A 72,089-nucleotide genomic window follows, 5' to 3' on the forward strand; every position below is an offset into this window, starting at 1 on the left:
ATTTAGCTGTCGTACTAAACAGCATTAACTACTTGTAAAAATGATTCATATTTAGTAATACACATTAAGGTATTCTGTAACATTTTGCACAAGCAATTGACCGGATAAGATGTTCAAGTTACAAAGATTGAAAGGTTGTTGTCTATACATATATATATATATATATATATATATATATATATATATATATATATATATATACTGAAAACTTCTGACAAGCAAAGCAGGTTGGAAGTGTACACACACTTCTTTTATACCAGGTTCGTTCCTCTAAATTGTTGTTGTTGTGTATGTAACTGGCAAGTATTGCTGTGTTTGCAAGGATTGTGCTAATGACAAGAAATGTGTTCTTTTCTAGTAATAGGTAGCTATCATTTCATCCTAAAGATGTTTAATTATCAATGAATAATGTCAGTATCTTAATGGAGCTGTGTTGATTTCTTTTCACCATAATAGACAGAGAGGAAGAATGAAAGAAACTAATTTAATTTTTCACTGAAATAATGTATAATTAATTATTTATATAAATTATTTACTATTTTAAGGTGTTTATTGCAGTGTGCAGTATAATTAAAATCCTGCATCGTGAAAGAGAAAATAAGCTATGATATGCACTACTGAGTAATACCATTAATGTCATTATGCCAAATATATCATTGTTTTATTTAATTTTGTAATGCATTTGTGCTTAGTTTCTTAAAAGACTGAGTAAAGTAATTTTTCACATTTCATCCCTGGGCATTTATTATGTGTGCTATTTTATTGCTGAGTTTGTGATATAATAACATTGAATAAACAATAAATAATTTGCCAATATGGCATTGTAGGTTGCACAGTAAAGCCATCTTTATCTGACTTATCCACAAGTTACAATCTCAACAACATTTTTAAATCAGATGGCCTTGTGAGGATTGGGGTGGTAATGTATATCAGGCTTTCCTTTCCCCAGCAACATTCCCCAGTTCACTTTATAGGCTCTCTGGGTATTACCAGGAATGCTGAGATATATTTCCTCCAGCATGTTTTGGGTCTGTACCAAAACCACAATTGTATAGTGCATACTTAGTGTACCTTCCAAAGGAGAGACACAGAGGGCATCCTCACTAGCTGCTCAGACCACATCAGATGACTCTCCTTTTCCTGGAGAAGGAGTGACTTCACAATGAGATTCCCTAAAATTGATAGCTTCCACATTTTCTTAAGAAATGACCCTTTCTGTTTGGCAAAGAATCTTGTTTTCAGACCTCAGTTATCTTCATAATGTCCATGTGCTCATATCTCATTTTGCCAAGATGAAATGAGCAGCATTATCTGCATACTGCAGAATGACTCACTAAAACTGTAGAGCTAGACACCACAGGCATGATAATAAAAAGTATAATGTCTAACTTGCAAGTTCTGCACATAGAAGGCCAAACAGCTTTCATCTCAGCACCTCATGATATGCTTTGTGGTAGCTAAGAGTTAGAATGCTAAAGATGAGGAAGAAAGCGTGCCTGAAGGAGAAGTCATGACCTCATCCCTGAACAATGTAAGAGAATTAACATTCTAGCAGTAGCTCAGTGGGAAGCAACACATTAGCATTACATGATTACATGGATCTGTTTCAGTAAAGTGCAGATAGGAAAAACACTGGGGATGTAAATTCAAGCATTTGTATGGGTGTAGGTGAAGGGCTGTGATATTTTTACACACCATCATAAAGGAGCTGTAACACAACAGATCTTATCACCATGTTAAAAAAAAATGGAATCAATGTTGGAGTTATAACAGACACAGCACCAGCAATGATGTTCTGTGGGAAATCACAATCGATAATGTGCAGCTTGGCCAAATGGGATCAACAACCTGAACCACTCTACATCTAATCACCGATAGGCATGCCACAAAGGTACACAATTCATGTTGCTAGCTACCATCAAGAGTTTTATCAATTTCCACCAGTCATTGCTGTGGCAGATTGATGAAAAATCCCCAGTGTCATTGTCAGTCTCCTGACAGCTGCAGATACATACCACATAGCAGTGTAAGCCATTTGAAACAGAAGAAGAATGCACCACCACTATATTTCTAAAAGAGGAGTAAAACAAAACATGCTCATGTATGCTGTTTAATACTTAAGATGACCTCACTGATAAAGTAGACCTGGAAATCAGTCCCAAATTTGTCTTAATGGACTTGGAATAAATGTCTATCAGTGGTGTTATTCACTATCATCCAAAAAGATCAGAAGACTGTTACTTTCATTTCTGCCAGCTGCCTTGATGACAGATACAGCAACACTGACTGATATAATTGTATGGATTTGCATGTACAATTCAGAGGTAATTCCAGCTACTGTCTCCCCTGGTTTATTTCCCATCTGAGAAACAGGCTGCCTCTATAAGGAAGTTTAGACCTCAGTGCCTCAAGAAACAATCCCTTTTTTCATTGCTTGAAAATAACTATGGTCCTGTGAGAGTAGAAAAAAATAGTACCCATCTTTCTTTAAAGAAATACACACCTCTATTACTTCCTCTTTTATGCTAGTATCACTTATTGAGTTTAATGTTGTCTGATAGTGAATAACCATGCAACAGAAGACATGCTGCAGAGTGAGTTCTGAATAAGTAGTTAACTCACCAGTAAAAACAGAGCAGGTCACACAGTGACTGGGACAATATCACAATGGATTGCATTGGCTGAGTAGTGTGCAGGTAGTGTGCTTGCAACAAAATACACTGGCATGCACAATAACAAGCCACTGTGAGAATACCTGAAAGCCCAGACAAAAGCAACAGTAAAGTCCCTAGTACCTTTTTAGTACAGATGGGAAGAAAATGGATGTATATGGCAGCCAAAAATGAGGAAAAGCAAGCAGAAGAAGACATGGAAGGGCAAGTGTAAAGGAAGATTGGAATTGGGGTAGGGAAAATGGGTATATTTTTTATAGCTCACGTGGCCATTTTTTTCTGTTTCAAAGAAGGTTAGAGGAAAAAGGTAGTGGGGGTACTTTGAGTAAGATAATTCTATCTATGGCAGCAGGAGCAGACAAACCACTGTAAAAGGTATACAAAGACTGAGACAGGAGGTGCTGACATAGAGAAGAGGATTACAAAGGAGAGGCACAGACACAAAGAGGGAGGACAATTGGTGATGGGGACGACTAAACAACAAAATGGAGAGGAAAATGAAACACCAGAACAGGAAACACCATAATGGGGGATGGGTAAGTGCCAGCTGACTATTATGCTACATATTGCTCTGTGACCACCTTCATGGATGGGCCCAGCCACTGTTGGTTCACTGCATACAGTCAGGCAGCTATGTAGCTCTGCCATTCACACCCAGACTTGCTCTAAGCCTCACAGCCATGCAGCTATTAATTCTGTTAATCATATGAGGACATGCTCCAGGCTGCCAATGAGGGTATCCAGCCACCAGTCCAACATGGCTACCACCAGGTCTTCTAGCTCCTGACAGGTGACATATTGTGATACCCCAGTGACCCCTACCATTGGGAGACCTACACCCCCACCCAGAGACAAAGCACCAGGGAGCCTTCCAGATCACCACCCCCTTTGAAAGACTTGCATTACAGGTGGATCCAGTAAGTGATGGTGATGCAGGTGCACAGTGCAGTAGCTGTTGTCACTCCATATCCACTGCCATGAGTAACACTGCATAAAATCTGAATGTAAATGGAGAGAAACTAAACAACTAAGAACAAAAAAAGCATCAGCAATAAAGTGAAAAACAAAATCAGCCACAATTATGAATAATGTGTGCTATACTGGTTGACAACACAGTCCCTGAAGGAATAAAATGCAGGTAAGAATGCAAAGGCAAATGAAAGACAGTACAGACCTAGCACAAATGTACTATAGAACTATGTGTGCCACAAGGGACAAGATTATATGCCAGATAACAAGTCTCCCATGTTTAAGACAGTGGCACAGTCCACAAGTTGTAAAATCTGTGATGAAAAGGGGCAGTGAAGCTAGGTTAAATCACTCCCCAGAACATGTAGCACCCAGCATGAAGCAGACAGGAATCCCCAGAACATGTAGCACCCAGCATGAAGCAGATAGGAAGCAGACTGCAGATATAGCCTACCAAATGTTGACCTGCCTGATACTGGATAGCACATGACACATACATTTGACCACAGAATACCAAAAGGAATGACTATAACTCACGCAAACCTGGTGGTTTCCCCATGTCATGACATATGACAGCCACCATGAAGAATCACTCAACAGCTTGTTATATGGTATGCAACTGACAGAGGAGAGGGGGGGGTAGAATAGCAGTGTAAGTGTAAGGCATGATAGGCTACCAAGGACATTATATGTTAACAGTAGAGTGGACATATAGGGGCTTGTCACTGAATATTGCCAGTCCAGCAGATGTAAAACAAAGGATGACACCCATGATAGCGATAATGCACCCACTTTTCACCTAATCAGTATAAAATTGTTTGGAATCCTTGGTGGTATAAGATACAGTTCAACTTGTGAAAGCAAAGCTGAAAGTAATGGTGAAAATGTCAGCAGTGCTGCAAACATTAAAAGTGAAGCAGAGGGACTAAGACATACACAGCTATAACCATATTTTCATATATATGCCACTGGACAGTCATCCTTACCTCCCCTTGCACTTCAGCCTATTGTCCTCTATCTCATCAGGTGCTGAAAGACAGATAAAAAAGAAAAAAAATGTTCATGAGCACTAATAAGTGTACATGGCTGAACAAGAATGCCTACTTCTGTATACACAATCATCAGTTACTTTGGCTCCCTCTTCCTTACCTCTCCTTTCCATTGGTAGACAAAGTCAGGGTGGTACCTCTTCAGGTTGTTGTAATGATGTCAACACTGCTCACCACAGTGTGTGCCTGTACATTGCTCACTCCTGCGGCAGGCTCTGATCTGCTCTGAGCTACAATAGTATGGCATTAAATATACTTGATCCCAAGGATATTGACAATATACTGGAAGATCAATTTAGTGCAAACTTCACCCCCCCCCCTCACCCCCTAAAGGGCCCATCTCAATACCAAAAGATTGCCAAATTCCAGTAATAATGACCACACAGGTAAAAACACACTCTCCAAAGGTAAGAATACAGCATCCATGGGACTAGACGACATCCCAGGCTCTGTACTACATGAACTACAAAATGAATTGGCACCTCACCAAAGTGTAATGTTTAATCATAGCCTCACCTCAGGCTCCGTGCCTACTGAGTGGTGCACAGCTACAGTTATCCCACGCTACAAGGGGGGATCCACCTTGAATCCCAGGAACTACCACCCCATCTGTCTGATGAGCCTGATCTGCAAGGCCATGGAATGTATTATCTTGGAACTTATAAACAAAGACATTGGCAACCTTCAAACATTGGACCTCATGCTGTTTGGGTTTGTGGAGGGCCAATCTTGTCTCCTGAACCTGACTGACTTCTTTGAATCAATCTCCAGAGCCGTGGACAAGGGTAAGGTAGTCCACACAGACTATCTGGACCTTGCCAAGGCCTTTGACACCATCCCCCACTCTGAAATCATAGATAAACTTACTAAGCTGGGCATTAATCCCTATGTCACTCAATTGATTGCCAACTGGATTACTGACAGAACCCACACTGTAAAAGTAGCTGACTCCAAATCCAGCTCCAGACAAGTGACAAGTAGAGTACCTCAGGGTTCAGTCCTGGGACAGCTCTTGTTTGACATCTACTTCTCTGAAGTACAGGCCAACACTAAGGGACTCTGGCTAACAAAGTTTGCAGATGATTGCAAACTGGGAGCCATTATTGAATCCCCAAATGATGTGAATATTCTACAAAATGGCCTTACAGAAACAGATGCTTGGTGCTAGAGCCATGGGCTCAAGCTCAATGTCAAGAAATGTATAGTTATCCCCTTTGGGAAAAAACGTGTACCCATGAATTACCACATAGGTGGCAGTACACTAAACACCAAAAGTAAGATAAGAGACTTAGGGACACAGGTGGACAGCGGTCTCACCTTCGATAACCACATCACCACAACAGTCAGGAAATGCTTCTATGTGGTACACCTCATCACTAAGGGCTTTTCATCCAGAAAAAAGGAGGTCATTGTCCCACTGTACTCATCCTTCATTAGACTCATTATAGAATACAACGCCCCATTTGGTATGTACCTCTCAAGACATCTAAAACAACTGGAAAGTCCGCAGAAATACCTCACTAAAAGAATCACAGGCCTAAAGCAGATGCCCTATGCTGACCATCTAAAAAAAACTCCACCTATACTCTGTCAAATATTGTCTACTCAGAGGCAGTCTTTGCTTAACATACAAGGCCATGTCAAACTCAGAGCTGTTGGACATGCTACACTTAAAGAAATCCCAATCCCTCCGAGACACATGCTCCAGGGATCTAAACTTTGTCATCACAATGAACAAAACATGATGAAGGGATAGTTTCCTGACCCAGAGACTCCCCAGTCTCTGGAATAGACTGCCCATGCATGTCAAGCAGAGCACCTCTTTGGCCCTCTTCAAAAGGAACCTTGATGATTGAATGGGAGATAGGAAATTCATCCCCGGGATCACGTCAGTCACCCTGCTAGACAGGGGTCCAGGGAAGTAAATACTGTGGGAAGAAATAACCAGGGAATTGTTATGGCTAGGCTTGTATAGGCCCTAGGGTCAATAGCCTAGTACCAACCTATGAACCTATTCAAGGTAGTACCGATGGAGGAGTTAGTGATTTATTTTAGTCTGTCTCCTGCAGAATATGAGAGCCCTTCCACACTCAGCCTTTTCAGAAGTCATGACCACTGTACAGGTTGATATAAGGAGAAAAATGGTAGGCAATTCACATCAATGCTTGTTGCAGGAACCATGTAATATTCATCATTGGGAAGCAAGGCAGCAAGATGGAGCACAATGCCACAGCAGAGTCACATGACAACAAGAGACATACACATGGGGGAGCACACCAGTCACACACGATATCGAGCTGTTACGTACCAATTTAATGTACACTAATTTTCCAACACACCACAAATTATGGCATTGTTGTAGTATAGCACCCCTAGGGGTCACAATGTAGATTTCACAAAGTACACTGCCATGTCAAGATCAGGAACCTGCCCACATGTACACAGAATGCTTTGCAATTGACAATGTGTGTGCATGGGCAGGTATGGGCCTCACTGAGCAGTCTGACTGGTACACATTGCGCTAAATGTATGATTCATACACATTTAGCCTAAATTGCCTCATTAGTACAACTGCCACACAATGAGTCCCAAAACAGTGACAAAAACAGCTGGTCCTATTGCAGTGCTGATTGAGCTTTCTAATTTTCTACAGAAGAAAGACTGAATCCTGGACAAAATAACATAACTGGTCTATAGAGTGAAAAGTTGTGGTAAGGGTACATAGACCAGTGGCATGTGTATGTTTCTTTAATTGTTGGGCGGGGATCACTCCATAGCAGCCTGCTGTCCGGTAGGCCTGAGTTGAAGCTCATCTTTAAATAATTATATTGGTCTACACAGTGCAAAATTGTTTAACATTTGCTGAATTAAGTTCACATAAGCCAGTGCCACATCTTGAAAGTGACTGGGTAACTGTATGATTCTTTTACTCTCTGGGGGGTGGGTTACTCCACAGCTGCTGACAGGAGGATGGAGATCACTGGGGTGGTTAAATTGATGAATGAGAGAAGACAGGGCAGAAATGTAGACAGTAGTAATCCACAAGATCTATGGCTGAGGGCAGTGTGAGGTGGACTACTATAATGCTGGAAGGCATGTAAAATGGAGATTTGTGTTGCAGTGTCCACATTCTGCATCAGTGGCTCAAGTGTGGTTCACAGTGGGATGTGGTGTGGGTTGGTGGTGACACACTGGATAACAAACACAGGTTGTCTGTAAGTATACAGGGTATATGATGCCTGTGCTTTGTTGGGCAAAGGTCAGTGGAGACTGATGACAAGGTACATGACTCAACACAGTCTACCCCATGCTATCCTAGCAGACTGCTATGGGGAAGCGGTATGTGGTAATGGGGTAGGGTAGATGTAAAACCTTATGTGGCTATTGCAAAATAGGTGCATGAGAGTATAGATGGTGCTGCACATATTTTATGTCCATTTTCTGACAATAAATATATGCCCAGATTTACATGTACATACATCACAACAAAATAGTGAAAATACCTTAAGAAACTTCCCATGGCAGAGACCAGTATGCTACCATGCATGAGCAGAGACAACAGATTCTGAGCTCACGTAAGACTAACCATGTCTTCAAGGAGTGTGTGTGTGTATGTGTGTGTGTGTGTGTGTGTGTGTGTGTATGTGTGTGTGTGTGTGTGTGTGTGTGTGTGTGTGTGTGTGTGTGTGTGTGTGTGTGTGTGTGTGTGTGTGTGTGTGTGTGTGTGTGTGTGTGTGTGTGTGTGTTTGTGTGTGTCTGTGTGTGTGTGCGTGTGTGTGCGTGTGTGTGTGTGTGTGAGTGGTGTGAGCTGGTTGTGAATGTTAATGCAGTCTGTGGCCGCAATGGTTCAGCCCAACATATCAGTTGCAGGGTTAGAAATATGATTCTTCTTCCCCACACAAAGGCCCATGCCATTGCATAGGAACATCTGGCCACAGATGGGGGTCCACAACCAGAGATCACCTTCACTGTCATGGAGGAGTTCTGGTGTCTGTGTCTGTGAAGAGTAAAAGGACTCTGATACCTGATGGTGGCCTGGAAGTGGTAACAAATTTGGATCATTATCCCCTGTTTCTGTTGGGGTGTACTAGGCTGTTTTTTTCTTATGTCAGTAACACATTTTTGTGGCACACCATGATCTCAGGGATGCTCATCAACACTATATCTCCTCTATAGGCACATCTGGATGCAGAAATAAAGGCATACCACACAAGGTATGTTTGTTTACATTTTGTGGACAAATGTTATCTGTAATGCTGCTACAGTACTTGGAAGTGGGATTGTCACTTACTGGCAGAGTCATACATGGTTGCTTTTCTTTCTGTTTTAAAAATGCTATGGTCGTAGGGTCCTCTACTATGGGGCAGCACATGTTTAATATCAGTGCTGCATCAGATGATTATGATGGCCTCAAACTAAGAAAGACTAAGGGAAAACTGCCATGGTTGACAATGGTTACTGTGAAGGTCACAATGCCAGACATGTTCAGTGACCTTGTTCTGTTGCCTGTGAAATCCACCCCAACTCTCTAGAGACCATGGAAGGCAGGTCATGCCCAGACTATATACATGGGGACACTGTCATGCCACACCCACATACACAAACAGTGGTCAGTGAAGGGGACAGCTCTCAGGAGTAGTGGAACAGTTGACATGAATGCCATGGTTCCCACTACTTATCCAAACAGTCATCCAGGCACAGGCAGATGTTATCAATACCACCACCACCATCGTGGCATAGATGATAGGTAGAGTGCATATACCACAAGAAGATGTATGTGAGGGAACTACCCAGCTGATTGGCATATTGAAAAGGTTCATGTATGTCTCCACCACCTCCTGGGGGTCTGTCTGCCTCTAGACAAGAGGGGCAATACCATTCCCATGGCCGCCATCCATTTGTTGCCAGTGTGCATGTACATCACAGGGAAAAGAGGTCAAGATTGTATGTATTGCTATCTCCTCTACAACAGCCACTGGTGCAACACAAAATGGCCACCTACAGAAATGTAGAATATGTGGCAGTCAGGAACATGGTATGACCTGGTGGTTACGACTTAGAGTGCACATTCATCCTTGCCAGGAGGTGTTGGTGCCATGCCACATCTCACAGGGGATGCACCACAGCTGGATACATTCATGGTCCAGATCATTCTCAACTTATGACCCACAACATCTGTTATATACACATACACATTGCTCAATCACATCTGTAGGAGCTGTGACCCCTGCAACCCACATTGAACAAGTGCCCACTACATCTAAACACCTGTACATTTCAGGAAGCAGTTCCCCCACTTATTCAGTCATGTCATTTACTTTCACATCCCAAGTCTTCCTCTTCCAAGAATGTGTCAATTGTTGATGCCTGTCACTGCACCCCTTCCTGCATGTGCATATGATGACAACTGTGACCTGCCTTCACATATGTGTTACATAGGTGGGTACTGTCTGATGTGCATAATTGCTGGTTATTGCACTGTACAGTATAGCCTGAGTGTAGAATGGCATGCAACAGCTTTAATCCTTGTTGCATCTAACCTGGACCATAGTCATGGATGAGCTGCTGCCTTTTTGCCACTGCCAAAGCTTATTGTGCCCACCTCTGTCTCTCACTGTCTTTCCCACAGTTTGCTTCTCCTACAGCTCATCACTAGGCACCTTCTCTACTGTGGGCATTGATCTGTCTGGTTCTGCAGTGACAATCTCCTGGTCTAGCTGTCTGAGTAACATCATGCTGTTAGAATTGCACAGACAGCAGATATCTTGCTGCAGGTCTTTAAAGTATACTACAGCATGCCACTGGAGGAATCTAAGCAGCATAGGAAGGCCTTCAACAATCTGAACACATATCCCATAATGCTGTAAGCACATTGGATCATTGCTGTGACAGTGTGGTATGGTACTGTATTCCATCTCAGCCCTGTTCTATGTGCTGTGCATTGGGATCATGAGCCACATCTCCAGGACATATCCAGTATCACCAGTAAGAGTTCTGTATTAGAAATCACCCTGCATAATTTGCTGTTATATTTCGGATGTGTGCCAGATGTGAGAATCATTGGAATTATCTGGATAGTGGATCAACACATTGTATATAATACCCTGTACATTGCATAGAACCTGACAGTTGATGGACTAGCAATCCTTCCAGGTGACAGACTAATATCTGTGTGGGCAAGGTGGGACATTGGCAGTGAGGTGGGTACAGTCAAGGGATCCCAGAACTACATTTCACCTCATAGTGTTGTTTCTCTTCACTGCACTTCATGGCAGCTACATATGCTCCTCCACATGCTGCAGCATGATGTCAAGAAAATAGTGTGGTATTTGTGAGATGAATGTGATACACACACCATGTCCCCTGGTGGGCAGTTTAAGGTCTCTGTAGTAAGCATAGTCAGTCCTATACATTCTTTAGTGCTCATGGGGAATGGTATTCCACACATTCCATGGAATTGCATATGAGGATGGTACAACTCTACAAGCTCCTGTATGTTGTTTCTGTCTACATAATAGTATTAAACAGTGTCATGGTGGTGATGGTATGTTAAGCACAGTCAAATCCATTTGTGATGTAAAAAGTGATGGCATGCACTGCCATGGATACCAGTTATGAGAACAGCTTCTAATATATACTGTTGAACTAATATGGATGCTGCTCCTAACTTTGTAGGGTGGCTTGCCTATCTGTTCACAGAGGAATGAAAGCATAGACACTCTCTGCACAATTCTTGTTTCTTTCTGAATTACCACATCTGTTATTTAAATTCATTTGTATTTGCAAATGGGCTCATTGTTATAACTTCACTCATTTTCATAGGTTCATGGGTATTTACTAGGCTAACAACCACAAGGGCCTTTTTAAGCCTAGCCATGCATCCCAAATCTCATACAAGTTCTATTACCCTTGATAAGTGTCAGCAGGGGCTTGGAAGATGAAACATTTACAAGCTAGGGCCTTTGATATGAACCATTTACAGGTTACCTGTGTCCATTAGAGACATAGGTGCCAAACTAGTGATGAATTTCCTGTTCTCCATCCAATTGTCCAGGTTACACTTGAATTGAGTTAGGGAAGAACGCTGCTTCACATAGATGGGGAACCTGTTCCAGAGATGGGGTAATCTCTGGGATACATACCTGTCTTTCCAGCAGGTCCTATTTGTATCACAGACAAGGTTTAAGTCTTCAGAATGGGTAATTATGGCGCTGTTTCTTTTGTGGATATGCAGGAGGTCCATCAGAGTGGGGTCTGACAATGCCCTGTATGTCAGGCATAGATCTCCCCTCAAATGCCTGTAGGAGACAGAATATAGGGATAGATCCTTGAGGTGGTCTGCATAGTTAAGCCTTGTATTCTTTTACTGAGGAACCTCTGTGGACATTCCAACTGTTGGATATGTCTGGTTAGATACATACCAAAGGGAGCATTGTACTCAATGATAGGTCTGATGAATGCTGAATATAGTGGAACAATGACTTCCTTGGACTTAGATGTTATACTTTTGTTTATAAGTTGTGCAACACAGAAGGATTTCCTCACTACTGTAGACATTATATGGTCATTTACTTAAGATGCTGAGTGGACAATTTTGCCAGATTGTGTAACCATACGTCTGAATTTGCCCTACCCTGTGCATCACTGCTCAACGTACAGTTTGATAACTGCATATAGTCCACATATTCTGATGTGTGCTGCATTAAATTATACGTTTTCTGCAGTTCTAGTGCTGTGCTGTATTTGCATTAACCTTTGACATGTATGTATGCACATTATGTGCTGTCAGTGACTGCATTGTCTATCACCTGTGTTGCAACATATGAATTTTGTTGCTCAGCTTGTATCAGCAAAACATTTAACAAATTCAGGGTTGTCCTGATGATGAAAGGGATCCTTCACTTTCACTTCTTGTATCCGCAGTCCCATCCATTGTGTCACTACTGAGTGTTCATGACAGTGAGGATAAGAACATCGACTGACCAGTAAACTAATTGCTCCATCCTGTGGTTCAGCTTTCACTTCTTCACCATACACCATTACAAAACCTGCTGCTGCACCATTTGCTTGTTGCCCTCTTGACCCTTTCTGTCCTGACTCATGGCAAAAAAACAATATATTTAAACTGCTTCACTAGCAATAGCAACAGTCCTCTCTTTGCTGAATGAGAACCATGATTTCTGATTTGGCAGTGTTGATTTTCATAGTGGCTGCTTCGCCATCTTGGCAAACTGTTCCAGTGTATTCCAGGGATTACTGTTACTTGAGATAAAGAGGACAAAATCATGAAAATACCAAATGTGAATTTTTCATATAGACAGAATGGCTGCTCTACACACTTTGGCTGAACTATGATATAATGTCACTCAAACACTAAAGCAGTAGTGGGCAATAGACACACAGTTTGCAGAGTCCCATACCAACCTTAAATGTATTTACACCAGGCATGTGGACATAGCTCTCATTCTGCAACTGCATTTACCAATGTCACACAATGGCAGCTCTTGGACCACATACTTTTGTAGCAACTGTCACAACACATTCAAGGACAGGCTGCCAGATGCCTTGTCTAGGTCCAAAAAACACAAGTAGGCTGTACCGGCAAGCTTCTATGACTCTTGAAAATCTCCTTAATGACAAAGAGTCCATTCATTAATCTATAGTCAGGACAGGATTGGTATCGTTCCTCCTGAATCAGAGGCTCCCCTACAATTTGAGTCTCTTTTCCAGTGTCCTGATGTAGGCTTCCTTAGGGAAACATGGTAAAATAAAATTATCCCATTTTAGTTGCAGTATCAGAGGTTTATTTAACAAGTGGTACTCTTCAACTGGCCATTAGGCCTATGAGATCAAAAGGTTGTGAGTTTCTATCCCCCACACTAAATGTTTTTGATTCATGATACTTTAATGCAGCATTTTGAGAAGGAGATGCTGCCATTTTAAGGAGATATTAAACTGAAGTGTTTGTGTTTATTTATAGAACCCACAGACAAAAAGTATATACCAGCACCATGAGAAAGGTGTGGAGGCAGACATGTCTTATTATTGAAAAAAACATACAACTCTGAAATCATCATCATCATCAACCCCTTTTTTCTCATTTTCTACATGGGGTCAGGATGTCCTGTCAACTGTTGCCATCTCTCACAATTCAGTGCAACTCTCCTATCTTCTTCAGCAGTCATGTCTGACTGTCACTGGTCCTCTGTCACACAATCCTCATTTCCTCTTGCCTTCTTCCTATCTGTTCCAAATCTTCTTCACCAGATTGTCCTCTGCACATGTGCCCAGACTACTGTAAGATGTTCTCTTTGACTTTCTCTGTAATTGGAACTACTTTAGCTTCGGCTCTTACGTCCTCATTTCTTCATGTGTCCAACAGTGTGCATCCTACCACCCACCTCTGCCACTTCCTCTACATTACCTCATGTTCCTCAATTGCTCTGCCTTTACTTTCCACATTTATGTACCATACAGTAATACTGGTTGCACTGCTATTTTGTATGCATTGCTTTTCAGCTTCTTTGGTGTTCTTCTATAATACACTACCCCTGACACTCTGTGCCAGTTGGCTGCAGTCCCTCTGATTCTAGCTTTGACCTCCTCATTTAGACTTCCCTTCTCCTCAACCAACCATCACAGATACTTGAAGCTGTTAACCTGTTACACTATTTTCCCTTCTGACTTCTCATCTCCCCCATTCTCTGTTATTACAACTGTCTTATCTCTACTCAGTTTACCAACAAAAAAAACAAGCAATCACCGTGGTAGCCCTAAAGTCTCAAACAACCCACTAAACAAGTATAGTGGGTCCAAAAACAAAACAGTGTAAGACACTTCTCTGTGTGGAAGATTTTCAGTCAATATATATCTAATTAATCACTGTATATTAATCAGATCAGATAATGGTAGTAGAAGTAGTGAACTTAAACTCGTCCTAAGTTAAAAAAATAAGAAAAAAATATATAATATATAATCTGAAATATTGTACAGAATTATTAAGTATTTGAAAGTAATCCAAGCAGGGTAGGCAGTCTGTTTCCAGTTGAAAATCTGGAAACAGACTGCCTACCCTGCTTGGATTACTTTTGAATACTTAATAATTCTGTACAATATTTCAAATTATATATTGTATATTTTTAATTATTTTTTGACTTAGGACACATTTAAGTTCACTACTTCTACTACTACTTCCATTATCTGATCTGATTAATATACAGTGATTTACTAGATATATATGGATTGAAAATCTTCCACACAGAGTAGTGTCTTACACTGTTTGATCTCTACTCAGTTTCATCCCATGTAACTTCAGTTTAGCATTCCATTCCCATATCATAGGTTCATAGGTTCATACTAGGCTATCTGCCCTGGGGCATTTATAAGCCTGGCCCGATTGTGTTTGGCTTACGGCACCCCTTGATTTGAGTATACTGTGCTTTTTTTAAAGTTTAGTTTACTGTGCCTCTGTCTAATAGTGACACGGAAGTAATCCCCAGGACAAACCTACGATCCCCCATCCACTCATCAAGATTCTTCTTGAAGAGTCAGTGACCATTGCTGAAGTTCTTGCTCAGAATCTGCCTGTAAAGCCACATCATCTGTATTCAACAATTTTATCTGTCTCCTCCACCCTGTTTGCTAATGTAGTCCATCACCAGTATGAGCAACAGTGGGCTCAGAGCTGAACCTTGTGCACACCCACTCCCACTGGGAACCCCACTGTGAGTCCAAACACTGTTTGTACTTGAGTCATTTGCTCCTTGTACATAGCCTGCACTAATTCTACCAATGCTTCTTGGACTTAGAACCAAAGTAGGACTGACCAATTCACATTCTTGGGACCATGTCATATGCCTTCTCCAATTCTAAGAATGTCTAGTTAGACTCTTTCCTCAACTATGCTTCTTCTCAACTATCTGCCTCACTGCAAATACTGGGTCAGTTGTACTGCATCCTGATCTGAATCCAAAATGATCATATCCTTCTTTACTTTCTACTACTCTGCTTATTCACTTTATCAATAATCCTCATCAGAACTTTTAAATAGAGTGACAGGAAATTGATACCTCTGTACTGCCTACAGTTCTGGATGGCTTTGATCTTGTACACTGATGCTAGTATGCTTATTCTCCAGTCATCTGGGATTCACCTTTCCTTCCATATTGCTATGAGGACACTCAGATCTTGATCATATTCCTTGGGACTGCTGCTTTCCCTAATTTCATTTTCCTTAGTGCTGTTCTTATTTCCTCTACGAGGGTCTCCACTCCTTCTTCTTTCATTCTAGACTGTGTCTGTGGCAGTACAGCTTCTATGGTACTTTCTTCATTCAGAAGCTGCTGTAAGTATTCATTCCATCTGCCTCGTATGTCCTGTGGTTAGGTGAGCAAGTAGATGCTAGCATCCCTTATGAATGGTATCTAGCAATCATCAACAAAATAACATCCACAGAAGGCACGCCAGTCAAGGAAATATTTATTTAGTGCTTTCATTGAAAGACTTCATCAGAATAAAATGACAAAATGTCAACCAACTTTTCTCGCTGTATGATATTATTGTTGAAAGTTTTTCATAAAATCAACATCAACTTTATATACTGTTTCACATACTCAATTAAACAATTGATTAAACAATCAAACAATTAAAATATAGAAACATCAGCAAAGCAATTTTTAAAGCAACATTGCCCAATATGACACATATACTTATAAAAAGCACTTAATACAAATTATATCATTGATTCCAGTATGCTTATCTGCTTGTCACCTAAGCTGCTAAAAAGTTTCTCTCCTCAAATGCATTTTTTTATAATCACCATCCCTTACAGCCCTAGGGACTGAATCTAAAACAAAAAAAATTAAACTGTTTGAAATCTATACATATAGCAGAATGTTTATAAAGAACATTGTTAATTTCACAGTTTAATACTATACAGATGTTCTCTTATTCTCACTTTTAATTTTCTTGTAGACATACCTATACAAAAAGACTGGCAGCTAGAGCAGATTGCAATATAAATAATACCAGAGGAGTCACAATTAAAATAACTGTTACTTATAATGTGCTTATTTCTGAGACAAAAATACCTGCCTTGGAAGATAAAAGAGCACATATTACAAAAACTACATTTATACATGGCAGGATTTTTATCAGACTTAGAGATGCAGGGTGGCCATGGTGGTGCAGCGCTTAGCGTTGCTGCTTCACAGTAAGAGGTTCTCCAGTTTGATTCTTGGCTGGGGTGCCTTCTATGCAGAGTCTGCATGTTCTCCCTGGGGTTGTGTGTGTTTCCTCCAGGTGTTCCAGCTTCCTCCCAAAGGCATGCAGTAGGTGGATTGGACACTCTAAATTGGTCCTAGGTGTGTGTGTGTGTGTGCTTTCTGTGGAAGGTTGGGTGCCAGGCTGGCAACTCGACACTATAAGACTCCACTGCCAGTCATGAACAGACAGATAATCCACTGTGGCAACCCCTAACTGGGAAGAAGTAGTAGTCTTGGCTATAATATTGACTGTTTCTAAATATTGTTTTAAAGACTTAACCTTCTTAGCTACAAACCTAGGTTCATTACCTACTATTTTAATAATGTTCCAATCAGCCTTAAAAATGTTCCAATTCTGAACTAGGTTCATTACCTACTATTTTAATAATGTTCCAATCAGTCTTAAAAATGTTCCAGTTCTGAACAAGAATAGATCTAATACTTGAATCATCCACAGTCATGCAAGGACAGAAATTATTTGAATAACTTTTATCTGTCTTATTATTAGAAACAGTGGAACTAGCACCCCTTTTCTCTTTTGACAGGCCGACAGACAATATAGGTGGAAACTTATTAATCCTGCACTGGTTTGTTCCAAAGGGCAATGCTCCATATTGCCAGAGTTCTCATTAGAGGAAGAAGAAGAAGAGACATTAGAAAAAACAGTGGCTAAAGGATTTATTGCAGTTGCTGGATGTGCCACACCATCTTTATAAGCCAGCAAATGTCCTATGTTGTCATGGGGTGGTGGCAGACAGAATATTTGTATAATATGCCTTTAAAACATGTGTACTTTAATATTATAGATTTGTGGATGATTTATTTTTATTACTGATGCTAAATTAGATGCTATTACTGCTTTTGTTTCAAATATTATTGATAATGCTGACTTTTTAGACTTTAACATAGGCTGTTTATGTACCGAAGTACATTTTTTGGATGTTGCTGTACAATGGAACAAAATTAGTAAGACTTTTTCTAGTAATACCTGTAGGAAGAAATGTTTTGTTAATAACTATTTACACTTTTCTAGTGCACACCCACCATACACGAAGAAAAATATACCTAGGGGCAGATGATCAGGGCCTCAGGAGATGTTTTGGATGCAATTCATGAAATAATAGTATTTTTTATGGACAGGGGTTATAGCTATAATGTTCTGAAGGTTGCGACAGATGAAACTGTAGAAAAAAGGAATGATAAGTTTCCAGCTATACTGCCTGTTGGCACGCCTAATGAGAACAGGGGTGCTACTTCCACTGTTTCTAATAATAAGAGATAAAAGCTACACTAATAGTTTTTGTCTGCGCATGACTGTGGATGCCTCATGAGATGTATGCTTATTCAGAACTGGAACATTTTTAAGGCTGATTGGAACATTATTAAAATAGTAGGTAATGAACCTATGTTTGTAGTTAAGGCTAAGTCTTTAAAACAAACAGTATTATAACTGAGACTGCTAAGACTGACAAAAATTCTCGCATGTATAAATGTGGTGTAATATGTGCTCTTTTTATCTTAGGTTGATAGGTTGATAGATTAGTAGATAGGTTTATAGATTGCAGGGCTCTTCAGTATTTTTGTCTCATAGAAATAAACACATTATAAGTAGCATTTATTTTAATTTTAATTCCTATGGTATTTTTTATATTTTTATATACGTATGTCTACAAGAAAATTAAAAGTTAGAATAAGGGAACATCTGTATAGTATTAAACAATGTGAAATTAACAATGCTCTTTATAAACTTTCTACTCTATGCGCGGATTTCAAACAGTTCATTTTTTGTGTTAGATTCAGTCCCCAGGGATGTAAGGGATAGTGATTATAAAAAAATTGCTTTTGAGGAGAGAAGCTTTTTGGCAGCTTAGGTTAATAGCAGATAAGCATCCCGGAATCAATAACAGCATTTGTATTAAGTACTTTTTATAAGTATATGTGTTGTATTGTGCAATGTTGCTTTGCTGAAGTTTTTAGATTTTAATTGTTTGATTGTTTAATCAATAGTTTGAGTATGTGGAACAATGTATAAGGTTGGTTGATATTTTGTCATTTTATTCTGATGTAGCTTTTGGATAAAAACACTAAATAAATATTTCCTTGACTGTAGTGCCTTCTGTGGATGTTATTTTATGGATTTTTGTTTGATATATCCTTAGGGTTGGTGTTTTGCTTTTTATCTAGCAATCATCTTTTTTCTTTCTGTCTTTGCCTTACACCATGATAGAATTTCTTTGAGCCATCTAGTGAGTCACTTTCCAGAAGTTGGTAGAGTGTCTCTGATACCTTGTTCTTTGCTATTGCAACTCGTTCTTTGCCTCTTTGTTAGCCAGTTAGTATTCTTTCCTTCTTTTGATCCACTGTTGCTGGACTTTACAAAGGCCATACATTGGCCAATAGGGGCGTACACTCCTCCCACTATTAGAATAGGACTCTGGCATAGGTCAGAGTAGGCTAGGTCTGCAACCCACGTATCATAAAAATATACCCATGCCCATTTTTTAGTGATATTAGTTAACATGAACAAATCACTTAAAGTCAGTTTTTACACTGCTGAGTGGCTAGTCCTGACATCTCATGGAGTCTGTGATGTGTGTTCTCCTATCTAATGGATACTGCACACCAAAGTTGATGTGGAAAGTGTTGGGTCTGTTCAACTGTTCCCCTTATAGAGCATCACATAGAGACCATAGCTCCATTCTCGGGTGAGTTGGAGGTGGAAAGACTCTGCATGTTTTTGAGAGGTGGGTGGAACCCCACAGAGAGACAGGGAGAACATGCAAACCTAACTCAGGCATTGGGCAGAGGTCCAGACTGAATCTTGTACATTGGAGGCAAAGACCTTAACCATTAAGACAACTAGTCTCTACTGCAATATAAAAACACCAATAAAGACAGGACAAACATGTGTAACTACAAATCTGAAATATCTACATATATAATCACAGGCATACATAATAGAGAGTATTCCAAAACAAATGTTGCAACAATAAACTTAAAATTCATGGGGCACAAGGAAGACCTTTAGGACCAAAACCTGCCTGCTATTTTCCTACTTTTGGGTTTACTGCTATGACATCTCATTTTGGGGTATATGTCCACAGTTTCACAGAGTGTCTGCACAAATTCCATTTGTTATTGGACTTTTAAGTTACTGTGTATGAGAATTAAGGACTTCCTACATGCAGTATCTGGGCTGGTTTATGTTGCCCTACATGGCTTGGGACCATTTATCTGAGAGACATGTTATCCTAGTACCGCCTTATCTGACCCCTGTGCTTGGCCTCCCATTGACATTTACCTGTTCCTTATACATACCTTGAGACCTCTGGGAATTGAACATTTTTCTCTCAAGCTCTTTAACTCTGGAACCTGCTACCTACATTGCTGGGGGAACTTCTAGCAGTAGCCATTTTTTGACCATTCAAAAACATACTTTAACATATCCCACAATTAAGGACCACATATTTTCACCATTTGTGCTGTTCATTTACTATTTATTCACTTGCTTTGTATTAAACTATTATATGCTATTAAAATTGTATTTTTTTTGTATATTATTTTCTTAGAATTTATAACCACCTCATTATGATTTATTTACTGTGCTAATATTTTTAATATTAAGCTTTATTGTTTTTGTCTTGTTCTACTTGGTGGTTTTATATTTATGCTAAATAAAATTGCTGTTGTCTGTATTGGTTTTATATTTATGTTTTTGTGCAGTGCTTGGTTACAGACATCATAATGAAGCTGAAGATGAAGTTACTCCTGCCACATCTGCCTGAGCTTGTTATAGCTCAGGTGGGTGTAAACAATTCCATAGCATTTACTGAGCTTATGCATAACTGTATTATAGAATAACATTCAAAACCACATAAAATAATTAAAATACAAATGTGTACAGAATGCTTTACAAAAATATAAATAATAATAACCATTTGCAATATTTCGGGTCAAATTACTTATAATCCGTATGAGTACACCCTCAGGTGTCCCTGATAGTAGACCAAACCAATTGCTGTGCGCGTGGGTGATGCACGGCCGGGAAGTACCACAAATAAACACAGTTGGCCAGCAAGTTGCAGTTGTATAAAATTAAACCAGCCAGAGACCGATGGTGGAAATTCAGACTTTAATTCCCAAATAAACAGACCAGTTTCGGCATAAGCATGACTTCTTCAGTGTAAGAGTAACAAACATATATAGTTTAATTGAATAAAGAAATTTATACTCAAAAGTCACCAATAGGCATTGGTAAAAAAACCTAGGCTCATGAATAATACATAAATGTATTTAAATAAAATGTGAAGAAACAAAATGCAAAGGACCAAGGCTATAATCCTGTCCTATGAAAAATATAATAAATATATAATGTAATATATATTATTAATGAGCTAATAATATATCAGAACCTGAAAGAATTGTATTTGTTGCATTAGATAAATGACATTAAACAACATTAAGGGAAAAAATATAACATGTATAAGGCTGATATTAAACAATATTGTTTACACAGTAAAAGTATGTGAAACAAACTCAATGAATTCAAGGGCAGTTGTCCATATTAAATAAGTAGGAACATTAACTTCCATCTGAGCAATCATATATGAAAATTGTGATATAATTGTGCTAGTTGGAATCCTCAAAATTTTTTGGTAACTAATCCTAAATTACAGGCAGACATAGTAAACCACATACCTAAACTGTTGAATTGGTGCTAAACGAATACCATTCACCATACAATTATAGTTATAAATGGTCATTGAGTCCAGGCTGGAACAATGCACCCAGACCAATAATCCAATATCTCTCCTTGTGATTCAATATACCATGCCAACCTTGTGTATTACTATGATCCCCAACAATTTTGTCTATAATCATAAACATGAATTGTGCTTGTTGATGTTTTAGCACATGCCGATATAAAGCATTTGTTTCCCTTTTATTTTTGATGTCACTCCGATGTTCATTTATGAGTGTCCTAAGTGGCCTAGATGTCTGTCCCACATAAAATGCCCCACAATGACATGAGGCCAAGTAAACAACCCAATCACTACTACAGTTGCCAAAGATTTTACAATCAAATACCTTACTAGTGTTACGACTAGAAAAATGCTTGGACTTAGTGATCTGTTTACAGGATCCACAATGGCCACACGGGAAGGTGCCCAACAGTTCATGTCCCGTGATGGTAAGTTGTTTATGAGTAGCTCCCCCACTACCTATATGTTTGTAGTGGGATAATAGGGAACCCAATGTTTTTCCTTTCCTGTATGAGAATTGACATTCTTCCCCTAAAACCACTCTAAGTTGTTCATTGGCCATAAGTATATTCCAGTGTTTGTTTATGATGTCTCTGATAACATAATAATTTCTACCATATGTTGTTATAAATCTGATGTTAGTCATCCTGGAATCTGTAGAAGTTATCTTGTAATCCAACATAGTTTTTCTATTCATATCAGAGGTTTGTACCCATGCTTTGTTGATGTCTTGTGTTTTGTACCCTCTGTTAACAAATCTATGATATAAGTCCTCACTGGCCACCTCATAATCTGATTTAGTAGAACTGAGACGTTTCATGCGCATGAACTGTGATACTGGTATGTTTCTGATGGTGTGGCGTGGGTGCATGCTAGAAGCATTTAATAATGTGTTAAATTGTGGATATTTGCGGAAAACGTTGGTAGCCAGAGTATGGTCTGGGTTTCTCATGATAGTAACATCAAGAAAATTGATAGTTTGTGCATCAAACGTGATTGAAAATTCAATACCCCAGATATTTCCATTTAAATAATCTACAAATTCCTGCAAATATCCAGCATCCGCACGCCACACCATCCAACAATCATCTAAATACCGGCGCCAAATATCCATTTCCACCAGATAGATATTATGAGATACATCATAGATCATGCATTCTTCAAAAAATGCCATGAAAAGGTCGGCATAAATAGGGGCAAAGGAAGCCCCCATAGCTGTCCTCTGAAGCTGCCAATAACACTGGCCTTAAAAATAAAGCACATTTTTATTGAGTACATGTTCGGACATACAAATCAATAGCGTGTTGAACCCCGGTGGATAAAGATTGGCCCTATCCAACCAATATATAAGTGCTTGTAAACCAGCCCAGTGTAGTATGCTGGTATATAGGGCTTTGACATCCAATGAACATATTAGCCATCTGGCTCCAATTGTGTATCTTCAATAATTTTAAGGAACTGTGTGGTGTCCTGTAGCCTAGCTCGAATCAAACCCAAAAGAGGTTTAAGGTTGTATGTCAGGAATGCTGACAATGGTCCAGTCAAGGATCCAATACCCAAAACAATCGGTCTACCCGGAGGATTAGTTAATGATTTGTGAATATTGGGTAATAAATATAATATTTGCTTGCGGGGATCCTTGACCGAAAGTTGTTTAGCACAGCTCTTGGTAATAATACCTTCTTCACACGCTAAATTCAAGAAGGAATCAATTTCTTTCTTGAAGTTCGGGGTGGGGTCAATGGCCATGTTCATATAACATGCCAAGTTAGATAACTGGGTTAAACCCTCTTGAATGTAATCACTCATATTTTGAACCACCACTGCCCCACCTTTATCTGCACATAATATGACTATATCTTTGTTGTTACGCAACTCTTGTAGACCTATGTTTTCTTGCTGGGAGAGGTTATGTCCCAACATAGTATGTCCATAATTGTGAAAATGTAAATCTCTAAACACTGATTGCATAAAGATAGATACATTCTTATTCATAGGAGGTTGAAAATCAGATTTACCAAATCTGAATTCGTTGGATCTTTGAAAAGTATCATCTGCAAAGAAAAGTTTAAGATTCAAGCTACGGCAAAAATTCAAACCGATTTAGGATCCAAATAAACCTGATTTTATATATCATTGCCTTTTTCTTGTGGGATATTAACAACGTGCTTGGTCTGAATAGACTTGGACTGCATTTTGTATTGTTTGGCTTTCTCAGAGTGAAACTACACATTTTTTTGTTTGGAGCTTTTACCAGTAACTTGTTTTATTTTTGCATTTACATATACTGGCGTTTCCATTACTGGTGCTCCTATTTCTATCAGGTGCAGTAATCGTCATCTTTTACGTTTGTGTCAGTTACACAGTGTTTGACTCTTAGCCAACACAAGTACTTTCTTGCAAAGGGGAGTAGCCTTGTCGTCAAGACAAAAATAAACATATATAGTAATAATTCATTTTATGGGTCCTTAAGCATTTGTTTATATCACAGCAACCATAATATGTGAGTGATAGAATTGTAAGTATGAATACAAAATAACTGAAACTCAAAAAGGTGTCATAAAGTGCACAAGATAGCTGTAAATGCACTACACAAAATATATAGTATCATAACACATGATCTCAGGCAACCATAGAATGCCAACTGCAAGATTGCTCAGCTCTGGTATATTTCACGTGCACTCGTTAACTGGCAAATATGGAAAACAAGACAAATAAAGAAAGGCATGATTCAGAGAAAAACTGTTAGAAATGTAATAGGAAAGGCAAGAGTAGGTTGTGACATGATATACCAGTAAAAGATTGAAAGACTTTCAGTGTAGCTTATAGAAAACCATGCACTTCACAGTCAAGGCAAGTACTTTCTGCTCCAAACAGAACTTTGTAGCCATTTTAAGCAGTTTATAACTGCAATAAGCAACCTGATGTTAAGAGAATTACCTTGCGGGGGAGTGATGCTTTTTAAAGGGTGCATAGTAATTAGCAGCATAATCCTTCCAAACAGAGTTACAAGACCACATATAATAATGGAAGACATAAGCGCTAGATCCCACAGATGTTAGCACTGTAAAACTAAAGTTGTATACGCACTTAGTCAGTCTGTAGCAGAGATTGATGCATACTGAGTGCAAGTTATTAGATCAGTGCAGACCAAAATAAAACTCTCATAAAAAGTCATAATGACATGGATCTCACTAAGACTAGCCTGAAAAATGAACTCAAACTCTTTTTGTAGGGTTGCAAGATCCATTGCTTCCTCCATATGAAGGATGCATCCCTGAACTCCTATCTTATTTCATCTAACTTCAGGGTCATACCAATGCTATTTTGCAGAAAGGGTTAAAAATAAAAAAATTTTAACTCTAAGGTTACGTGACTTCCAAAATTAAATATGTAAGTTCTTTACACAAACGTTATTGTGAAGTAACAGAAATCCATTCAGTTTTGTCTGTTTGAAAATAAAAGATTCAAAAAGTTATGAAAACCTCATAGCGCCACAGCTGTTTAGGTTTTGTGGTATTTTGTTCATATAACACTAATGAGCAAAATGTAACAAGGTCAACAAATCTCCACGGCTATATTGCAGATAAGGATACGATGCAATTATTTAATAGTAGAGACCTTCTAATGAGTAGCTTGCTTGAAAAAGAAAAGGCTCAACAAGCTCAACAAAATTCCATGGCTACATTGCAGATATGTGGCCACATATTAGTCCACATGCCCCATGGGCAGAGCGTAAGCCTTTTGACATAATCAAATTATGTCCTCACATTTCAAACATGTTCATGTCTCTGGAACCATAGGGGTTATGAAAGAAGTATAAATGGCAAACTTTTCTGCACAACCTATTTTATAGTGATAGTATTCTTTAGGTTCTAGGTCTTAAACTGAATTTTATATGCCACCGTAAACACAGTAACTATTACATTTGCAATATTTTGTAAACAACTTACAATATCTCAGCAACCTTTCAAGTTACACACATACTATCAGCAGCATTTTATTCATCTAACTGAGAACTTTCATATGTGGCTAAGGAGTTCTCTCTGTGTTACTTGGTTGTTGAGATATTTAGAAAAATGTGAAAATCATATCTATATAAATTAATATAATAAAAACAGCAGTTAATACTTCTTTACCTGCATTAGACAGAGATCAAATATTAATGCAGTTGAGTAGCCTTAAGTTGCAATCTTTTAAAAACTTGTACATAGCATGGTTTTGGAATTATTGATGCAAATATGAACAAGCGATATTTGACACCTAGAGGCGTCAGTAGGAGGTAACTGTATATGCAACTGGAGGCATCACTCAGATGTATTAAGTTAAAATATTGCATTATTAACTGCTGCAGCTGAACTGACACTTGTACATGTGGTGATCCACATGCCAGTGATATCAGATAAATCACTTAGGTGATTAGGTGAGTCAGACAGTCTGAAGTTATGATTTGCAGTTGTAATCTGAGACAGGATAGATTGCTAGGTAAGGTGAATTAATGCATGGGTGGAGTACGCCCTCACACAGTTTTAGTGTTACTTTCCACATACTAACCCTCTGGCATCACAATTATAGTAATTATTTCTTTATAACAATGCTAGTAGTTTTCAGTTGCATTGTCCTGTGTTACTGAATAGAGCAGGCAGTAATATTGTTGGGCACGATGGGAGTATGCTGCAATTGTCAACAGATAATGAAACCAATTATGAAAACTTACTATCATCAGACCTTTGAGGAGTACAAAACTGCAAATGATGTGTCTGCAGCCTGACAGACTGCAGTGCTTTAGCTGGTTTGGATTAGATATAGCTTGAAGCCCAGTGCTATCCTAGCCTTCAACAGTGAAAGACTGCGCCATAATAGTGGCAGCAATGGCATCTGGCAATTAACACAAAGTCTGGCAGTTGAGCTGTTATAAGTTGCTTCTTGTAGTTCAGGGTTAGGTTCCCTAATCTTCCATTTTTTTGCTATGTGACTTTCAGCAAGGCACTTAACCAAAGATGCAACTAAAACATTGGTCTAGGCTTCTCAGTGACCTCCTTGATCACCTGATATTCCTATTAGTCTTTTAAATAACAAACTGCTACCGGACCCAGGTTTCTCATAGTCCTGATTGTGAAGCCATAGCTGCTTTAATTGGTGGTCCTCCCAACAAATTAAAAAAAAAAAAAAAATTCAGCACAGAAATATGAGTTCCTGATGGAGCATTTTGATTTTGCCTGGATGTAGTGAGCTGTATATCAGTGTCCTGTTCAGTTGAAGGTTTCACAACAGAGCTTTACCAGTGATCAGAAATGATAAGAAGCATTGTGCTTTTCATTCTGTTCACCATAATATAATACGAATGAGTCACTAAGTTGTGCTCCAAGGGAAACAGACGTCAATGCCTTTCACAGACACTTTGTGGGACAGAACCAGTAATACCTGACAGAAAGTGGTAAGCTGCAAGATCAGTTTGCCATGTCCTCCCTGTCTTCTTCATCAAATGCATATATTGAATTTTTCTCTTTACCCTGTCCATTATGTTATTGATACACTTCCTGCATTCACTACTCAGAACGCCTTGTCCTACAAAACCATATACATCTGCATCAACTTCAGCTCACATCTGTTGTCTCAGCTCTTGATTTCAACCTCAATTCATCAGGACAGCACCTTTTTCATGTAAGACTTTCATCAACATCTCTTCTTCCAGTTCTGTGAATTTAACATTCCCCTTTTGTCCATTTAATGCATGAAAGAGACATATTGTCAGAAAAACTCAGCACATAGAAAAATAATCTGGAATGCAAAGGAAGATTTTTACAAACATAGCGATAAACAATGTAATTTAGACTGCCCATATTGGTTAACTTTTTGAAACAAGTCCAATATCTCTACCAATGCAATATCCACAGACCTAAATTTCACCAACAAATAATTACAACATGATGGAGAGACATGATTATAACCTAGCACCTCCCAAATCTCTGAAATAAATTTTCCTGTAAGTTAAGCAAACTAGATGACTAGATGACCAAAGAGCAGGCAGTCCACTGGTACTGGAATGTAAAAAAGTCGAATAACCAATTAAAAACATTCAGATATTAAGACCCAGGAACCAAGAACCATGAAAATACTTTAATAACAAGGTTAAAATCTGTACAGAAAAAAACAGTTATAAAAGGTTAAGTGCTTTCATCAGGAGACATCAACAGAACCACTGATTAACTGTATATAACAATCCAGCAAATAAAAACACATGAAAGAAGGGGGTGGTCAAAAGCCAGTCCATCTGTGTTTCACATCTTACCTCTTATGATGGCAAATGTCTTGAGGAGTTCATGATACTAAAAAGGTTGTTTCTCGAAAGGGGTTATCCCCCTGGCTTAACTGACACTTATTGTTCTATGTTTTTTTTCTGAAAGGCAGGGTAAATTTGGGGCCATCATTAAATATAGGCTTCAGCAGGATACTTTGAATATTGGTGGTTCCACAACTTCTAAATCTAACCCACTTGTGAACAACATTGCTATGCATTACTCTTTGGATGCACACGAGATTAGAGACTTTTTAAAGAGGAACTGGAACATCTTACAGTATGATGACAAGCTGAGATTACATTTTCAAGCTCCTTCAACAGTCACTTTTATAAATTGTCCCACTTTAAAACAATCTTTTGGAAAGCTCTTCTAAAGTCCAGGGCACTGGTACTTCAACTACTGTCCAACGTAAACATTGTCACCAATGTCCTTACATAGATGATGGCAAGGACAATCGGTTTATTGAGGTGATCAAAAAATGGCCAACTTTTGGACATTATAACTGGTTTATTTAGCCCATTGCTCACCCTGCCCTGCCTTCTACATTGGTAAAACTGTGAATGCACTCAACAGGTGAATAAATCAACACCTTTACAGTATTTTAAAAAAGACAGCAAAGGTGCCTTAGCTAAGTATGCTACAATATGTGCAAATTTTAAAAAAATTAAATTTTGCATATTAGAACAAATTGGTGTTGGTGACCTAAATGGTGACTGGAAGAATCATTTTTAACACAGACAAATGATTTGGCAATTATCTTAGATGCTGCCAGTTTTTCAGGCTTGAATGACACTGTATCTATATTTAGTGAACTGGCTTTCAGAGCTTCCAAGTTATAGTAAAATATTTTTTGACAGTACATTATATTAGCTACTTAACATTTACTAATTGGGGCACATGCGTTATATCGGTCACATTTCAATGTTTTTTGTACTTTATGATTTTTTTTCTCATTTATAATTTGGCTTGACTACAGCATGTTCTTAGGTTTTTAAGTTGTTAATTTCTGTGTATGTAAATTGATAATGATGATCAGGGAACTAACTTGCTGCATGAAAATCTTTTTGTTAGTAAGTAATAGGATATATTTGCTGGATTTCACCTAGCTTTACATTTATTTAAACAACAAGTTATGTGCACCTCCGTTCTAACTGGTTTGAATATTTTAACAAAAGCAAACTAATGTTGCAACCTTTACATGGATTATTTCTGCATGGAACACTACATTTTTAGTGGATTGGTTGCTCTAAGGGGAGATTTATAATGTCTTGGTTTCCACTTACTAGAGCAAGTTTTCCATTGATTGGTTTAGCATTGTTTTCTCTTCGTTGTAACCCTCGTATGGAAGACTTTTATACAGAACACTATACATTTTTTTATTGGTTGTTTAAGGGGGTGTATTCAATTACTCGGTTTTCATTTGTCAGAACAGGTTATTTATTGATTGGTTGAGCATTTTCCTTCTTATTTTTTATTGGTTTAGTTTAACAACTTTCTATAGGGTTATTCAACAATTATTCATTAGTTTAAATTATGCTATTGGTAGTTTTGGAAGGTGTGGACTTGCACTACATGTTCTTATTTATTGGATTGTTATATATAGCTATTCAATGATTCTGATGATGTTTCTTGAGGAAAGAGCTTAACCTTTTATAACCATTTTTTGTGTAGATTTTAACCTTATTATTAAAGTATTTTCATTGTTCTTGGTTCCTGAGTCTTAATATCTGGACATTTTTTATTCGCTAGATGACTGGATGGGTTTCCACAAATTTCCTCCAGGATTGACTGGTATGGCCTTCCTGGAGAAAGGAGATGCTGATTGACAGGGAGTACTGGCAAGCTAAGATGATCATGAGACTCAGTGGCCTTGGAATATCTGTGCTGTGAATATCAATAAATCTAAACAGGACAAGAGATAATAGTTTACACAAAACAACATTATATTTACCAGCATGACAATGATTCACAAGGTAACCCAACCCATGCTTTCATACATTGTCTAATTTTCCAAGCAACAATCACAAAACCATCAAAACAGTAGTATTTAAAGCATAATAAACACACTGAATGTATGTCATATAAAATGCATACTGATTCCATCTAAGTTATTTAGAAAAATAACATCCAATCTATAGAACACCAAGCTAGTGCATGATATGATAGTGTACCAAAATCTTTCAGTGGTGAACCAATATGCTAATGATATTTAAAAAGTGATTGGTGTACATACATATGCAATGAATGCAAAACCAAATGGATATAAAGGAATCACACCTGTTTTCAGACTTGCAGCATATATGCTCAGCTGGTTTTGTATGGTGTACAGCTCTCATCCGACTATTTCTAATATCAAAAAATAACACACAATCACAATATGCTCTAAATAACCACAATCAGAAATCCTTAGATGGTAATGCATGCAGGAAAGAAGAGCACCACTAGGATGACTGATAAATATATCTGTACAATTCAATACCAGCATCCCCATATCAGCATGTTCCTACACATCCACCATTGTCATATTTATAGCAGAAAAATTACGTGGTCTTCTACGGTTTCAGTCTCACACACACACACACACACACACACACACACACACACACACACACACACACACACACACACACACACACACACACACATGTTGTGTCTGTCTCCGAGATATAAATTCATACTAAATGTGATGGCTGTGCCCTGGCCCAGCAATCAAGGAGCCTCAGTCCTTACCACTAACACCAGGTAGGGCATCTCATATAAGAGGAAAAGATAACAAAAACACACAGTAAAGTACAATTTCCCTTAACTGCACACAGAGATCACAGTCAGTCTGGGGCTGGTAGTTCCCTTGCTCCCCAGGTCCACAATAAGACTCCCCTCTGACACAGCTATAGGGTCCAGATCTCAGCCTAGCTGGCAAGCTAATCTCCAGTACCCTCTCTGTCCCACCAGTGCTTCGTGTCTTTGCCCAGCTAGCTGACACACCACACACACTTTGAGATAAGTATTTATACAACTTCACAGACACTCCTGGGAAAGGCTGACACAGATTCTCCAGCTGTGCCCCTTTACCCAGACTATATGGTAGTGATTACTGCCACCATCAGCTAATAATTATCAGCTACCCAAAGGCCCTTAAACGGGTGTCCAATTATTACTGTGCAATATTATTATCCAATTGGTAAGTGTGACTAATTAGTCTAAGGCTTATTAGAGTGACTTTGTACAATAAACTCTATAAATATGCAATGTACTCTAGAGCTTAACTTGTCTCTACACAAACCAGCCACAGTTGAAAGGGTTTTAAAAATATTTAATAATAAATAGTAAAGACACAAGACAATACTACTACAATGCAATGCTAGTCAAGAGTTCAGAGATCACACAGAAACAGTAGGAAAGTTCTGATATAACAGAAAAATACTAAAGTCTAATCTTTATAGTCCTAGCTATTCCTACAAGAAAACATACTTCTAAAGTAACTTACTTTCATAGAGCAAGGCAGTGCTAAGAGTTGGATATCAAGATCAAAGCATACAGTCTCTCTCTGGGCAATAGTTTTAAATCACTAACAAACATTTCTGCTGGGCCCTCCCAGATTACATCATTTTGACACTGGAGTTTCCAGGCCAACAGGCTACATTATTTAACAATCTAACACCTGTTCAGGAAACTACAACAATAAAAGACATTTCACATGTACACTTTAGTAATTATTCCTTAAGTTAAAACAATATAAAGAATGCATTCCTCTAGCCAATTCGGCACCACTATCTAGATCAAAGGGTATATAAGGCATAATTTTAACTTCAAAAGAACTGATGTGAAATGCTTGGCTTAGTTTTCCTTACAGCAGATGGCAATGTTGCTATAATCTTGAAGTATACATTTTATGTTTTCTTTCATTTAAGAAACAAGCCTTTATTTTACATTTATATTTACAAATGATAAAATTATGTATCAAATTATATTTGGCTAGGCTAGCAGCCTTCACCCATCTTCCCCCAATCTTCACACTAAACATCCAAGTTGCACATTTGTTCCACTGTTCCACACTGGTATTTTTCAAGTGCTTTTTTAGCCAATTGGAAATAAATTCTGTTTCCCTTTCTATGCAAACGTAAATATCTAATCACTGTAATCTAACATCAGTAACTTAATAACTTCTGATGAAGGGCTCATGCAAGCCCAAAGGCTTGAGTAATTGCAAACCTACACTGGTCCAATAAAAGTATTTATATCAAGTCTGTGTTCCAGTGTCTTTGTGTTTTCTGATAGTGAACCAACATAGCACTCCTTTAGTTTTTCTACCACTGATGATATGCTGCTTTCCATCATGTGGAGGCCTCCCAGCATTTTCCTAGCACTGATCACAGCTACAGTTCAGTTGCAACTTGATAGTATTACCAATCCATGAGAAGTCTGGAGTATATGAGACAGAGACAGAGAGAGACAGAAAGAGAGAGATGATGATGATGATGATGATTGTATATTGTTGCATATGGTTTTAAGTTTTATGTTTTGTAGGGTGTTGAGAATTTCATGTAAGTTCAAGTTTACATATGGGCCTCTGCATTTCATTGAATGTTCATTTGGTTGATGAGTGCTAGCAGTGATGCTCTGTATGAAATGTACAGATAGCTGAATGGTCAAAATGTCAAGGAAATATTTTGCCAAGAAAGATGGGTGTGGATGGAGGGGTGAGATTGTTTGCGTGTAAGTATGAGAGATAAGGCTAAGGTCAGGGATAGATGAGAGGGGTAGTTTTTTATGTTTGTCTGAGTATGTGTATTTTAGGGTTATGGTCAGCATTGGTTAAGAGGATAGATGCAGTGTTGTTAGTGTGTGTTTGTGAGTGTTTGTGTCTCTGAGTGTGTCTTGTATAGTGTCAGTTAAGTGGAAGGTTTTTATTAAGGTAAGGTGTAGGGTTAGGTTTGGGGGAAGGGGCAGCATTAGGTTAGGTTAGCACCCATTACTAAGGCGGGCATGGCGGCTGCTGATATGCCTGTATATTCTCTTACATGTCAGTTCCTTGGATGTCTAAAGGTATAGACATGAGATAGCAGTTAGAGCATAAAGAAAACACTCCTTGGCAGCAATTTGATGCTGTGGCAGGTGCCTTGAACTCTTCCTTAGCCCTGAGCATGGGTCAGAGTAAATCTGGGAAGGAAGAGGAGCAAAATGTACCTGTGCATGATGAAAGAACTTGGCAGCAACCGATGGTCAGCTGTGAGGATCCAAAAATGTTAATTTGGATAGTATTCCCAAAACTATTCCAGAAAATTTTCCATGACGTCTTACACTTTAAACTCAAATTCCTTTTTTTACAATGTTCTCAGCACCCCAGTGGAGAGCAGGAAATAGCCATTCACCTCTGTGTCATCCAAACAGTTTTCTAAAATGTACTGTCACTGCTTTTATACCTCACAGAAACTCCTCACTGGATTTATTACTGCTTCTCCAGCCTTAGTCTCTGTGTATAACCTCAGTAGCTTTTCTGAAATGATATAAGTAAATACCAATGCTCTAACAAGCAATAGTCTGAGGCATAATATTCCCTAAGCCTAACAATATGTGCAAATGTTGATATATCTAACACAACATATTTTATCAATGTATGTAACAATTTACTAATATATGAATATTCCTGGTTGTGAAGTTTCATGTTTATGGTTTCTGCTCAGTTGTAATCATATTGTAATTACTTCTATATGTATTGTTCTTTGGAAATACTCCAAGCTAAGATGTCTCTTGCTTTCTACTATTTGTAATCATATTGTAAATATCAATATAGGTAATGTCTTAAGTCTTTCAATGGCTTTGTACTCCTGGGCTAAGTCTAAAAATGGTCCAGTGGAATCAGTGCCCTATCCCTGTTGATAAGTATAAATAAAAAAATAAATAAATACATACCCTTTCATCAGTAATATGCTGTAACTCTAAGGGTGCAAAACTTGGATTAAATATGGTTTAACTAGAAAACAGTATTACTTTTCCCCCAAGATTGAGTGACATGATTTTACATTAACTGCATTTTGGACTTGGCTGAATTACTGGCTTCAGTGAGTAGCAAATCTACTTCATAGCTGTCTAAAAAGATAGTGAATAAATATGCTAGCTTTGGAGTAGGTTATAAACTAGCAGTACTAAAAAATATCTTAACAGTGAATAAAAAACACTTGAATCATATTAACTGACATGACTAGTCTGTCTATCTATCTATCTATGTATCTATCTATATGGCTGTACTTATTGTAAACAGCATAATAGAAATGCAAAATTATCTAAACTCAAAATGTCAAAAAACTCAAAGTTATATGAGGGAAGGGTTTATGTCATTTCCTCACTGTTGTGTGACTTTTGAATTAGTATATATAATAACAATAGTACTAGGAGACTTTAACCTAGACTGGCTTACCTGCTTCTCTAATAATCCCTCCAACTTTATCAACCTCTGTAACTTCTCTCAAACCATTAACTCTCCCACTCTTGTCGACAAACATTCCAAAAAGCAATCAATAATAGAAAGGATAGTAACAAATAAACCCAACCTAGGTTACCAAGCAGGTTGCCTTCCAAGTACTTTTAGTGACCATTCTCCATCCTTTATTCTCAGGAAATGGGTCAACATACTCAGCAATGTCATATTCAAAAATATTCACAGCAAAAAAAAAATTCTTCCTCACTATATTTAATTCAGTGCTACAGCAATGTGACTGGTCACCTTTAAAACACCTCCAGTTAGACCTCACTGTACAATACTTTAACAATGCATTCTTTAAAATATTAAATAATCTAGCTCATATAAGGAAAATTCACACCGAAACCAAACAACTATCTTGGCTTACAAAAGGCGCTAAACTACTACTTAAACAAAGAGATAGAGCCTGGTCACTTTACCAAAATTCCAAAAACAAAAATAACCTCACCTGATATCAACAAGTATAAAATCAAGCCAGGAAACTAATCACAATGACAAAAATTATACTTCCAAACTTGCCAACAAAAACACCAGAACAACTCTGAAAAGTTTTGGCAAAGTATAAAGTATCTCCTAAAACCAGGAAACCCCTCCACGCCAACACCATCTACCAAAAAACCTCCAACAATATAGTATGATTCAACACAAGCTTTATTAATTCAATTACATTGATCATAAAAGATAATTCTAACACCTGCCTAACATTACCCACCCCTACTTATCTAAACCTAACACATTCTCTATTAAGCCCATACAAACTAGTTAAATAAAAAAAGCTCTTATCCAAATTAAAACCTTGTACTCGTGTTGCCAATCAACTCCCCAATGAAATTCTAAAAGTACCTGCTACTTCCATCGCTTTTCCTATATCCATACTAATCAACCAATCCATTCTCGAACAATATGTACCTCTCCTCTGGAAAATATCACATATCATCCCCTACACAAAGGCGGCCCTTCTACAGACTTCTCAAACTTCTGACCCATTGCCATACTCTCCCCTCTAGCAAAAATTTTAGAAGCATGCTTTCATCAACAGCTCCTCAAACATTTCCTAAAGAACAACCTCTTATCCAATTCTCAACATGGCTTCCAACCAAAGCATAGTACTAACATCAAACTTATAAGTTTCACTAACACGGTAAATTTCCTCAAAAATGATGGCCAACTCATCTCATCAGTTTTCCTTGACATGTCCAAAGCTTTCAATACAGTATCTCCCAACTTAGTTCACAACAAACTAGTTACATATAACCTCAGTACAGCATCCCTGACTTGGTTTCACAGCTATCTCTCTCTAATAGACAGCAGGCTATGAAATGGGAAGACAAACTCTCCCCCCTACTACCCATCTCAGTTGGAGTCCCCCAAGGCTCCATCCTTGGACCTTTCCTTTTCATCATATTTACAAATAACGTCAGTATCTCCACTCAACTAGCCTCTATTATTCAATACGCTGACACCGCCCTCATTTGCTCGTACTCCTTACCTCAAGAACTACAAAAATCCCCACAAAATCTCTACAAGACATAGAAAATTACCTGAACAAGCACCAACTCATACTCAACCCAAACAAAACTAAACTTATGGTCTTCTGCAATAAAAAAGCTAAAAACAACCAACCCCCTCTCACCATCTTCTCTTCTAATGGTACAAAATTTAACCAGTCAATCAAACTAAACTTCTAGGTGTAACAATAGACAACCAACTAAAATTCAACAAACATATGTCATTTACAATTAAAAAAATCCACATCAAACTTGGCTCACTCTGTAGGGCCAAGCCATACATAACCAACAATGCCAGATTATCCACAGTCAGATCCCACCTAATATCCACCTTACTTTATTGCTCTCAAATCTTTACCAACCTGCGCAATTTCAATTTGAATTACCTAAAGACCTGCTATAACAAATTAGCTAAGTTTGCTGGTAACCAACCACAGAGATCTCACCACTGTTCCGCTCTACAGCAACTCAACTGGATTGAACTACCCAACCTATTATCCCTTAACCAACTAACCATTGCTTATAGTATCATCAACAAATCTGACAACTGCCCTGCTCTCATCGACCTAATACAACCTAATATAAACCTCAGGACCGTCAGATCATCTGACAAATTATTGGTAACTAAATCTAATAACTACTATGGAGACTTCTTCTACTCTAATAAAATATCCAAAACCTGGAACTTACTTCCCCAACACATCCTAAATAATCCAGACAGTCATAAATTCAAAGTACTCCTCAACAAATACCTCACTAATCACTGGCTATGTTCCTGCACAGCTCCAGGCTAATTACACCCACTTAGAGAATGGGCAAACTGTACATCAATACCCTGATTGGAGAATGAACGTTCTCCAGCAGAGTATTAATGTACAAGTAATGCCCACTGATAAATGAGTCCACTGTTTTATGGCAGCATATCAAGCTGTTGTGGAGCTTGGACTGCAAAAAAACTAATGGCCGCCATTATTTTTGCACTCGCTAAGCAGAGGTTCTGCTGTTTAGTGAGCATAAAATGTAAGACAAAAAAGAGAGAGAGAGAGACTGTTTTGTGTGTGTGTGTGTGTGTGTGTGTGTGTGTGTGTGTGTGTGTGTGTGTGTGTGTGTGTGTGTGTGTGTGTGTGTGTGTGTGTGTGTGTGTGCTTGTCTGACAGAGAGAGAGATCGAGAGATTGAGAGAGAAAGCGAGAGTGATGTTGTGTGGCTGAATGCCTATATGAAAGCAGAGGAGACTGGGTGTGTGAGAGAGATCAAGACAGTGAGAGAGATCTTGTATGACTGAATGCATGTATGAAAGCAAAGGAACACATGTGTGTGAGATATTGAGAGTGAGTGCGGTCTTGTGTGACTGAGTGTGTGTATGAAAGCAGTTGAGACTGAGAAAGAGGGTGAGACCTATCTTGTGTAAGTGAATGTGTGTATGAAAGCAGAGGAGACTCTGTGTATGTGTGTGTGTGTGTGTGTGTGTGTGTGTGTGTGTGTGTGTGTGTGTGTGTGTGTGTGTGTGTGTGTGTGTGTGTGTGTGTTGTGTCTATGCATGTGTGTGAAAGCAGAAGAGACTTTGTATGTGTGTATGGAAGAAAGAATGGTCTATGTAAAACAGTTGTGTTTTACTTGCTTATTTTTTTAAGCATTATATTATTTTTTTATATATGTTTGATCTAAAAGGCTTCCTCCAACACCATTAACATTTGCTACAGCAAGTTTGAAACATTAGGCACAGGAACTATTTTACACTAAAAATATATAAAAAAATAATATAGTACTTAAAAAAATAAATAAGCAAGTAAAACACAACAATTTTACAGAAAGCCCATTCTCTAAGCGCAATAATGCCTTCCAGGGTGTGTGTTAATGTGTAGTTAATGCCCTTTCAAGGGTGTAGAAGCCATCCATCTGCAGTTTCAGGCCTCATAACACCCCTGGGTGGGCATTAATTACACATTAACATACACCCTGTTAGGCATTATTGCTTGCTTGATGTTCTCTTACTCTGACTCTGTCCGTATCAACTTTGTATGCATACGAACTTATACTCTCCTATGAGCCAGCGAGTCACTATTTTGTCTGTTTGCTTCTTTTTTTCTACCCTAACTACCACAAAAAATATATATATTTTTGTATGCAGGTGTTTTTTATCATAAGTTGTTTAATCACTTGTATATTGTGAACTAGCTTGCTTGTAACCTTAATCAAATATTTTTATAATTGTACCATGCATGTAATACTCTGATGTATTTTTTTTTCCTGCTTTAATTTTCTATTTGGCACTTTTCTCCCTGGGTCTCCATTGAAAACGGGCTACTGGCACAGCCAGATATTACCCAGTAAACAAATATAAATAAATAAATAAATAAATAAATAAATAAATAAATAAATAAATAACAACAGCTTTGGGGAGTGCAACCTACTACATGGTGGATTCTGCAAAAAATGGTTCTGGATATGATTAGATTTTGTTAATATTTTGTGTTTATAATACAGTTCCACCATATGGGCTTATTTTTTTTTAATTTCTTATTATTATTGTGTAATATGGCAATATACTACTTGATGCATTAGTCCATAAGGGAATAATCCAAAGATAACTGTGCAATACCATCAGGTACCAGGATGCTTGGAGAACTGCAAAATGGATAACTGTCAAGAAGTACTGTAAATAGCAGGAAGTTTGATTCAGAGGAATCTTGAAGTGCTTATTTATTTATTTTTTCTTGGAGTTTCAAAGTTTGTTTTAAGAGAGAAGGTTACTGTTAGGTGGTCAGCTTTTACTAAGAAGGTAGGGACATTATAGGCAGTGCAGAAAGATGAAAAGTTGATAAAGAAAAGTTCAATAAGACTCTCACCCTTCACTGGGAAGAAAACAATTTGATCATCTAAATTAGTATTAATGAAACTGAGGAATGTTTGAGCTATTTTTTGCTAGCTGTATAGGTGTAAAAGTTTACAGTGGAGCAGTTAAACGCAACCATAATACATATGTTCACTTTGATGGAGAGATTTTAATCTGACTTAGATAATGCGTACTTGGGGGGCGATATGCAAGACAGTTCTATTGACAGTTATTATCTGTGTAAGTACCTATATGGTATGATTCATGATTTTCCAGAAACAACAGGATCCCTAACAAATACTGATACACCCCCACAGCATCATTTAGACCTCAATGGAAGGTACATACTGACATGTGGCAAGGAGACAGTACTATCTTTTCATTAGGTCAGATTTCTGTAATGAGCATATAGGTTTGTCTTCAAGGTAAAAGATGACCTCAAGCTCTCACATTTGCTGTTCAAGCTTATAGCACTGCATAGGGCTACCTTGAGGCTGCCAAATTACAATTTGCTAAGTGGATATGTCCAAGAGGATGGCGCAGTGGTGCAGCGGTTAATGCTGTTGCCTCACAGCAAGAGGTTCTCTGGTTCGATTCTTGGCTGGGGTGCCTTCTGTGTGGAGTTTGCATATTCTCCCTGTGTTCGTGTGGGTTTCCTCCCACATTCTAAAGACCATCCTTCTGGAGCATTTCTCCCCAGGCCTCCACTGAAATCAGGATCTGTGGAACCTAGTTGGACATTCCTGGTCAACAAATGTTAAATAAAAAAAAAAGAGATAAATCTTGCCTAAATAGGCCACACTGAAACAGCAAAGTGGAGGTAAAAGCCGTAAGAAGCACATTCTATCTCTTGCAAAACAGAGGGTTTGTTAATCACCTCATCCCAGGCAGGCACATATTGTAATTCCGTGGAATGAAACCAGTGAGCTTGCCAGTTGTTAAAGCCAGTTGTTTTATCTTTGGGATTAGGCATGATTTTTTTTCAAACAATAGCTTTATTGCAGATATTTTTAAAACAGGTGTCACTTAATTGATAACATGACTTTAAGTGTATGCATAATATCATAATGATAACACAACTTGTTTCAATAAGAGAAGGAAAGAGGAGAAAAGAATAAAGTAAATAAAATGTTGCGGACACTGTAACAGTTAATAACATTAAAAATTAAACCACAAAACACTGCATCCTAAGTCATAAAATGCCTTATTCACAATACAGTTATGTAACACTGAGTTTAATTTTAATCTTTGCATCAGATGAAATAAGAGAATACACAACTTTCCATCAATTGTTGCATGATTAGATGACTTTTTTCCATATTCTAAGTTTATAACTCATTATCTGAAAACTTTAGATCTAATCTACAGGAACTATTTTCCAACTTTTAAAACTAACTACAAAAAAGGTAACAATGTTTCATATCAATAATTAACTGTGGTAGGAATATTTTGGGTGTTAGACTGAATACCAAACAGCCAAAACAGTGGGGAGGCTTCTGTAACTCGGGTACAAGTTATGTTGTATACCAGAAATCAGTATTTCCTGTATATTCTTGGTTTCCCAGCATGACCATACCATATAAAAAATAGCTGGTCCCTTTCGTTTTACATCTCCAACACGTTCCATTTATTTCCTTTCCAGAAGTACTATATTCCAATGTGGTTCTTTGCCACAAGTATAACATCTTAGCCAAGGTAAAATTACCAGAGTTGATATACATGGGTCTTTTAAGGTTTGTAGGCAGTTTTTCAAATCAGCAACAAAAATCTCCTGCTTTACCTGTTATTTTAATTTCACCTTCAGCTGTGCTACAACTGTTTCTATAGGTACTAGCTCCATGTGATAGACTAGCTTAAAATGTGCAGATGAAAGACGAGTCTGGATGCTCCTTCATGTTGAGTTCGATGCTTGAATATACCCTATCCTCCTGACTATTGTGAAAACCTGCAGATGTTGCTACCAACTAATTTGTACCTCTAGATAACTGCTTCTTTATTCTATTATAGACAGAGGGTATGAGCATGATGGAGTTCGTGTACAAAACAGATACTTGCCTGCATCCAATACAGTGGCTTATTATCTATGCGGAATTCTTTATTGATCCTCAGCCACAAGTTTTTAATTCCTAGAAGATTACCAAGCTACTTGATTGCATGATTAGCTAAGTATCAATCCTCCTTCCATCTGGGGTACAAAGTTTTATAAGATGGTATATTGTTGTTTCTCAGAGGGCCTGTCTTACAAATCAGTATATGTAAGGTAGCACCCAAATGAGTGAAGGGTCTACCCCTGCTCTTTTGGCAAAGCAGTCAACGATTGCTGTGCTAAAGGCAAGCAAATTAGGTAATCCAAATCCTCCATTCTATCTAGTTATATATAATTTATGCCTACATACTCTGGGTACATTCCCTACCCACAGACAGCTACCAATTAATTTCTGACATTTACAGATTGTGTTTGTAAAAGTAATATTGGGTATATGCTTAAGATGTCTACTATTTGAGAGAGGAAAAGCATTTTTATTGCCTGTAGCTTGTGTAAAAAAAGATAGATTTTGATGGTTTACTTGAATTATTTTATCCGGTATAGCATATAAAAGAGGAATAATATTATTTTCTACTAACTTGCTGAAATTAAGCCTAATTGAATTCTCAAATGCTGACAACTTTTAGCTAGTGGTAGAGGGAGGTCAAGAATATCCTGAAGAAGTCTCTTGGTGGTCATGTTTATTGGAAAGATAACTGATTTATTTTTATTAAAAAAACATAATATTGTGCTAATTCCTCTAAGGTTAGACTGAACCACTTAGCATCTTGAATAGGGCTACTAAGCCAGCAGACACAGTCATCAGACAACCTGAGAGAAGGTGTCAGGTAGCCAGCAGTGTTATTCCCTTATTAGGGCTCCTCTGCTGAAGTGTAGTATAAATTACAACAGATATTAAACCAGATAAACATGGTGACAGTGGGCAGCCTTGTTAGGTTCTCCAGTGGAGTTCCACAACACCTAATAAAATATGAACTAAAATACGTGAGCTGTGGGATTTTTATATAGCACTTGCAATGTAACAGTAAACACTACAGGAAATCCCAAACTTTCAATAGCAGCCCAGGTGAAATTCCACGTAATGCAGTCAAGCACCTTGTTAAAATACACCATTACTGTGGTGACTGTCATAGAATTTTTCTCATGCAGCTTTTGTATGCTTTTCCTAGTAATTCACACAGATTAAACATTCTTCTCTGCTTACCTTAAATAAAAATTCTGCTACTCAGTTCTTTCCACAATTCAGATATAGTTAACCATTTCGTGATTAAATAATGCAACATAAATCTTTGTTAGATGTCTCTAATTAGAAACTGTTTTTAAATTCCAAGAAAAAGAAATGTAATGCAGACAACACTTTAAAAGTAAAAGAAGCTACAATAATGCATTTAAAGTAAAACAAGCTGCAACAGAATAGCAGTATTGCCTGACAGTATATACAGTGCTATAGACATTGCCTCATTGTATATACTATATTTTATCTATTTCATTTGCATCTATCATTATTACCAAGTTCGTTTGTGAATGTATTTCATCTGGCTGTGCATATAAATCTTGATTAATCAGTGTTCTACCTCAGTTAACAAAAAATAAATAAGTAAATAAAGTATAAATGAAATCCAAAATACTCACACAGCAGTTTTCACTGACAACTCACACACAAATAAGGTGTTGCTTGCTGCATACCTTAAATAAACATGCTACTTCTCAATACCTCCCAAAATTCAGATAAAGTTAATATTTTTTGCAGTCAAAAAAGGCAAAAAATCTTTGTTAATTGGCCTCAAGCAATAATTAAAAATCCATGAAAAAATTGAAGTAGAACAAGAATGAAAGTAATAAACATTGAAATAAAACTAAAGCAAAAAAAAGATATGATGTTAAGAATGCAAACAATAAAGGAATTCACAAATGTCATACATTAGTTTTCTGTGGAAAATGACAGATTAAATCTTGTCTTATCCTTCTTATTGCCTGTTCTTTCAACAACTCACTTAATCTTTTTTCATTCAGTGAATGCTACACACCAATGAGCTAACCAACCCTAACCAAGAACTCATCTAAAACTCCAATAAAAAACATATGGAGTAAAATAGCAATTTAAAGCAATGCAAACTGCAATAAAGCCAGATCAAAAAGACATGCACTAATTTACCTATACAAGTTACAAATCAAGAAATCTGAAGTGGTCGCAGAGCACCTTTGACAGCTCACAGATATTCAAACCAAAGCATCTTCTTCTTTTTATGTAAGTCCCATGGGATCTTTTACATCAACCAGAATGACCATAACCCCCTGCAGATGGTACCATTGCTTAACAACTTGTCTAAATAATGGCACAGTTGGAATGCAGCACTCCCTATCCTTTTATGCTGTGTCAGTGTCATTATGGGAAAAGGAATCAATCTTCCTGCCGTGGGAACAGAATCTACATCTACACTTAACTGACCTTGCATCATCAAAGGTAAGCACAGTATGTTTTCGAGCTGCAAACACAAACAACAAATGATTATGCTACTTGTTGAATCACTGACATGCAGCAAAAGTTCCTTCATGACCTTTTCTGCTATGATAAAATTTGGAACGACCCAATTTTCATATCGTTTTCTAGACTGCATTCAGCAAACTGCTCTTCCTCTGCTCATATGAAGAAATGTTCATTTAAGTACTTTTTAGCATTGTATTCTGCCAGTTTTAGGTCTATTTTTAGTAGGTCTCGTTATTCCTGCATTTGGTTTTCTTTGTTCCCTTCTGTAGCTAAAATATTTGAACTCTCTCTTCTTTTAAATAAAGTATCTGTATTTTCCTCCTCTGAAACTTTTATTATGTATTTGCAGCATTTGCTGTTAAGGTATTTTCTTATATGAATTGTAATGACTGCCTTTATAACTCATTTATTTCAGCTGACAGTTTTGTAACTGATCTTCTTACTATGAATATTTAAGCTTTCAGTTTTAGTCAAGGAAAGAAATCTAGAGAACTTCATCTCTTCTTTAGATGAGTGTGCCAAAGCTAACTTCTCCTACAGCTAGTCACTGACTGACTCCAAAGAATGAATACAACAGATGCTGAAAATGTTTGCAACTCCTGTTATTGTCTACAGCAGTACCATCTCTATTGTGTATTAATATATTTTCTCTTAGCATGGACCCTGAAATATCTGACACTCATTTTCTAAGATGGAATTTCAATGAAGGGGCAGGTGGTTAATGTGCTTCAGTTTCCTTTCCATCGCTTCATCCTATTTTCTATCATCTTTGTTCTGTTCCCTGTGTCTTCCATAACACATACCATAACACATAGTAACATACTAACAAAGTGTGAGGTACTATTTATTCACAATCATATTTTTATGGACATCATCTCAGATGGACAACCCAGTTAATAAAACGGGGCTTTTCTGGGATGATACTGCAAACCAGGTCCCTATTAGTTCATCAGAAATTCAGGTCTCTGAACGGCATTTTCAGTGCACTTACATCAAACTGTTCATACTGACATTGCGGTACAGCGAAGATGGGAAAATTTGCCCTTTCCTCACTGTAGTGTGATCTCGGAGTTGGTACATATAATTACCAGTGGTTGGGAGGTGCACCCCCCCCACAACAGCGGAATTCGATGAACGGCATTTCTGATTAAATGCCGTTTGTTGAAGTGAGTTTTCACTGTTTTAATATAGACCCCTGCATACCTTATATCATCTGTCATGTGTCAAGTGAAAGGCAACCATAACTTATCTACACTGAGAAAGAGGTTAAAAAGACTCATAGTCCCCTTAAAATCTAACTTCGACTGCTCTAGATTTTTTCAAAACTTTGATAACATTTAGTGATAAGCATATGAGAGACACTGAGCTGATGAGAAATAAAGCTGAGCTGATAGTTTCTATTTTATGGATCAATTGAAAAGAAGAAATGAATCTGAGCTAAGACTCTCAAATGCACATGAGAGATATCTATTAAATCAGCAATCGGTTAGTAAGTTTCACTATTCCTCCATTTGGTTTTCTTTGCTCCCTTCTGTAGCTATAATATTTAATCTCTCTCTTTTCTTGAATAAACTGGCTGTATTTTCTTCCTTTGGAACTTTTATTACTTGCAGCCTTTGCTGCTAAGGCACTGATGGACTGAGCAGAATTCATAGTAAAGGGTCCTTTGCAGTCTAGTTCCAAGATATTATAACTGCAGTATTTTCCACCTAAAGCCCATTGGTGACATGACAAGCCCCCCCCCCCAAACAAATATAATCTGAAGGGTTTTGAATTTTATTTTCCTTCTGATGTGAAGTTGTTATATGATTGTAATTGTTGCTAAGAAATTACATTTGTAGGCTGGTTTAGTGCAAGTTATGGTGAATATATAAGATTTGTAGGAACAAATAATGTTTCAGTACAACTATCATATGTTAGGCATACATGGATAACAGCTCTTATGTGCTCACACATTTTTCCAAGGTACTCAGACCCCTTCCCAGCAGTACCTATCTATTATTCTACTCTTCAGTTTCTACTTTTCCCAAATAAATTCTCACTACGTCCTATCTTAACCATATCCTCATGCTCCATCCTTTCAAACCACTCTATTTTTTACATTCCAGAAACACAAGAGAAGATACCAGGACAATCTAACTCTCTTCCTTCATAGAAACTATTTTCTTCCTATTTACCTTTTACCAGCTTTCAGACTCCACCTCCATTAAATACAGGTCTGCAGCTACTCACCTCCTTCTTGATTCCTATTTTCTCACTACATGTCATCAATAAAATACATCTCTTTTTACTTAATCATATTACTCCTCAGTTTATCCTCCACCCTGTTTCTCCTACTGAGCCATCTCTCATCCTACCATGACTCAAAAATAGCTCTCAACATCTCTCCATCTCTGTCACAACCTCCTATCCATACTTCCTCTCTAAACTCTCCATACATCACACCAAACCTGTTTAATGTCGCCCCTCATCTTTACCCTGAATATAGACTAATTAACTCCATTTCAACTCAAATCAAATTAAATTGGGTGGAAAGAAATGCCCAAAAACAACCATTAATAATTCCCCAAATACAAAAAATCATCCTAGAAAGAGATATACACCCTAATCCTGGCCCTACCTATCACAGCCAACATCAAAGACAATTCCCTTTCACATGCTACTCTAACCCCACAATGGTCAACCCACCCCAGTAATCTAACTTTTGCTGCCATAAATATTAGAAGTATAAGAAATAAAACTACTGAACTACATACCCGGATTACCCTACACAAATCTGATATTCTCACTATAATTGAAGTGTGATTTAAACCCAGCTTAAATGAAACCAAAATTATACCCCCAGCTATAATATCATCCACAATGATCAAATAAAGAGGAAAGGTAGTGGTATTGCTTCATTTTCCAACAACGACCACACTTCCCCTAAAACAAACCAATAACAAAATTCAGTTCAGCAGAGCTTCTTATTACTTTCCTGAAATTAAACAAATAAAAACAAATATATATTACTGTCCTTTATATCCCTCCTGGCAATAATACATCTACACTGAAAGATCTCCTACACTGGATATCCATTACAATTCCAGAACAAAAAATAACAGTAGGCAATGTCAGTATTAATTGGTTGAACATAACTTCTAATTCCCTACATCCAGCATGAACATATACAGTTTCATAAAACTAATAGCTCCAAACATTATAGCAAGACATCAAGCTCCTTATTAAACTGAATCCTACTTTCAGACCCTAGTAAATACACCACCACAGGTAAAATGTCAGACTATCTCCTTGACCATCTCCCAATCTATACATCCAGACATCTCATACATCCACTTAAACAGGATGTCAATAAAACATACAATCCATCCAAGTTTATGCCACAAATATTCTTTACTACCCTATCATCTATTAACTGGAACATCCTAAAAATCCTCCCTGTAGATGATGTAAATGAATTCAGTATATCTTTCCTAAATATCCTAAATAGCCTTGCATCTCCTAGCAGGAAGAGACTAAAATAAATAATGCAATTTGGTTGTCCAAAAAGAGTAGATTGCTAATGCAGGACAGAGAAAAAGCATGGAAAGAATGGCAAAAATATAAAACACAGTATCTTAAAAGCTTCAGAATGCTCCCCAAAATACTAAAAAGTAAATAAATGAACACAAAAAGTATAGTATAACAACAGTCAGAACAATAATAAACATAACCCTAAAAAATTCTGATCAGCCATTAAAGAAATCTTACATCTGGGCCAAAATTTCAACCTTAAAACCTATCTTAATAACTCATCAATAGAAACTGCAATATATTTATTTCGATTTCATAGAAAGTATAACATCCTTAACCAAGGATTCCCCAACATGCAATCCCAACCCTGCCAAACAACCACATCATCACATCCACTTTCACTTTCAAAGCTATGCTCATATCCTGTATAAAACTTCTCTTAAACGAACTCAAACCATGCTCTGCTTCAAATGGTGACCTTCCATGTGGGTAGCTTAAAATTGAATCTAGTAGCATTGCCTATCCTGTCTCAATCCTTATAATTAGGTCAGTCCAGGAATCCCACATGCATGCTCCTTGGGAAAAAAATCACGCATTATCCCTCTACACAAAGAAGGAAATTCAACAGACAGCATATGTTCATAGGTAACTACAGGGCTAACTACCACCAAAAGCTTTATAAGCCTAGCTGTGCAATCCACCTCAATTTTATCCCTATATATCATGGGCATTTATTAGGACAGGGTATGTTAGTGATGATGTTTCTAAAGATTATGTTTGTGTGGTAGGGTATGTTAGTTTGAATATAGTTACTGTCTGCCTCTGTCTATCAGACACATGGGAGCCAGATCCAAGGCGAATTTCCAATTTCCCATCCATGGGTCAAGGTTATTCTTAAACAGGGTTAGGGATGTACTCTGCCTGACATGAATGGGGAGCCTATTTCAGAGCATGGGGATCCTCTGAGAGATATCTGCCTTGCTAACTTGTCCTGTTTATGTTGCAAGCAAAATTTAAATCCTTTGATCTTGTGGTTGTGATGCTATTTATTTTGTCGATATGCAAAAGGTTAATCTGAGCTGGATCCGTAGATGTCTTATATGCCAGGCATAGATCGCCTCTCAGATAGGGCTTTAAGGCGATCTGTGTAAAACAATGTGTTTATACCATGGATTCTCCTGGTAAAAATCCCTTATGGCATTCCAGCTGTTGCATATGTCTGGTTGGGTACATGCCAAAGGCAGCATTATACTCAATGATGTGTCTGATAAGGGCTGACTAAAGTGGCACTATGACTTCTTTGGACCTGGATGCCATGCCCTTACTTATAAGTTGAGTGACATAGAATGATTGTCTTACTACTTTGGCGACATGTTGTTCAAAGACCTGATTATTATCTACATATGTTTCCAGATCCCTGACTACCGGATCAACTCGTAGGGGTGTCTTATCGCTGGAGTAATTATTCTGGGTGGCCATTTTCCAAAAAGGCATTATAATGCATTTCTTGGCATTGAGTTTGAATTCATCAGTTTGGCACCAGTCATTTGTCTGTGTTAGACCCTCTTGTAAGATGGTTGTGCCATGGGGAAGAACTATAATAGCTTCCGATTAGAAGTCAGCTGCAAACTTGGTCATCAAAAGACCCTTGACATTAGTCTTTACCACTGAGAAGTAGATACCAAATGGGAGTGGTTTCAGCATGGAGCTCCGAGCTATCCTGCTTGTGTCAAATCTCCAAGTGGAGGTGATCTGAGCAATCCTGACTTCCTGGGTCCTGTCTGTGAGCCAGCTGGGAATGTACACAGTTATATACGGGTTTATGTCCAGTTTGGTGAGATTGTCGACGATACCCAAGTGAGATTTTGTACTGAATGCCTTAGCCAGGTCAAGGTAGGGGTATGCACTGATTTCCCCTTATCCTTTGCCTTGGTGACCTTCTCAAAGAAGTCCATCAGGTATGACTAGGTATAACCTTCACTTGACAAAACCAGATTAGGTTGGGTGCAGTGGCTGAAGGCTGTCTATGTCTTTTTGATCACTTCCATGATAATTCATTCCATGGCTTTACATATTAGACTAGTCAAGCTAATGGGTGTGTAGTTTCTGGGTGGGAAAGGTTACAGCACTTTCCTGTATTAGAAAGTTCCAACTCCTGTATGTTTGAACCTGTGGTGGATGTCTGCATTTTCTGGTCAAGGGTATTTGTGTTAATAAAATCCAGGGACTGTTGTGCCTGGAGTTTGAGGTAGTGTATATTTCCCAATCTACAGAGGAGTGCTTAAAGTCCCCCATGAATAAGGTATTTGGTTTAGTGGTGAGTGTCTCCAGTAGGTCTGGGTATGATCTGTGGGATTTTTAGGACATAGAGGGTGACCTATAGGTTGCTAGGATATGGCATAGGACTTTGTGGTGACTTGCGCATAGATAAACTCCAGGGCATTATCTTGTTTAACCAACCTTCAGGATACATGTTGCTAATGTATATTGAGACTCCTCCACCTTTTATCTTTGTCTGTGCAGCTAAATGTGTAGAAGGCACTGAAGTCTTGCACTGCCAGAGTACTTTCTGCAGATGTAAACCATGTATCAGCAATGGCACACATGTCTATATTCTCCAAAATGAGAAGTGCTTGTAGGCTGTGGAGTTTCTTGTTTAGCTTCCAAGCATTGAGTAGTAACACATTTAGGTTTCTTTGGGTTTTGTTTGCAATGTTAGTAAGTTTGTCAGTCTGCCATTGCCTAAAAAAGGCTCTAAGGAGGTGGATACATTTTTAGTTTATATTTGGAAACCTAGGTGGGAGAAATGCAGACCATCCTTTGCTAAGCAATGTGGTCTGTTATCCATGTCCTCCTATGCTGACAGATATTGAATACTGCTGGAATGATACCAGAAATAAAGCCAATTATTGAAGTCAATCAACTTTTTTCATACTGTGGTATCATTCTTGGTGAAGTAGAATGCTGCTCAATGCAATGCATATACTTGCCTGAGGCAGACATTTAGAGAGATCAACAATGTCTCTCTTCTTATAGCCCAGGGATGTATGTTTCAAGTCATTAACACCTACATGGACTTTGATAGAATCATACTGGTACCTGTGGTGTAGTGACTTGAGTACATGCATAACGTCATGGATACTGGCTCCAGATAAGCAATTAACCATTATCTTCTCCTTGTTCAGTCTGGTGAGTGGTGCATCTATGTGTTGAACACATGGAGTCCCCTATGACAAGAGTCCTGGGTAATGTGTTTGCTTGCCTTATGGGTTTTGCTCTTGTGGCTCCACTAGATGTAGACATATGTGTAGTATTTGATGTTGCTTTTAGTGTGCGCTTTAGAGATTGCTGAGAATAGGCATTCCTATTTATAGGCTTAGCATGCCTTTGAGGTTTGGGAAGATTGCTTTTTAGTGCATCAGTATAAGATGGTCTGTGTGTGTGGTAGACACCATGTGTGGTGGCTGTAGTATGTTTGTTCTTGACAATCTTCTTTTTATGAGACTTTTTTCCCTCTGGTGAAATTGTGTACGTTTTTTTCTTTAAGGATTAAATGGCTGTCTGTGAACATGAGACAGTTGCTACAGTGCCCATTGCTAGGTTGCCCATATCTACCAAGTTGGATATGCAGGCATTTGTAATTTGCATATTCATGTTGTCTGGACCTGTATTTGGGTAAGGTAATGTAGGTCATGGACTGGTTTATACAGAAATCTCTTTGGGTGCTCTATGGGGTTGGGCACTAGACTAGGTTAGATTGTGCTAAGATTTGTTAGTAGCACTGTTTAACATGCAAACGAACTGCTCTACACATGTCTCGGTGTGATAGCTTTGTTTTAGTCACATTCAATTACAGATTTCAGTTTTAGTAGTATTATTATTCATTAAATTTACTCAAGAATAGTATTGGTTTTCTGTGTGGGCACCTGGTATTATGGAACTATGGAAAATGGGAGAGAAAAGCATTTAAATAGCTTATACAATAGACAATAGCAATGACAGAGGGGAGGAGGGACTTTGGAAGTCAGTTTACCATTAGGGGCATTAGTCTTTTAAAACCACAAGAGCAAAAGGGTGGGAGGGTTGGAGAAAAATTCAAGCTGCAAGAAACAGACTGTCCTAGAGAGGGCTCCAATCAAATAAAGCCAATATTTGAGCTGTAGTCCTATGGTTAGAATTGCACAAACATTAGCTTAATGTCTCAATGGGGGGGGGGGTGGAACACACAAACAGTACGAGGAAAACAGTAGCAAAATAAACAAAAAGGCTCTGAAATGCAACTTTGTTCAGGAAATAATAAGCAGCATATTTAAGCAGAATTTAAATAAAAGATTTTTTCTTCTGTTTTGATGAAAGGTTTGTTTCTCACACTTTGGGGCTTTCCACATCTCTGAGTCTTGAATGGCTGTAACTCTGTAATAAATATAGTAGACCTACTATAGAGGGATCCAATCAAACTTGCTTTAGACTTATAGCAGTCTAATCACACTCTCCAAAATACAGCAAAACTGGAATACAAACAACTGGAAAAATACTGAAGCACAAATCCTGGAGCAGAATAAGGCACCAAGCAATGCAGAAATTTACCAGTAATTATGTTTATGGAAAAATCATGTAACAAATGACCAAATGAGGCTCAAATCTAGCAGTGCTCCACATCTCTGCCACCGTTGTGAATGAAACTAAAGATTTATAGCCCAGGCAGGGGACGTAATGGAAACAGCTATGGCTTACAAGAAATTCTATTTATTGAAACAGAAGTGCAATATGATGTATAAACAAAGCTAAAATTCTGCAGTAAAACACAATCTTCCCCGACTGCAAATTAATCTAGAAAACTAAGGTCTCAGAATAAACTAAAATATACAAACAGATATCTTTTTTGGCTAAAACATAGAAAAAAAATCAAAAAAGTACAAAAACGAACGACCACACAGGTCACTTCAAGTGCAACTTAAAATATTTAAGCAGAATTTAAATAAAAGTTTTTTTCTTCTCTTTTGATGAAAAGCTTGTTTCTCACACTTTGGGGCTTTCCACATCTCCCACAGACTTGAGTGGCTGTAACTCCGTGATAAATATAGCAGACCTGCTAGACAGGGATCCAATCAAACTAACTTTAAACTTATAGCAGTCTTATCAGCCTCTCAAAAATACTTGTTAAATTCATTCAGAAACAATTGCTAAACTATCTTCTGCAGGAAGAAATCCTATCTTCCTTACAATGTGGCTTCCATCCAACCCACAGTATAAACACTGCCCTTCTAATCTTTATAGCTAGTGTCAATAAAGCTAGAGATAATGGCAAACTAGTCCCCTCCTTATTTCTAGACTTGTAGAAAGCCATCAGCACAGGTTGTCATAGCAAATGTGTACTTCAAATGTTCTCACTAGGTCTATCTCAGCCAACCTTTCTATGGTTCCAGATCTACTTGTCCAGTAGGTGTCAGTCAGTTACATGAAGCTTTAACCTCTCCCCATGCCTCCTAGCACCACCAGGCTCTATCCTTGGTCCAATCCTCTTTAACATTCTAAACAACATCCTACACACATTCACACAACAGGCAGTCCTCTTATAATACACAAATGACTAGGCAGTCATATGCACATCAGACAACCTGGCACTTCCCCAAAAATACTTAGGAAGCTTTAGCAGTTACTGAAATATGGCTTTGGAATTCATAACTCATGCTCATCCCAAAAATCACCAATCCCCAGAATCCCTCTGTCATGAAAAAACAAAATTTAAAATTGTGTCTCTTAATAATACAACCATTGAAGTAATTTCTCATAGCACCCTATTAGGGATAATAGTGGATGATAATCTTAAATTCAACCTGAATATACAAAAGTTAGTTAAAAAACTCACAAAACCTAGGGATGCTTTATATAGCCAAAAACGTTCTTGCCATCACAACTAAAACTACACCTGACACTACTTACCGCCTCCTCCCCTCCCTTCTTTATGGTGTTCCTATCCTTGGTAACCTACAGGCATCATAAAAAGGAAACCTTGATCAATGCTACAAGAATTGGCTAAATTTGCAGCAAGTACCTTTTCAGAACCCAGTAATGTATAGCACTAAATACTCTAAATTGGTTAGAATTACCTCATCAGCTAACATATACACAGCTTCTTAACACCTATAAAAATTATTCAGCAGCCATCTGCTTGTCCAGATCTAAATACCATTCTTCACAACTATGCTCCCAACTGGTCATCACAATCCAATGACCAAAAATTTTGCTCTCTCCACAAAACTATCAAATCTGCTGGGCATGGACTGTACTCATACTATGATGCTAAGGCATAGAATTCTTTACCTACATCCATCAGTTCAATATCCACCCTCCGGTCCTTTAAAACCATCCTGAAAAGTTTTCTAGACAAAATCTGGTCCTGTTCTTTTTCAGCCCTAGGAAAAACTATATCACTAAATATGAACAAGCACCTATTCATACCTTACATCTCCTTACCCCACTCCACCCCCTTTTCACTCCCTTCCTAACATCAGTTTCTCTGCTCTGTCTCTGTATCTATATTTGCCATAACCCTGGTTTTTCTCACACTTAATCTAGCAATTCTTGCTTGCATTACACTAAATTACTTTTAATTTCTCTAAACTGCCTGAAATTCTTCTAAATATTAAATCATTGTAATATACATTGTCTCTATTTTAACCGGTGTTGTCACATTGTATCTAATTTGGTAAAATTATTTAAACTGCAGATGTTTTTTCTATTATTTTTGAAGATTGCAGCATTATTGTTCATAAAATACTTTTGTAACACGTTGGAGATTTTATCCTCAGGCCTTCACTGTAAATGACTTTCTCAGTATTCAAACGTCATTAAATAAATAAATAAATTCAGTAATATGACACAAATTAAGTTCATTCAGTTGTAAAATAGAAATAGGGAACATAACATCTAAATTATTACTAGCTTACATACTTACCAACATAGTATTTCTTTAGGTCCCTAAAACAACCTGTAGTGCAAAATGAAGGCTTCAGATTTGCTTGGCATTAGACTTTTGTTTAACTTTGTGCCTGTTGAGATGTGATTAGTTAAAATGCTCCTTTCATAGTTCCCTCAGTCATCTGCGGTGTGGATGGTAAATTAAATGTATATCACTGGCATTTAATCCATATCTGTAGTCTTCATTACCTAGCACAAAATTTAGATTACATTGCTTGATCTCATCTTTGGGGCAACAATAAAGGACACAGAAGTAGTAATATGACTCAGCGTTGATAGGTGCCCCAATATATCAGCAAAAGTAATAAGTCTTTGTAGATCCAACATTTTCAATTATCTTGTCCCTTGCTAAGCAAGGTAAGGATATCAGAACAATTTTTCATTAGTCTTTCTACACAGTTCTTTTTACTTAGCTATCTGACTCCTCCAAACCTTCCAGTATGAAAATTCCACAGCAAACTTCTCAAGTACTAGAAATATACACAGCTGCTAACCATCAGGGAAAATCACTGAAACATCCTTTTCTGCAGGAAGCAAGCCACTTAGCATATTACCATAAGGAGGACTTTGCCCTCCACATCATTCCCACTTTATGTACGCCAAACCATTTATGGATCTGACACTTCCAGCTGTTTAATTTATTATTAATTTTCTATGGGATCTACATTTGAACACATGTAGAATTCCATTAAAATCTTTAGTTTTGCCAATGTAGTCTTGTGCCTATGTTTCATACCTGCCTTTGTTTCTCCTGTTTGCTCTGACTTAGCTCTGCCTAACCAGATGATGTTCCTCTAATACACCAGGCAGTTACTGTTCCCTCTGCCAAACCCCAAAACAGAAACAGCCACCCAGGAAGAGATTCCCCAGTTTGATTTGCAGTTTAGATGTCTTCTGTGCAGAGTCTGCATGCATGCCCTCTCTCTGCTTGCTTGAGATTTCTCTGTGTACTCCGGTTTCCTCCAAGGGAGGTGTGTTAGGCTGATTGGTGACAAATTATCAATGTGAGTCCATCAGACAAAAGAAAGGCCTGGCAACATACTACCATTCCACACTTGCTAGAGTCCTCTCTAGATGGCAATAGTCATTTATAGGGTTTCTATAGGAGCTGAATGCGACTTGTGAACTTGGATCAATGGACTTGTCAATGTCTTTACTGATTTCCTCTCTCTAATGAAGTTATGCAGCTGATCTTTTGCCCCATAATGTTATTATCATTATGTTTCCTTTTAACATATCAAAATCAATACTGTTCCATTCTTATCCCACCTCCATTTGCTCTGAACACCTGAGCTGCTGGTCACAAAGTCGTAACACATTCAGCTTGTTTTGCATATGGTTTGCTTCCATTCAGAAACATGTTTAGTTTTCTATCTCCATCTTGTGAAATCATGTATAGCAGTATCCTCGTCTGTAATCTATAGTGAAATGCTGATGATCTGTGCAGCTGGAAACTAAATATGTACTTGCATTGCAAAAAATGTAAATTATGCATGACATAACCTGCATGGCACTGCTCTATTGGCGGTAATATATTTATAGAAGGATGAAGGTCATACAACCGTGCATAATGCATTATTGTTTTCCTTTTTGGGTATTATTTTCCAATGTATTTGTCAGCACCTAAATAAAATTGAGTGGAAGGGTATTGAAATTTGAATTTGGAAAGAGAGAAGTTGACAAACTATTCATTAGCTATTTAATGAATTTGACAATACTAATATGAGTTTGTGTGTGTGTGTGTGTGTGTGTGTGTGTGTGTGTGTGTGTGTGTGTGTGTGTGTGTGTGTGTGTGTGTGTCTGTTGAATGGATGATAAGCTTTATCTTTTTCTTAGAAAATATCTTTCATTTCTATATATTTCCAAATGGAAGCTTTCTTTCACTGCATATTTCCACAATGTTTCCAAATGTCTAAAGTCCATAGACTAATTAATACAGATGTTAGGCCAGTGGTGCACACTGTTCTTTGTCCAAACTGGTAAGAGAAAAAAAACATCTTTAATGTCAGGCATTTCCCATACCTTCTTAACCATTTCCTATCCACCACCAGTAACAGCTTTCTGTTCTGCCTGGCTCCAAATGAGCCAGCCTACCCACTTCCTTTCTAGCTCAGTGCATCATATATACTTTTATTTCCAACCACATAGAGCCTCTATACCCTGTTGTATAACTGTGAGGTTAGGTTAGGGAATGTACAACCTTCAAGTTCTACTGCAAGGAAGGCAAAGTTGCTTAGATTTCATTGACCACTATACCCAATATTCCTGCAGCTTTGATTGTCTAACCTGACATGCAGTCTTAAAACAGATTAGTGCAGATCTGCTATACTGATATGCACTCCTGAAATATAAGCATTTGAAATAACAGGAACATTATGCTGGGCTTTGATAGCCATACAATGCAACCATCTGTGAACTAGCTTAGGGAGATCTTATAGCGCCAATGCACATCCCCAGTGATTAGACAGTCACGCACATGCTTGAAATATCAGATGCAGTTACATAAGGAGTGGCTTTCAGGGCTCACATAGTATCCAACCAAGACTGCAAAGTAGACCCACATATGATCTGCACTTAGACAGAGTTTGTTTATAAAATATAAGGTAACTAGACCTTCATAGGTTCATAGGTGTAATGACCACAAGGGCCTTTTTAAGCCTAGCCATGCATCCCAAATCTCTGACAAGTTCGGATACCCTTGATAAGTGTAAGCATGGGCCTGGGAGATGAACCATTTACAGGTTACATGTTTGTATTAGAGACATAGGTGCCAAACCAGGGATGAATTTCTGGTTTCCCATCAGATATTATTTTTCTAGTAAAATACTTATTATTTGCTTTTGCAATATTAGATACAATGATTAAATAAATAATGGGGAGTTGTTCTTTTTACACTTATGTCTATAAGTCTGAACAGCAGCTGAAAAAAAAATTGCCTGGCAGTGAAGATACATATCTTGCAGCTCAGCACATGCTGATTTTGCTTAACATCCCCAAGTGTCTCAACCTACAGTTCAAAAAACCTGTCAGCAGTGCTAAGCCACAAATAATGATGTCCTCTGCTCATGTCTGCTAAAGACGTGTTATGCTGTAAATTCACTGAGACCCATTACCTATGCAGCTTCATTTATGTAGCAAAGCAACTTTAAACATGATCAGATAGTAATAGAACTTAAAACTGATTGTCAATCAAGCCCTAACTTAAACCTACATACTAATAGTTATTATTAGGATTACAAATCAAATAAGCACTGAACCTAATTTTAATTCTAGCTCTTAGTATTATGAATCAAGCCATATATTTAGCCAAAACCATAAGCTTTGGTCAACCCTAATTCTCAATGTCAAGAGCAAGGGTTAGGATTTGGATGTAATCCAACCATATCCAAACAATAACTATAAGTCAAGCCATAATTGTAGGGAGTGGATACGTGTTAAGGTTTAATCCACATTAAACCTAAGAAAAGCAGTTTGTTAGCTACTCTAGGATCAGATAGATGGCCCTAAGTGCATTTTAGCTGACATGGGTTGAACTAGTTAGAGGAGTTAGGCGAGTGGCTTTGCTGAACTAATACCACATAGTAGTGTGTGTGTGCGTGTGTGTGTGTGTGTGTGTGTGTGTGTGTGTGTGTGTGTGTGTGTGTGTGTGTGTGTGTGTGTGTGTGTGTGTGTGTGCGTGTGTGTGTGTGTGTCTCTATGTCTGTGTATGTGTGTTTCTGTGTGTGCGTGTGTGTGTACATCTGAGTGTGTATTTCAGTATATGTATGCATCTATGTGTCTGTGTGGGTCTGTTGTTCAAGTGTTCACATGCCAATGACTTCTATATTGCAGACACCTTCAAACTCCTGAAAGAGGAAGACATTAGGGCTGAAGTACTTTACCTTCTTAAATGATGACCTACTCTTGGCAGGCTCTTGTCCTTATTACTCCAGTGGTCAGTAAGCTGGGGAGTGAAATGGTGTGAAAGAATTGCTTAGCAAGTGGAGGGGATGGATGTTTGTGATGTAAAGAAGAAAAAGGTATGGTGCAAAAAAAGTTTAACCTTTTAACTCTATAATTAGTTAAAGTTGGGATTATAACTAAGACTAGGTTATAGTCTTATCCCAACCATAATCATAACCTTAATGGTTTAAGGTTAGGACTGTGTTTCTTAGACCTTAATGTAATTGTAACTCTAGTTGTTATACTTATGTTTTATTCTTTTATTAACTGGGTAAACCCTTTAGCCATTTTGATTTGCTATAAATCAATGGTCTTCATGTGAAAACTGAGAAAACCAAATCTAGAACTTTAGGCTGAAGCCTTAGTAGCTCACTGAGTTAACCTTTTGTACAAAACTACCAAATTAGGATTATAGTTAAGATAGTGGCTTATTTTTTCTGTCTGTTTAAGTTTTGTATAATGTTTTAAGACAATTATAACAAGTTTAGTTGTTAGAAATTAGTTAGATTAAGATGAAAACATACAACAGTAACCCTAACATTACTATTTATTTGTTTGCTTGTGTGTGTGTGTGTATGTGTGTGTGTGTGTGTGTGTGTGTGTGTGTGTGTGTGTGTGTGTGTGTGTGTGTGTGTGTATGTATTTATTCTGGGTATGTGAAACAGGTATGTTAATCTGAATAATAAAAGTGCCACAGTGATTTTTGCAGTGTTGGTCCATCAAACCAAATTTGTGACATATATTTGACATATACCAAGAAAATGCTGCATATCCAAAAAAATGATAACTTAATGCAGTTTGACTTTATCTCTCACTTTGTTACTCCCATATTCCCAGAATTTTATTTTATATTAAAAAGTAGTTGTTTTACTTGTCTCTGAAAGTAGCAATTAAGTGATTTACACTATGTTTGCATTATAGCTAATGGAATGTGAAAATAATCTAAAGGATAGGCATTGCATTTATGTTGTTCTCTGAAAAAAATAGTTCTGTGTACAAGTGAGCACTTAGAGATGTTTTCTGTATTGTTTACAGAGTATAGAGTATGGGCAATGAATAAAGCATTTTTCTGCAAGCTCTGTGTAAGTTATATTATTTGGTAACATGGCCCTCCTTTAAGGCAGATGCTCCTCCAAGAACTAATTAACCACTCAGAAAAATTAAATTAATACTAGTTAATGCTATTTACACCAAAACCTAACCACACTCATCATCTGCAACTTGGCATGTCATTCAGTTATGGCATGAACTGCCTCACCCTGGATATCAGTGAGGTGCCTCTGTTTGTTACCCACACACAGCCTTAAATTTCAGTTCTAAACTATCATATTAGACTTCATTGCTATTAAATATTACACACTTCTAACAAATATGTGCATTTAATATTTCCCTTGCTGAAATGTATACCGTCATAGACCTGCCTTACCAGCATTACCCTAGATATCAGTAAGGTTCCTCTGTTTGTTACCTACACACAGACTTAACACACATCCTTAAATTTCATTTTACACTATCATATTAGACTTCATTGCTATTAAATATTACAAACTTATAACAAATGTGTACATTTAATATTTCCCTTACTGAAATATGTGTACTGTCATTGACTACTAGCCCAGAGCACTAAATGTTCTCTGAACATAGTCATCCCATGTATGCTTACAGTAGTCCAGATTTAGCTAGCTGCTGAAGTGGGGATTATGCAAGCAATAATTCCCAAGAGGGTGTGTGTTACTGTGTAAATAACACCTGCCGAGGGGTGTTATGAGCCTCAATGCCACAGCAAGTTTAAAAACCTTCCTGTGGCACCTATCAATATAATTAGTCAAGATCACTACTCTCACTGCCAATTTTAAAATGAATTATTTCTTATAGTAAGACATTTATTTCAAATTATATGGCACAGCAAATATTTCATAATGTTTTTAAAGTCATATTCCTGGAAAAGGTGAAAGTATAGTCCTCCTTAAAGCTTTCAAAAAATTACTCAAGAAGCTTTAACAACCACTGTAACATATTTTCATAATTCACAACTCACACTCAACCCCCAAAACTAGTACTTTTCCCCCAAATCCCTCTCTCATGAAAGAACAAAATTTCATGCCCTCTCTCTTGATAGTACAACCATTGAAGTCAATTCTCATAGCAAATTATTAGGGATGATAGTAGATAAGGTAGATAAAATCCATTTCATTTTCTTTATTTTCTCCTCTTTTTCTTAATTTTCTCCTCTTCCAGATCTTGTGTCTAGCTACTGGCATACAGACATAGCTGCCAAGCCCACCAAGCTGTGCTGTCTTCAAAACTCTTAGGGTACACTGCTGTAGTCCCACAGTCTAGCTTCTTCTGTGACTAAATAACAAACTACAGTAAAGAATTCAAAACTGACAGGCTTACTGATTGCTCCTGTGGCCTTTTCTAGCAGCCTCGACCAGGGGCTGCCAGGGTCTGACTTGCTCCATTCTCCCCCAGTACACTTGACTCACTCCACTCCCCTACCCCTAATTCCCACCCATCCCAAACACTCCTATATTTTTACTTCAGTAGACTGCATCCCTTTTCTCCCATCAACCAATCATTAAGCAAAATTCCCATTCCAATTACATCCAAAATTACCCAGTTACATATTCATTATCTTGCCAATTAGCCCACATCACCATTAAACTGTTTAATTAAAACTCTCACCTTCCACACAAATAAAACCTCACACCAGCAACCCACCACTTATAATACTTAACATGTTCCTTGTGCACTCACTTCTGCTCAGCCTACTCACCACAACCTACCTTGTTACCTCCTACCATAATCTTCTAGTCACTTACATTTACTCCCCTACTAAACCTACCTACCCCACAACAAGCAACATCCCTACTGACATCATTATATCAGCACAAATTTTCAATAATTACAGTACAGAACTCTTTGCATTTAAATACACTAGCACACAAGGACCTTCTCAACTACAATACAAATATGTCAGACTACAACACAAAACTCTCTCACCTACTTCTATTCAATGTATCGCTGCTTAGTTTAAGCAGTGATATACACCCAAACCCAGATCCAGAAATCTAAAACCAAACTCTCCACTCTCAAAGGACCTCTGCCCATCAAAGCTTCCTCAACCACAAACATGTCTTCCCAGATCTAATCATAAACATGAACCTTAGAAGTATTCTTAACAAAATACAAGAGTTTCATGCTACCATATCACTGTACTCCTCTGACATCACAGTTCTAACCAAAACCTGCTTAAAAAATTATCTTAGGTGATTTCAACCTAGACTGATCCACCTGTACCTCTCACAATCCAACCAACCTTATCAACCCCTTCAGGTTCTTACAATTAATTTGCTCCCCAACCAGAATAGACAAACACAATAACAAACAATCCATACTGGATTGGACATTTACCAACCAGCCATCTCTATGTCACTACTTCTGCTGCATCCCATACTCTCTTAGTGACCACATGCCCACCTGTCTTCTCAACAGAAAGCATGCCCAACCAAAGACACTATATATAAATACATCTACATCACAAGAGATGTCTCCAATGAAACCTTCAACTCACTACTAAAGCAATATAACTGGACCCCACTAAAACACCTACAGTTAGTTGATGCTCTCCAGTACTTTAATAATGCATTCATCAAAATGCTTAATTCTCTGGCACCACTTAGAAAAATGTACACCAAAGCAAAACCAAGTTCATGGCTAACTTTACATACTAAACAGATCATGAAAGAGAGAGATAGAGCCTGGTAACACTATCAATCTAGCAAAAGTCAAACTTCCCTCCAAAATTACCACTAATTAAGAAATTTAGCTAAAAATCACATCTGTTTGAAATGACAAAAAGTCTTACAACACATTACTTCAACAAAAACATCAAAGTAACCCCCAGAAATTCTGGCTTGCCATAAAACAAACCTTAAACTCAGGACAAACCACTACTCCAACCCATAACCTTCCTAATACCACTGAGAACACAGCAACCCAATTTAATTCACATTTCATTGGCTCTATATTATCCCTAGTAAAAATGATAACATGATTGCACTAATTATTCCCCATAGTTCTGCCATGAACTCCTACTCTTTTACTATCAAACCTATTTAGACCAGCTTCATAAAGAAATTCCTAAAAACAACTAAAACCTAGATCACTTGCTGCAGATTTACTTCCCAATGAATTTCTCAAAATAGCAGCAGACTCAAAATCTTTTGGCATAGTTTCCCATCAAAAAGTACTAAATGAACTACTCACCATATATCTCTCCCAAATCAGACATCTCATGGTTCCACAGCTAGTTGTCAGAACACCAACAAGCAGTCAAGTAGAAAAATTAGATCTCTACACTGTTAATATATCATAGTAGGCATTCCACAAAGCTCAATTCTTGGGTCACTACTTTTCACCATTTTCACAAACAAATTTAATTCTGCATCCCAACTAGCAACAATTATAGAATATGCAGATGGTCCCTCACTCATCTGCACAGCCCCCTCCCTCCCTCCCTGGATACCTGAACAAAAACCAAAAAGCCTTCACAGACATAGAACAGTATCTTAATGAAAACCAACTCATCCTAAACCCAAACAAGGCAAAATTCATGCTTTTCTCAAACTCCAAAACTCCTGAGCCTCCTTTCCCTTTTTCATCCATACCTCTAACAATACCAAGATTGAGCCTGTTGAAAATACCAAGCTACTAGGAGTCACAATCAAAAGCTCACTAAATTATGATAAACACATAGCCCTTTCCATTAAACAGGTCCACATCACACTTGGCTCACTGTACAGAGTGAAACCATTCCTCTCTCACCCTCCAGAGAATCTATAGCCAGAACACATTTGCTGTCCACTCTATGGTATGCTTCTCTTATTTTCACAAATCTTAGAATATCAGACCTAACCAAACTAGAAGCCTGCTACCATAAAATAGCTAAATTTACTGACAACCTCCCTAACAGAACACACCACTGTTTAGCTCTCTAACAACTAAAATGGATTGAGCTACCAAATCTGCTAGCCCTCAACCAACTTACAATTGCCCACACTATTATACACCAACCTGACAACTGCCCTGCCCTTAAAACAGTAGTGCACCCTTACTCAGTCTGTCAAGCCCTATGATCATCCAATAAGTTTTTACTAAAAGTCACTAAAGTCAACAATAGTTTTGGAGACCCACAGTTTGCTAACCTTCTTCTTCTTCTTCTTTTGGCTGCTCCCATTAGGGGTCACCACTGTAGATCAACTGTTTTCATTTCTTCCTGTCCTCTGCATCTTGCTCTGTCACACCAACCACCTGCATGTCCTCTCTCATCACATCCATAAACCTTATCTTAGGCCTTCCTCTTTTCCTGTTACCTGGAAGCTTCATCCTTAGCATATTTTTCCCAATATACTCCGCATCCCTCCTCAGCACATGCCCAAACCATTGTAATATTGCCTCTCTGGCTTTGTCTCCAAACCTTCCAACCTGGGTTGACCCTCTAATATACTTATTCCTAATCCTGTCCATCCTCATCACACCCAGTGCAAATCTTAACATCTTCGACTCTGCCACGTCAAGCTCTGACTCCTTCCTTTTTGTCAATGCCACTGTCTCCAACCCATATAACATAGCTGGTCTCACTACCCTCTTATAGACCTTCCCTTTCACTCTTACTGGTACTCATCTGTCACAAATCACTCCTGACACTCTTCTCCACCCACTCCATCCTGCCTGTACTTTCTTCTTCACCTCTCTTCCACACTCACCATTACTCTGAACTGTTGATCCCAAGTATTTAAACTCATCCACATTCACCACCTCAACTCCACTATTCCTCTATCCTCCCTCTCATTCACACACATATATTCTGTCTTAGTCCTGCTGACTTTCATTTCTCTTCTCTCTAGAGCATATCTCCACCTCTCCAGGGTCTCCTCCATCTGTTCCCTACTCTCACTACAGATCACAATGTCATCTGCAAACATCATAGTCCACGGGGACTCCTGTTTGATCTCATCTGTCAACCTGTCCATCACCATTGCAAATAAGAAAGGGCGCAGAGCTGATCCTTGATGTAATCCCTCCTCCACCTTAAAAGCATCCGTCACTCCCACGGCAGACCTCACCGCTGTCACACTACCTTCGTACATATCCTGTACCACTCTTACATACTTCTCTGTCACTCCCGACTTCCTCATACAATACCACAACTCCTCTCTAGGCACCCTGTCATATGCTTTCTCTAAATCCACAAAGACACAATGCAACTCCTTCTGACCTTCTCTGTACTTCTCCATCAACACTCTCAGAGCAAACATCGCATCTGTAGTGCTCTTTCCTGGCATGAAACCATACTGCTGATAACTAATCATCACCTCCCTTCTTAACCTAGTTTCCACTACTCTTTCCCATAACTTCATGCTGTAACTGATCAGTTTAATCCCTCTGTAGTTACTACAGCTCTGTGCATCAGCCTTATTCTTAAAAATTGGTACCAACACACTTCTCCATTCTTCAGGCATCCTCTCACTTTCCAAGATTTCATTAAATAATCTAGTTAAAAACTCCACTGCCATTTCACCTAAACACCTCCATGCTTCCACAGGTATGTCATCTGGACCAACAGCCTTTCCGTTCTTCATCCTCTTCATAGCTATCCTTACTTCCTCCTTGCTAATCCACTACACTTCATGATTCACTATCCGCACATCATCCAACCTTCTCTCCCTCTCATTCTCTTCATTCATCAGCCCCTCAAAGTACTCTTTCCATCTTCTCCTCGCTTGTGAGTATGTTTCCCTCATTATCCTTTATCACACTTACCTGCTGCACATCTTTACTAGCTCGGTCCCTCTGTCTAGCCAATCTGTACAGATCCTTTTCTCCCTCCTTAGTGTCCAACCTTTTATACAACTCTTCATATGCCTTATCCTTAGCCTTTGCCACCTCTCTCTTTGCCATGCACCTCATCTCCTTATAGTCTCGTCTACTTTCTTCATCTCTCTGACAATCCCACTTCTTCGCCAGCCTCTTTCTCAGTATACTCTCCTGTACTTCTTCATTCCACCACCAGGTCTCCTTGTCCTCCTTCCTCTTTCCAGATGTCACACCAAGCACCTTTCTAGCCATCTCTCTTACTAGCTCTGCTGTAGTTACCCAGCTATTCGGTAACTCTTCACTGCCACCCAGTGCCTGTCTTAACTCTTTCCTGAACATCACCTCACAATTACCCTTTTTCACTTTCCACCATTTGATCCTTAGTGCTGCCCTCACACTCATCCTCCTCTTCTTGATCACCAATGTCATCCTACAAACCACCAACCTATGCTGCTTAACTACACTTTCCCCTGCCACCACTTTACAGTCTCCAATCTCCTTCAGGCTGGCCCTTCTACATACAATATAATCCACCTGTGTGTATCTTCCTCCACTCTTGTATGTCACCCTATGCTCCTCCCTCTTGTTAAAATGCATATTCATCACAGCCATGTCCATCCTTTTTGCAAAATCCACTACCATCTGACCTTCTGCATTCCTTTGCTTAACACCATACCTACCCATCACTTCCTCATCCCCTCTGTTCCCTTCACCAACATGCCTATTAAAATCTACTCCAATCACCAGTCTCTCACCTTTGGGTATAGTCATCACCACTTCATCCAACTCACTCCAAAATTTTTCTTTCTCATCCATCGCACACCCAACTTGTGGAGCATATGCACTAACAATATTCATCATTACACCATCAATTTCCAGCTTCATAAACATCACTCTATCCAACACTCGTTTCACCTCTAAAACACTCTTAGCATACTGTTCCTGCAGGATAATGCCTACACCATTTCTCCTCCCATCCACACCATGATAAAACAATTTGAAACTGCCTCTAATACACCTAGCCTTGCTCCCCTTCCATCTGGTCTCTTGCACACACAATATACCAACCTTCCTTCGGTCCATCATATCAGCTAGCTCTCTCCCTATACCAGTTATACTGCCAACATTGAAAGTTCCAACCCTCACTATCACAGTCCTAGCCTTTACCTGCCTTCGGGCATGCCTTCCGCCTCTTCTCCTCCTTCGGCCAACAGTAGCCCAATTTCCACCAGCACCCTGTTGGCTAACCAAATAGCAAAAACCTGCAATTCCATTCCCCTAGCATATACTCAATACTACTGACTCTTATAAAGTCAAATTTCTTCAAAAAGATCATGTAACCAACAAGTGGCTGTGCTCCTGCAAGACCCCAGGATTATCTAGACTTTCTCTGCCCCCCTCCTTATCATCTACTCTCTTCACATTCCTCTTTTATGCATCATTCCAACTGGTCTTCCAGTTGCTGAATACTGTCTCCTGCTCAACTTACCTCAGTGCACATCTATCTCCTACAATGACTACAACTAATCTCACAGTTGTCTAACTGAAATATGTAATCTCTGTATCTACTTCTTCATTCAAGTCTTGCATATATAGAATAAAACAAATTAAGCTATGTTGCAATCTGTTATGTTTGTGTTTGTACAATCTGCATAGTGTCCTGAAATAGTTTTAAGCTATTTTGTTACCTGTCATGTTATGCAAGTACAATTTGTCAACTCTATGGAGCTTTTCTCCCTGGGCCATGCTGAAAAGGCGCCTCTGGCCCAGTTGGACTTTACTGGCAAACAAATGTAAAATAAAATAAATAAAAAATAAATAAGCTTACATTCGACCTGCATATACAAAATTGCATAAAAAGGTAACTCATCAAAAACTAGGGATGCTTTACAAAGCCAAAAACTCTCACCAAAAACACTAAAACTATACTTGCCGCTACTTATTTCCTCCCCTCACTTCTTTATTGTACTCTCATCCTAACTAACCACCAGGCTTCAAAGTTGCTAAATTTGCAGCAAATACCCCTTTCAGAACCTTCCATTCTATAGTGCTAAAAAGCTTAAATTGGTTAGAACTGCTGCATCAAATAACATATACAAACTTTTTACCCCCTATAAAATTATCCAGCATCCATTTGCCTGTCCAAAACTAAAACAAATTCTATACAGCTATATTTCTAGTTTGTCATCACGATCAGGTGACCAAAAACTCCTGTCTGTCTATAAATTTATCAAATCTGCTAGGCATTGCCTGTAGTCATACAAGGTTGCTAAGGCCTGGAACTCCTTACTTGTATGCATCTGGTCAATACCCTCCCTCTCATCTTTCAAAACCACTCTGAAAGACTTCCTAGTGAAAATCTGGCTCTGTTCTTGCTTAAAACCAAGATAAACTATACCCAAAATGTAAACAAGTATCTTTTCATTCCTTATACTTCCTTACTCTCCCTTCTCCACTTACTTCCTTAACTTCTATCAAATTCTCTTCCCTGACTTTCTCTTTAAATACACCATAAGCCTGTTTTTCCCTCACTTCATATTGGAGTTCCTGTTTGTATTAGACTAACTTACCTTTAGTTTCTATAGAAACAGTCTAAAATGTCTATAAATGTTAAATGATTGGTTAATAATCAGTACAAGTTATATGGCAATGTTTTTATATTATCACTAATTTGTTATAACTATTAAACTGCAGATATTTTTATTTTATTTTTGAAGATTGCAAAATTATTGTTCTTAAAATGTTTTGTTATCATTTCAAGCTTTTCTCCTCGTGCCTCCACTGAAAATGGGCTTCTACCCAGTCAGACTTTCACAATGATCAAATGTCAATAAATAAATAAATACATATATACAAATAAATGTACACGTACACATAGTTTAACCATCACTCTAGAATGTTTTGGGAAAGTTTCTCTATACGTTTGCAGCATGGGTGTTATCTTTAATACAGAAATGTGACCAGCAGTAGAATAAGCTGATGTGGATCAGTGAAAAGAGGGATACAACTAGACTATATTCAGTGTTAGAGATGTAGCTTCCTTCTAGAATTCCAGCATGCAGTCACTCTTTCCATCAATCGCTACCATGTGGATTAATATTTACAAACCTCTTTTGCAATGTGAGATTGTATTACATTCAGAAAATTGATATTTGCTAATTGACCAGCTGGTTCCTCTTTAATAAGAGAACACATTTTTACCCATTGGCAACTTCATGAATCATGTGCTACAGAATATGATAATTTTCTTTCATTCATTTTTACTGTGTGTACATTGTCATTAAGTTCCATGTAGAGGCGTGCACCCCTGTGCAAACGTGGTAAACACCATGGCATGCTAATTACAGCATAAGCAGCTGAATTGCATGCTAATCAACCAAACCAGCATGGTAGAGCTATTCAACAAGCTATAAAGCATAAGTGTAGACTCTACGCTGGTTTTCACTCCATGTGAATTGCAAAACTTTTGAATACAGCCATGGAAAGGAGTCTACAAGGACAGAATGCTAGAGGCTGCTGCTGCTTTAATTCATTTGCATGTGCTACAGGCTGAAGCCAATGCTACTGCTGCTCCCAATAGGCCTAGGCTGAGAAGGAGAAGAGTTTTCAGGCTCCATTCAACTTTTTACAACTTACATGATGTGGAAATTGTAGAGTGCTACAAGATGGACAGGGACACACTACAGGAACTCTGTGACTTCTGCCATTCTCATCTCAGAGCCAGATCCAACTAAGGGAAACCCACCCTAGTGAAGACAAATATATGTGTAGCCCTTAGAATCTTAGCTACAGGTACCTTTCAGAGACCAACAGGGGACATGCTAGGGGTGTCACAGGCATCAGCATCCAGGATCCTACACCAATTCCTGAATGCTATGCTGCAACATGCCAGTGACCACATATATTTTCCTTGTAGTTCTGAGGAAAGGACCAGAAATAAACAGGAGTTCTACTGTGTAGCACACTATCCTGAAGTACTGGGTGCCATAGATTGCACACATATAGACATGAAGGCACCATCCTGGGAACAGGGTAGGCTCTACATAAACAGAAAGTGCTACCACTCTACTGTCAAGCCATGTGCAATGCCAAGGGAATCATCTTGAACGTGTGTGCTGGCAACCCTGACAGTAACCACGACTAACATATTTGGCACACATTCCAACTGTACCATATGTTTGCTAGGGGGGATATCCCACAAGATCATTTACTGGGGGGTGCAGGTTATGAAGTGGAACCATGGCGGATGACATCCATCAGAAATGCACACTCACCCACAGAACAACAACATAGTCAGGCACATGCTCAAACCAGAAATATCATAGAGTATGTGTTTAAGCTGCTGAAGTCACAATTCCTAGTACTTAGACATGCTACACAACATAATCCTGAGGAAACAGCTTCAGTAGGATCAGCAATGGGAAGGAACACACAACCTACCACCAATGCCAAGGCCACCACAGCCACAGGCAGATAAGGAGTCACAGGGGAAACTACCAGCTGCTGTGGGTGTAGATAGACTTAGATATGCTCAGTATGCCCTTGTATTGGCTAAGAGACAATGCATAGCACATAGCAAACTCACTCATCGCCTAGGGGGTCTAAAACCATCCTCCTAATCACGTACATTTAGTAACATTGATGCCAGGCAAATCACACAACCTTTACCTACCCATGTACTAAACCTGTGGCAACTGCATTTACAAGGTATGCCCTGAACCTGGACAGCATTGTTTAATAATATGAATGTGTGGCATATCCTTGTATTTCATTACTTGGTCCAGTAAGCAAGTAAAAGGTGGGAGATTTGTACAGAAAGTATCTTAACATGTGACAGCCAAGACATATTTGACTTAGTGTCAGTTACGTAGCAGGTCTCAGGCATCAAAGATTCACACACTCGTGCCTCTCAAAAGTGCTGATGATTGATGCATGGCCTCAGTTTAGCACCATAGGTTTGCACTGGAAAGTCATTAGAGAGAGAAGTTAGAAAGTAATACAAATTGCAGTTTCTGACTTCACAACCCTAACAAGATCATTCACTATGAAGTTAGGAAATGTTGATGCTGTCAACTGTCTAACTTTAAAAGGCCAATATAAGCCAAAGGTACAATTACCAATTCAATACCATAAATACAGATATACTACACAATAAGTTAGCTATGCACCCAGAGCATCAGACATAAAGCTTATCTATCCATGAATCCAAAAGATAGAAAACAGGGATATGGCACAGTTATAACTTGCACAGGATGTCATGGGGGGGTGCAGGAAGCTAGACTGACACAAAAGGTTGGTGAGTGTGTGTGAGTAAGAAAGACAAGCAGGCAGACATTTGGATAAACCAACAAATGGCCAGAGAGACAAAATGAGAAATTGTTACGTGTGTGCATCTGTAGGGTCCTCCAGGTGAAATTGGTGTGCAAATGTCTGCATGAACACAGCCAAGCCCTGTGCTAGCTCTACATCTTGGTATGTCATACAGGTGTGAGCTATGCATGATAGAGATGGCAGTTCATTGTTGTCATCCCCAACCATGACAACTGTCTCTGCCAGGAGTTCCAGTGGCACACCTATGCCCATGGTCAGATGCACTGCTGCTACCTGAACATGACTGATGTCTGTTGCATGAGCTTCCTTCATGAGGTCACCCAGAGCCACAATCCCATGGCTGACCATGTCTGGGTGTGGACAGCACACTTTCTGACAGAGCAGTAGAAGTACTATCATTATGGGAGCATGATTAGGCATGGCCACATTGGCTGACAGCAGAAGATGTGGCTGGCCTACACCCATGAGAATGCTGTTCCCCTCCCAGCAGACATTCCATCACAGACAATGCTCATTCCAGGACAGGCACCCCTTGGTCCATCACAGACACCCCTCATTCCAAAGTGTCATTTATCTGATACATGAAATTGGCAAAACATTGAAGGCTGTCACACGTCAGATTGTGCCACATCTACAACCCTGAGCATTTGTCTGGAGCACCTATACGAATGTGTCTCTGCTTCCATGATGGCCCTAAACATATGCTGAGTGGTACAGGAAGAGACGCCTGCACCAGGTGGAGGAGGGATAGCAGACCCCCTCTGAGTCTCGTTATCAACCCTCCTGTGTGGCACCTTGCCCACATTTTGGCTACAGCCAGAGTCAACAAGTACTGAAACCACAGTAGCAGCACTTCCCTGATCAATGGCCTCACCCTCCACCCATTCAATATATGTGGGCTCAGTGGAATGGGTAGGCATAGGCCTACTGGCTGAGTCTGATGGCATTGCAGGGGATGACTGCAATCAGTGTCAGATTCAGCCACTGCACCCCTCCAACAGTGCCTCAGTTTCACCACCATCAATATTAGAGTTTGCTGATACACTGACATCAGGTGGCAGAGGGCCCACAATCCCACTGCCATGATCACCTGTGATAAAAAGCAACAATCACAGGAGAAAATTAATACTTACACTGCTATAGTCCAGTATATGCTAACAAAGTAACACTGCTGCCATTATTACAGACAGTACAACAATACACACAACAGGCCTAACATCAACAGCACACACTAAATGTTTCTTTAAATTGCTCAGCAGTACTGACATAAAAATGTTTGGCTTACCATCGGCAGATGGCATACTCCTGTGCAATCCAGATGGTCCTGGAAGAAGTTAAGCAAGAAGTAAAGGCAACATCATCACAATTAACAGTAACACAAGAGGTACTAATTTTTACCCCTTTTTATATGTCCGTTACCTATACTTTCAATAAGAACATGGCTAACAAGTCCAACCTAAGCTAATAACTGTAGCAATTTTCACTCCTGCCTCCCCCCAAAAATACATGTGACACAGAAGTAACATATTGATTTCAGTTGTTTTACTATACAACAGTATTCAGCTGTTAAGATATCAAAGCCAATCTGGAAGCTCCTCCAGGGGCATGCTTGCTGTCTTTGAAACTGTTGCTCCAACATCCAGCACATGCTGTACTGCACTCTCCTGGGAGCTGTCTGGATCCCTGATATTGGCCAGGAAATCTTCATCGGGTGTTAGTGCTGGTTCCTTAAAGGCCCTCTCCCAGTAACCATTTGGTCACAGCCCATTGCAGCTGCTGCCCTCCATGCAGATGTGATCATGTCAGTAGCCCAGTGGTGCACCTGCTTGTATGTCCTTCTGTGGCCACCCATGACATTCACATTTTCAACTATCTGGTGCCATATTTGCATCCTACATGCCATATCTTCTTATCCCCTTTCCAGGAGGAAAGCACCATGTTTCCTAAAGGCATCCACTATCACCTGGTTGTCAGCATCGGTGAAGGGGGGGATCTCCGAGGATTGACATGCCTGGGTAACGTCCTCCTTGGTATCCTGAAAGACAACAGAAGAATAATACACATAA

The sequence above is a fragment of the Protopterus annectens genome, chromosome 2.part2, assembly GCF_019279795.1.
Source record: "Protopterus annectens isolate FY-2018-M chromosome 2.part2, PAN1.0, whole genome shotgun sequence".
NCBI lineage: Eukaryota > Metazoa > Chordata > Ceratodontiformes > Protopteridae > Protopterus > Protopterus annectens.